Source organism: Pinus tabuliformis, chromosome 2_2 (genome assembly GCF_031772625.1).
Source record: "Pinus tabuliformis cultivar Carrire ecotype Pingquan chromosome 2_2, CPIR1, whole genome shotgun sequence".
In the NCBI taxonomy this organism is placed as follows: Eukaryota; Viridiplantae; Streptophyta; class Pinopsida; order Pinales; family Pinaceae; genus Pinus; species Pinus tabuliformis.
The window spans coordinates 223,835,101-223,907,189 of record NC_142300.1 but is presented as its reverse complement, the minus strand read 5'-3'; the positions used below and the strand labels follow the sequence as shown (position 1 = coordinate 223,907,189).

The 72,089-nt window shown below is 37.9% G+C and overlaps 1 protein-coding gene across 1 annotated transcript; it reads right to left on the bottom strand.

The window, feature by feature from the left end:
* Positions 1–25,336: 25,336 nt before the first annotated feature.
* Positions 25,337–47,194, bottom strand: LOC149192126 (uncharacterized). The gene is made up of 3 exons (XM_089406313.1): positions 46,945–47,194; positions 46,558–46,713; positions 25,337–25,800 (listed from the first exon to the last, which is right to left on the bottom strand). Exons 1-3 carry the CDS (start codon positions 46,990–46,992, stop codon positions 25,645–25,647), a joined length of 360 nt encoding a protein of 119 aa, XP_089262439.1. The 5' UTR covers positions 46,993–47,194; the 3' UTR covers positions 25,337–25,644.
* Positions 47,195–72,089: the final 24,895 nt, after the last annotated feature.

Below are 72,089 nucleotides of genomic sequence, written 5' to 3'. Positions count from 1 at the left end.
AGTAGGAACAACTGTCTATACACTGAATCGAACTCAATTAAGACCAAATTGTGAAAAAAATCCTTATGAGCTATGGAAAGGAAGACCTGCTTCGGTGAAGTACTTCAAGATCTTTGGAAGCAAGTGCTTCATAAAAATAAATGATGGCTCACCCAGAAAGTCTGATTCTCGGGTTGATGAAGGGATATTTCTTGGATACTCTACACGAAGCAAGGCTTACAAGTGCTACAATTATCGACTAAAGAAAATAGTGGAAAGCATTGATGTAAAGGTTGATGAAGATCTTCCAGAAAAGGAAATTGAAGAACATGAAGATGACTCTCTTATTGAAGAAGAAGAAATAGATGAGGAAGAAGAAGAAGAAGAAGAAGAGGAAAGAGAACCACCTACTACCCCTTCAAAGATGAAGTATGTCCAAAGACATCATCCAGAAGAGCAGATCATTGGCGATAAAGATGAAGGTGTGCAGACCCGAAGAAGGATAACAATTACACCCAAGAGAAAATTCATTGCCCTCCTATCTATGATAGAAACAGAAACATTTGCAGAAGCAAGTAAGGATCCTCATTGGGTAAAAGCCATGGAAGAAGAAATGACCCAAATTGAGAAGAACAAGACATGGGAGCTGGTACCTCGTCCAAAGGACAAAAACATAATAGGAACCAAATGGGTGTTCAAAAATAAAATGAATGAGGAAGGACAGGTTTTCAAAAACAAGGCAAGACTTGTCTACAAAGGCTTCTCACAAATTGAAGGAATTGACTTTGAAGAGACATTTGCACCAGTGGCCCGTATGGAAGCTATCAGGTTGTTCTTGGCATTTGCTTGCTCAAAAGGATTTAAAATCTATCAAATGGACATGAAATCAGCATTTCTAAATGGGGAACTCAAGGAGGAAGTCTACATGGAGCAGCCAGAAGGTTTTGATCTAACAGCAGGAAAGGACTTAGTCTGTAAGTTGAAAAAGGCTTTATATGGGTTGAAACAAGCTCCTAGAGCTTGGTATGCAAGATTGGATCACTACCTACAAAAAAAATGCTTCAAAAAGGGAGTGGCTGGAAGCAATCTATACATAAAGACAGATCAAGGTAAGTTACTAGTTTCTCTTGTTTATGTCGATGATCTGATTTTTGCTAGTAACAATGATGAAATAAGCCATGAATTTTCTCAAAACATGTCAAAAGAGTTTGAGATGTAAATGATAGGAGAGTTGTCCCACTTCCTTGGACTTCAAATATCTCAAACCAGAGCAGGATTGTGTATATCTCAAACCAAATATCTAAAAGACATGCTCAAAAAATATGGAATGGAGGATTGTGCACCCATGAGCACACCTATGACCACAAACTGCAAACTGAGCAAAGATGATGACTCCCCTCTAGTAGATGCAACTCATTATAGGTCAATGATTGGATCCCTTCTATACTTAACAGCTACACGACCAGACATAATGCAAGCAGTAGGAATGGTGGGAAGATTTCAATCTGCTCCCAAACAATCCCATTTATTAGCTGTAAAAAGAATTCTCAGATATCTGAAGGGAACTTCTAATTTCGGTCTTTGGTACCCAAAGAACTCAACACTGACTGTAACTGCATACACTGATGCTGATTGGGCTGGAAGTATAGATGATCGGAAAAGTACTAGTGGAAATGCATTCTTCCTAGGAGACTGTTTGGTATCCTGGCTCAGCAAAAAACAGTCATCCATATCATTATCCACAGCCGAAGCCGAGTATATTGCTGCAGCAGACTGTTGTACTCAGATACTATGGATGAAGGAAGCTCTAAAAGATGTCGACATATGTACAGATCAACCGATTACCATCTATTGTGACAACACAAGTGCTATCAGTCTCAGCAAAAATCCTATGATGCACTCAAGAACCAAACACATACCAATCAAGTATCATTTCCTCCGTGAGCAAGTCGCTGAATGAAACATCGTCCTGAAACATATCAGTACTAAGAAGCAGATAGCTGATATTTTCACAAAACCTCTTCCTCGAGAAGCATTCGAACATATGCGTCAAAAGATGGGGGTTATTTCTTTATCATCACTCAAGTTCATTCATAAATATGCAGCATGACAGGGGGAGCAGTTTGACAGGGGGAGTCCATATGCATTCCTTTGCCATTGATGTCAAAGGGGGAGAGAGCAGAAGCATATTGCCATCAATAACAAAGGGGGAGATTTTTGGACACGCATTGTCATTGATGTCAATATGGCAATATTCAAGGAGTAGACAGAGCCACCAGAGGAGCAGATGGAGACGAGAGGAGCAGACAGAGCCAAAGAAGAGGAGCACACAGAGCCATCGAAGCCATAGAGGAAGCAGATAGAGTTATCAGGAGCTATCGGAGGAGCAGTGGACGCGTTTAATAACAAACAAACATGAGCCGTTAGATTTCCAGCGAAAAGATCCGATGGCTACGGGGCAATAAAGATGCACAGGAGATAGCGAGCAGGGACGGCGGTAAACGGTATTGTTCGCACTGCCTTTGGAGGGTGCGCGGTAATCGTATGCGGGCGAGTGATCACAATCACTGGGCGATGCATGGCAGATGGGACAGGGAAAAAACCGCTTTATCGCGAGTTAACACGCAGGCGGTTCGCGGGGTCAGGAGGAGCGAACGTCGTCGGATTGCCTGATGAATGATCGGACGGCAAGTTTAACTTCACGTGTTTTTTGACTGATGTGACAGGAGATCGACAGAGAAGTTTATATATATATATATATATATATATCGGCATATATATGTATATCGACGAAACCTCTGATTGCGAGAATGTACACGGACCCGATGCGTCATTGTGTTATGGTTGAATGCTTTATCGCATCCGCCCATCGCAACAATACACAAAGGAATTACACTCTCCCGAGTGCCGATTGCGATAGAGGTATGGACCCGATGGACTCATCAAAAACAGTTTATATAATATCGCATCCAGCAGGGGAATTGGCCATCGGCAATCGACTATGTTATGTGCAAACCTCCGGAAGTGGCGATTGCGATAAAAGGATGACGTGGCATGTGGGACCTCTATATGGCTATAGCCTCGTTTATATGGTTCCCGTGAAGTAATAAGTCTGTGAATAAAAGATTCTCCGACATATATATTTTTCATATACAAATCAGTCTCTCCTCCCTATGAACATGTCCCTTGGTGATAGGAAGAAGTCATATATATATATATATATATATATATATATATATATATATATATGTTGAAACGCTTCATTTTTGGAATTGATCTCGGGCATCTATATTACAAACAAATAACAGTTCATGACTCGTGAACTTGAAAAGAAAAAAGGGACCTCTCTGATATTTTTTAATAAGCATCATTTCTATTGTAATTCGGCCCCTCTTCCTCTTGAACGTGTCCCGTGAAGCATTGGTTAATTCGAGCGCAGAGGAAGCTAAAGCGAATGGAGGAGGGAAGCCAGAAGGTCGAGCGAGTGTTGAGGAAGCTGAAGCTCAAGCGAGCGAGAAGGAAGCCAAAGAGCCAGCGAGTAAGCAGAAATGAATGGATAAAGGCATGAGAATGTATAAAACAGTAAAAACAGAAAATTGTTGGTGTTGTTAATGTGGTGAAGAACCAGAGCGTGAGGTAGCAGAAGCAGCAGAGGCAGAAGAGGCAGCAGAAGTAGCGGAGGTTGTAGAAGCAGCAGAGGCAGGAGAGTAGGAGTGAGAGAACCTCAGCTGAATAGAGTGCAGCAGCATACTAGTGTATACCAAGATTGGGTTGGAGCCCAAGAGGTTGGAGCCTCAGAACTGAACAGGACTAAAGTCATTAGGGGTAGGTGCTCCTAAGTGCAGAACCACTGCTAAATAGAGTTGGTGCTCTGGAGGTTGGAGCCTCACTGAAGTCCAAGTTGGAGCTTGGCAACTATTCACAGTCAGATATATACTTATATTGTATTTATTTCATTGTACTGTCTTGAGTTTTAATAAAATCATTTATTCCAGCTGCTGGTTTCTGTGTTCTGTGTATACATATACATATCTATATATGCTTTTGGCAATCACTAGAATAAAAAAAGTAAGAAATATTGATTCACCCCCCTTTCAATATTTCCAACATAAATCCCTTTAAACAATAGGTGGAAGGTTATTAAAGTGATAGTGGCAACCCTTCCTCATTTTTGTTATAGGGTATGGTGCTTGCCTGGCGAGTACCTCACTATACCTACTGGATTTTGTGGCAAAATTTCCCACATAAGTTTTATTTACATGTGAGATTTTAATATTCTAATTAAGTTGGAATTTAAAACTTTACATGGATTGGACAGATTAAAGTTTTATTTAAAATCCCACTTATGTAAATACACATAATGTAAATTAATTGGGCCAGTGAATGACATGGTAGGCCAAGTGGCCCTAGTGATGTCATTGTGCCACCCCATGACACTTGGACCTGAGTGCCATGGCATTTGTCAGATGATAGTTTCCTAGTAGTGTTGACATGGAACCGAGGGTGAAATTCTTCAAATGACCATATCTCAATGTTCTAGACTCGGATTTTAATCAATTATATTGTTAGAAATCTCTCAACGAGCAAAAGGTGATGTCGATCTCAAATAAAAAATTTGAGTTGAATAGGAAAAGTGAAAATTTTTTATCCCATACCATCAATATGGTACAAAGGGGGTTGTGTATGTTAGAAGTATCTTTGAAAAGCCAAGTTCATTACTCATAGGAATGGAAACATAGACTAACGTGATGACTATTATTCAAAGGGAGGTTTGATACTCGGGATTTGGGAGATAAATTCAATGGTACAATGCAACTAGGGCAAGCTTGAGTGTTTCAAGCTACAAAAGGGAATTTAGAGCTTCAAGAGGATTCTGGACATGAGAGAGCCCATACAGGAAACGAGATCGATAAGACTAAGTAGAGGAAACGATTGATAAAGGAAACAAGAGTGCGGGAGCATAGTAACACCTAGAGATACATTATTGGTGTAAGTAGGAGAATCCCTCAAATACCATAAAGATCAAATTTGACAAACTAAGGATAAGAGACAAAAATACATGAGAAATTAATGCCCAATAATCATGGAGTTATAAAATAACCTCGCATTGATACCACTGTCAAGTTGGATGAATAACTCTATTCTTTAATGAATTAATTAATGTGAAACTTTCATATACAAAGTTTCATGACCTAGGACAAGCTAAGTTGATTACTCATAGGAAAGGTAACATAGACTAAGGCAATGGTTGTTATTCGAAGGGAGGTTTGAAACTCAGGAATTGGGAGATAGAGTCAATGGTACAATGCAACTAGGGCAAGCTTGAGTGCTTCAACCTACAAAAGGGCATTCAAAGCTTCAAGAGGATTCTAGACATGAGAGAGCCCATAAAGGAAACGAACTCAATAAGACACTTCTGTATGTTACAAGTGTCTTCAAAAATCCAAGTTCATTACTCATAGGATAGGTAACATAGACTAATGTGATGATTGTTATTCAAAGGGAGGTTTGAAACTCAGGAATTGGGAGATAGAGTCAATGGTACAATACAAATAGGGCAAGCTTGAGTGTTTCAAGCTAAAAAAGGGAATTCGGAGCTTCAAGAGGATTCTGGACATGAGAGAGCCCGTAGAGGAAATGAGCTCAGAAAGACTAAGTAGTAGAAACAATTGATAAAGGAAACATGAGCGCGAGAGTAGAGTAACACCTAGAGATACATTACTGTTGTAAGTAGGAGAATCCCTCAAATACCATAGAGCTCAAATTAGACAAACTAAGGCTAAGAGAACAAAAGACATGAGAAAGTAATGCCCAATAATCATGGAGTTATAAAAGAACCTCGCATTGATACAACTGTCAAGTTGGATGAATAACTCTATGCTTCAATTAATTAATGTGAAACTTTCATATACAAAGTTTCATGACCTTTAATTTCATCTTCCAAGGTCCGAAGACTTCCTATTTTCCTAACCCTTCATATTCCTCCTATTTTAATTCCTTCCAAATATTTACAATTTACCATAATCCCTAAGGATAAGGTGTCCAATAGGGATATGTGTAGGGAACAAAAATGGGTTATTTGACTTATTGAGAGGCTTTCAACAAGTAGTTGGCTAAGCCATTTAGATTTTTGTTCTAATCTCCTCCATTAGACCATTAATAAAACATTCTTTAATAAACGAATCAACCATACCCTCTACATGGTTTGTCAATTTCTCAAAGGAAACAATATAGTTTACACTATGTTTGTTTGGTGCAACTTGGTCAACCACCCCAAAATATTAGTATTAATTTCAAATCAAGTATAAATGACCTTCATAAATTAGCTCCATGCAATGTACCCTTCATAGGCCTTCTTATACTATTTATGCCATTACTAATGATCCCAATCCAAGTATATAACTCACCCACTTAAATTTCTAACAAGTCATCATGAATATCTTAGAGGGAAGTAACCCATCCTGTTGGAAAAGAACCACTGAACATGTTCAAATCTACTTTAGGCAATTTGTGCTACATATAATGTTGATTGTCCTTAAAAGGTGGCCCTATACAATGCCTACTCTCTTGTAAATGATTCACAAATGTATTATTATGCCAATGGCTCCTACCCATGTATTGGGACTTCAAGGATAGGCTAATAATAGTCTTTCATGTTGTCAATATCACAAACATGTACTTGTAGGTTGTTGATCATAAAACCCCTTTCTCAAAGTTGTTAATCTTAGAGACTTAGTCTTTAATATGATAGAATTGGCTTTCCGATTGGGTGATCCTCATATCCATGGTTATGTTTCTAGTGGCCCCATAGGATCTTTATGTCCACTAGAAGGGTTAGTAGAGAGTTATACTAATGTGATTAGCTTTGGAGAAGGAAACTTTTGAAATAGGTCTCCCACAATGGCACAAGCTCATCCCAAACTTGTATCTTTTTTAACTCCTACTAGTGTATTACTTTCTATTAACAAAATTCATAAATTTTTGATCTTCCAAAATATTGGAAATTCATTATTCATGCTACATTTTCCAAGGTTTATAGGAATCTAAGCCTCAAGGAGTGTCAATAACTATACGTGTCTAATATACCTAGGGTTTTACAACATATCTTCCATGGTGATAATTAAGGAGTATATGTTATACAATTTATCATACTTCCTAATTCCTTGGTACACAATAGTGATCTCCCCAAGATAGCAACAAAATGACCAATACTAGTTCATGTAAGGAGGGTTTTAGGCGCACATAGAAGGCTTCTTGTATACCTGAAGATATGTAAAGATCAAATTTGTATGCAATTTTTTTATAATGTAGTACTACTCATCAAGTACCAATAGGGAGTACAAGTACATCCAATTTCAAGAACTCTAATACCACTTGTAGTATTTTTAATCAACAAAAACAATGAATAATAAACAATATCAAAAGAAATATAAAATGCAAAAAATAAAATAGAAGAGGCAAGAGTATATTGCACTTTTCGAATATAAACATTTATGCTTATAATAAAAAGAGAGAGCATGTTAGGTCCCTATAATATTAGTGATTCCCCCATTACTATTGTCATTGTATCCCTTATTGTTATTATTGTGCCCCATAGAATCCCTCTATTGTTATTTTTGTGCCTTTATATTATTATTGTTAGGTTGGCTTGGTTATATTGTGACCCTGTAGACTCTTATATATAGAAAGGAGGTTTTGTCATTTGAATCATCTAAGAATTGTTCATTTGTGTAATGTAAAGGAGGTTTCCCCCTCGAAGAGGCTTATTTCTAAGGCGTTCATCTATCTTTTCTATCTTTTTGTGAGTTGGTTTCATAACATTTGGTATCAGAGCTGTGGATTCTAGGGTTTCGCTGCCCCAAACAGGTCATCGTGGCATTTTCGCTATAACGTTTTCGCTACGAAGTTTCAGAAGCTACAAAAAAACCCATTTGAGAAGAAATTGGTCTAAACCTCGCGTCTGAATTTCAGATCTTTTCGCACTATATTTTCGGAGATATGATCTGAGGAAGTTAGGGTTTTTGCAAGCTCCAGAATTTCCTCTAAAATATGTCATCGTGGAATTTTCGCTATAACTCTTTCGCTAAGTTTCAGAATCTAAAAAAAAACCATTTTAGATGAAATCGGTCTAAACCTTGGCTCTGAATTTCAGATCCTATCTCGCAATATTTTCGGAGATATAATCTGAAGAAGTCAGGGTTTTTGCAAACCCCCGACTTACATTCCAAATAGGTCACCCTGGGAAAATCGTCATAAATTTCGCTCTAAGCATCAGATTGCATTTTCGTAAGAAGTTACTAAAAGAGGATAGGCTGTAGTTTTTTGTGTATCAGTTTCAGATACTAAGGCCGAACCAGTGACACGTGGCACGTCGTACAAGTTCGCTCTACTGAACTAGTCTATAATCAGGTCATCGCGGGAGATTTGGCATAACTCTTCCTTGGAGAATCCAATTTTGATCAGACTGGTGGCATTGGAAAGAGGACACAGAGGGCTACTACAGGTCACGATTTTAGAACTGTGAGATCCAAAATTACAAAGGTACATCATATTCAATATCAAGCTCCTACAAGTGAAAAAAGGTGTGTATTTTTTAAATTTTTGCATAAGCTTGGTTTGAAAAATTAGTTTGAAGGAATTCAAAGGGCATAGTGAAGCATTATTATCGGTAATTGATGCCCCGAAGAAAGAAAACGGAAACACCTAGTAAGCAACCTGAAAGCTCTAGCATGACTCATGAAGAAGAGGAAGAAATGCAACATGATATATCAATATTACGAAACCAAGTGCAACAAATTTCACTCGCACAAAAGGTAACAGAAAATAAGATGGATGGTTTAAAGAAAGACGTAGAAGTTAAGATGGATGGTTTAAAGAAAGGTGTAGAAGCTAAGATGAATGACTTGGAAGCTAAGATGGACGGTGTGGAAGCTAATATGGATGGCATGGATGCTAAGATGGACGCTAAGATGAATGGCATGGACGATAAGATGGAAGAATTGAAGATAAATTTGAATAAGTTGTTACAATAAATGGTCACTAATGGTGAAAGGGTAGTAAAGGAAACTCATGATGAGAACAAAATAAATGTTAATCATGATTTCATAGACTCTAACGTTGGATTGAAGACCCACCATGTTCTAAAAATCGATATGAGGAAGTTTGATGGCAAGGATCCCGAAACATCGATACTATAGATGGAGCAATTTTTCGATCTCCATAATGTGCAAAACACACAAAAGGTACGTATTGCAACTTTATAGTTGGAACCAAATCAGTTTGTATGGTATTGATGGCTTTGCTCTCGTAAACAAATTGTCACTTGAGCAATTTTTACGGAAGAAATGATAGCACATTATGAGGATACGAAAAGCAACACCTTTTTTAGCCAATTGATAAATCTCAAACAAAATGGTTCAGTGATGCAGCACATTGAGGACTTCCAAAAATTGAACATAAGGGTAAAAGATATTCCAGAGGATTATAGGATTGACGTGTTCATAGAGACTTTACAGGATAATATCCAACATGAGGTTTGCCTTTGGGAACCTGATTCATTGGAGAAGGCATTCAAGTTAGCAAGAAAAATGGAAAGCAAAATTATGGAAACCAGGAAGCTTACCACTCACAACTATAAAGATGGAAGTGTTGTTGCCCCTAGCCTTCCACAACCTACAAGGTTGACACCACAACAATTGGAAGAAAAAGAGCAAAAGGGCTTTGTTACAGTCGTGATAGCAAATACACTAAAGGTCATAAGTGTGCTGAGAAGAAATTATTCTACATAGATTGTGAAGAGGAGGAAGAAAAGGAACAGAAAATGTCAAAAGAAGAGGATATACTCCAGGAACAAACCCTAGATAAAGAAGAAATTAATCCGACCATATCTTGTAATGCATTGGTTGAAATTACCACTCCTCAAACTATCAAGATAGGACATATCAAGAAGAAAAAGGTAATAGTGTTAATTGATTCGGGAAGTACCCATAATTTTATTCATTGTACGATAGCAAAGGAATTGAATTGCTACCTATATCCAGCACTAGAGTGTCAAGTGATGGTTGCAAGTGGAGGAACCATAAATTGCTCTAGAAAGTGTCATAATATCAAGTTATCCATGGGAGAATATGTATTGAATAGCCCAATGCTTTCCATTCCAATGGGTGGTGTTGATGTTGTACTAGGAGTCCAATGGATACAATCCTTGGGTACAATAGCTTTTAATTTTCAAGAACTTTTCATGAAATTTTCTGCGGAAAGAAAGGAAGTTGAATTAAGGGGTATTGAAGGGAAACTGAGAAAGATAATCAGCTCTAATGGTATGACAAAGCTTCTAAAGAAGGAACAACGAGGTATAATTGCACAATTATGTTCGCTAGAGGTTCCCACATCGAAATCATCTATTTCTCCAGATCTCCAAAAAGTCTTGGACAATCATTCCAAGGTATTTGAGACTACCAAAGGTCTCCCACCTATTCGTGATCATAATCATGCTATTCGTTTGATTCCAGGAAGTGTTCCTCCAAACATCGGGCCGTACATATATCCCTATGCCCAAAAGAGTGAAATTGAAAGTGTTATGCTCCTATACCACTAAGTGTCATATTTCATGATTGACTTGATCAGCTCTGTAATATGTTCATCCTTTCCCTGCTGTACAAGTTTCCATATTGTGAAAGATCAAAAAAATTAAAAAATGTAAAGAGGGTATACTCCAAAATAAAAATCAAAGGGTAAAAAAAATGAAATGGTCAAAAGAAAAAATGAAAGAAATGAACCCCAAAGAAAAAGGACCAAGGAAGTGTGCAAGTCCAAATGCCACCACTATTTCATGTTCTGTAAATAAGGTTTCATGTGCAGCTGGTTGATTTATGCCACTGATGATGAATGGCCAAACAACTTAATTTTGGCTAGTTCATGTTTCGATTTCCTGTTTTAGAGATAGAGAATAAAATCTGTCCAAATTGTTTAGACTTGGCAGATAAGTAGATATGTAGAGAAGCAAAGGAGCTCAACAGTTTAATCTGAGCCCTTGGTAGAAATAAGTGCAGATTTAAATAGGCTTATCATGCTAACAAAAGAAAATTTATGAGGCTTTTCCAGTCTAAGTGCACTCAATGGAAAAAGAAGAAAAAAATGTTAGGCAAAGTAGGTTGGGTAGGCAAAATGGTGTTGCAAAAGGTGACTTGTGATGTATGGTGTAAACATGTTGAAAATTCATTCCCATCACAGGTACCAAGGAAGATATTTTGATGCAGTTCAAACAAAGTATGGCTAAATCCCCTCCATCCTTTCCCTAAATCACTCACTAATCTCCCCCAGGGTGTTGAGATCTGCTCAATATCCCCAAATCACTCCATCCCATTTCATAAAACCCTAAGTAAAACCCTGGTTACTTAGGAGATTGTGCAAAATCACATATAAACTTGTCTCCTTAAGCCTAAGTTTTTTAAACTCTATAACTTAGCGCTCTTTTTCAACATATCTTTCATATTAACCCTTAACATTACTTAGTAATTTCCTATATTCCTTCCCCTACCCGTATTATATATATAGATAAAAACCCCAAATTTTATTATTCCCGCCCCGGCTAAAGTTATAGCCATATATCATTATGTAATTCGGGATTTAAAGGTTTGTTTGAAATCTTTAAATAACCTAACCCGCTGCGCAAAACCCAAGAGTTAATTAACATCTGGTTAATTAAATAACCTAACTAAACCAACCCCGAAACCATTAAAACGTTTGATTTTATACATGGGGCCCGCGCATTAAACCTCCGCCGTCTCTGAAGAGCGCCAACCGTCCGATCGGCGCCCTCCCATCGGACGGCTAATATACATATCGCTATGCCTCCGTCCACCGTAGTTTACCGCCTGGGGAACTGTGGTTTTTGCACCCGTACCATGGACGCGTGGCGCATCCCCGCGCTGCTCGCGGCCCTCCCCATCAAAACCACTCTGGCCGATAAGCAATGCGGGTGAAACCGCTTACCGCCCTCCCGCTGGCCCTCAGCTGACGTCACGACCACGTCACCATTCCGTACCCCCGCTAAACGACAACCTGTCTCCTCGCTGACGTCATCTGTCATTAAATGTCAAAATTACCCGCCAAAGCCAAATTTTGTTAAATTGTCGGGAAAATGTCATTTTCATTCACTTTCTCTGCGAACTGTTTCCATGCACATTACGTTCGTTGATTGCTCGAGCACCCAGTCCGCCACCCGGCCAAGAAATTACAGTGTCATGCTCTGCAACTCGTCGGTCAACCTGCGAATCGCACTGTTTTTCGCCTAAATACAGGTATTTACCCCATTTTCACTTCCCGAACCTGTAATTTCGTTTTTCCTCTGTGAATTTTACCCAAGAAATTCAACCAAGCAGAATCAGTTTGTAGCTCTCATAAAAATACACACAGAACTGTTGTTTAGACCATTGTCTCCCCAGAAGCCCAACCTCCAGTTTGAAAGCACAAGAACCCAAGCATGGAAGCTCCCGTGGCCCTCAACATCGCGCCCCTCAATGCGCCTCATAAAGACCTGGATTGGTTACCCTTGGCTGATAGAGATTTTCAAATAAAAGAGTTATCTGGTGATATGAACCATCTCCAGGCATTTTTCCGAATTAGGAATAGTCATCTGAGCAACTCTGATATCTATGGAATTTGGGACTCTAATCTTCCCAGGTATTACCTTCCCTCAGTCAATGTGTTCCCAGATATTATTCACCAATGTTGTGCCAACTATGACCCTATCAGTAAAGCAATTATGACCCCATCCCAAACTGTTCTCTTTTACATAACTGCTGAATCTATCAATGAGATGTTACACTTCCATCCCACTTAGCCCCTTGCTCCTCTTTCCATGGGATTTTTGCTTGAGCAAGGCTCTCAATTGCCCAATTCAGAAATAACCCGGATTGCTAAATTATTCATGAAACCAGATTGCCAGCCCCAAGGCCCACCTCCCTATGTGCATTCCTGGTTCACTGAAACAGGCAAGCTTATTCTTGACATGATATCCTTTATCTTGGGATTCAAAACCAGTGAATTTGTTGATGAGACCATCTTAGTTATGTTGTCAATGTTTACTCCAGGACAGCCCCCTGCTGTCAAATATGATTATGCCTCTTTCATTGCCAATAAAATCAATGAGCAATTCATAAATCTGGAAAGAGAAGGAGTCTTCAAGTACACCTCATTCATATACCACCTTCTGTTATATTATCAGCCAGACAGTTTTTCATTTCCCATCAGGAAATTGGATTCCAAAGGAGAGAGGAGGTCTGTGATCTTTTGGACCTCGGTCTTCCACAATGTTTGTGAATCCCCTTATACCTACTGTGAATTCATTGACTTGTTTGTACATCCAACCTCCACCCTGTTGATAGGAGCTCCTCCTCCTAGAATTTCTGGTGATATGAGGAAAATTTTACAGTTGTCCAAACAATACAGGATAGGTGACTGGTACCTCTACCAGAATCACACTGAAATCAGAATATATGGCTGTGAACTGTGCCCTTACAAGTTGCATAGGTATGTGCCTATGAGGCTATTTGCACTGGAGTATTTCAGGCAGCTTATCAATGCAGATTTAACCCACTTTTGCAATGTAAAGAAAAAGGCTCAACTGAGAATAAAAACCCAACTAGGCCCTTTTATCATCCATAAGAGGGAGGCATGGGAAGATGCTGATAAGATATTAGGGGAAGACCTTAAATTGAAGAAAAGTTTCTGGTGGGTGCCATATGACCCAAATAGCTTTATAAGTGACAGAAAAGTAAGAAACGGGTTATCAACTTATATACATCATAGGATCCCTGAAATTGAACAGTTTGCTAATCAGGATGAGTGGGTAGAGGGTACATTAATAGAAGAAATTACTGAACAAGAGAAGATGGAAAAAGCTATGAAAGATTTAGAAAAAACCCTTGACCTGGACTCTTTTGGACAAGTATCCTTCAAGCTACCTCAGCAAACCAGAGTGGGTACATCCTCTACTGGAACTTCACAGCAACCTGTACAAGAAACCAGCACACCAGTTACAGGGTCTTCTAAGGGCAAGGAAGTGGCAGACACGGAGCAGCAAGCAATGACTGATCAACAGGGGCAAATTCCTCCGGTCCAAACCAAAGCAGCAGAGATTCTTGCATTATAGACTCCTCTAAATGAGGAAAGAGGCAAGAAAAGAGACAGAGAAGAAGCCACACCTATCAGTGGGCTTGCAGAACAACCAACGCAAAGAGGCAAAGATTGGATCCTCTATCAGAAGAGGAAATCATTGAAGAAACAACTGAAAGTTTAAGAGGTGAGAGGGTTACCCAGCAGACTTCCCCAGTGGTGGAAACATTAACAAGCTCGCATAGGCAGGAGCTAGAAAGGCAGCATAGTGTGGAAATTTCATCCACTAGACCACCAAGTAAGCAGACCTCTAACATCAAAAGAACATTCACAGAGATAAGGCTAGAAACGACCCACTAAGGCTGCAAATTTACAATCAATATCTTAAGATGGCCCCCACAAAACAGTAAAGATTGATGTCTGCCTATGACATTAAAGAGGGCAAAATGATCATGAGTTATTTCAAGCCCAAGGTGCAGCAACCACAATCAGCAGCTGATTACATCATGACAAATATGGAGGTCTTGGCCAAGGATATTCATCCAATCAACTAGATTGAGCTGCATAAACAGACTGGAGAGATGGTCTACTTCACGCTAGCTGATAAAGCTATGTTGGCTCATAAATTACAAAACTCCTTGAATAATACCTCTACTCAGTTAGATTTGGAGAAAGCCTCTTCTCTTGCTAAGGACAACAGGATAAAGTCTTTGGAGGAAATCATCATTGAACTGGGACATGATCCCAAAAATGCCAAAATCATAAAGGCACTAATGAAGAAGAAAGAAGAAGACATCGCTGCCCTCAAAAAACAGCTTAAAATGCCTCCTTCTATGCATCCACAGACTGGAGATATTGTACAGCAGAAATCAAAAGAAGACATGATGGACCTGCTCATGAGACTGAATGAGAGATTGAGTGAGACAGAGCAGGTATTGGAGAAAGCTCTACAAGAGAAGCAGGGAGAGTCGACCTCCCAGCCACCTGAAGTAGTCCCAACAATCACTACTGCCCCCTCCACACTTATAACAGTAGTGCCTCCCACTGTCCCGGCATCAACAGCAGAGATCACCACAGGTACCTCAGCAACAGCAACAGCACCAGGCAACAGTACAGGTATGAGCACAGAACAATTAATAAAAGCCATGGAGGAATTGAAACTCCAAGTGTCAGAGCTAAAGCAAGTCAAAGAAAAATTGGCAAAAGTTGAACAAAGTTATGATAAATCCAAGATGAATGTGGCAGAGAAAACAATGGAGATCAAAACATTGGAGAACAAGGTGAAAGCATTAGAAAAGGACCTCTCTCTGCATAAACCTCTAGCAGAAATCTAGGGAATTTTGTGGACCAACATCACTCAATCCCTTAGTGATGTGTGGAGGTCTATCCAAACTATTTATGAGCATATTGACTTGATAAGAGTGGCCCAAATGGAGATTCAAAAAACAAGAGCTTTATTGGGACAGATGCATGAACAAGCTAACTGGCTATTACATTTTTTGAACACCAAGACCAATGAAGAACTGGAGGCACTGGAAATCAGAGACAGAACAGACACCATTTTAGACATCAAGAGAGTTCTAACCATGAGAACTCTAATGCAAAATTTGGACAGAAGATGCCAGGACATGCAGGTAGAGATTAATTCTTTCACAGAAAAGGTTACAGTCCAGCATCAAAAAGGTTTGCCAAGTCCTTTGGGAAGTAATGATTGTCAGATGAAACACAAAGACTATGTATATAAATTGAATACATATGTTGTTGATCAAGTTAATACATCATCAAGTACTTCAGGAGAGAAGGCACTTCCATCTGGTCAAGCCCTCTACGACAGCCTGGAAAATTTATTCTACATTGAGCACGAGGTGAAGCATTTGTTCACCATCCCACCTAATTTCTTCAGATACATAGAAGCTGACGAAACTTTAAGGAAGCTTCAGAGACATAAATTACCAGGACCAGAGTGGTGGAAAAGTATGTTAGAGATCCTATAAACTTATCTTTGGTCAAATCAAAATTTTGGACCATCTACTATAATGCGGAGAACAGAAATGAATCACAGTCATGCGGGTCAAAGCGCATCACATCAGAGTTAAAGAAAGTCTGGCCAAGGCAGAATAACTAGCACAGAGTATCAGTAGAAGACGGTCGTGAACCGACTTGCAGCACCTACCTCCAGTACATCTCATAAAGACGGAACAGCCAACACAGCATCAATTTATTGTTCCCCTGTTTTCGAGAATGTCTGTCTCTATCTTTGTAAAACGCATTAATCATCATCAGATATTATCTTCTTCAGATATTTTGTAAGATATTTGATATTTTTGTGTAAATACCCCCCCCAGACGAAGTATTAGGGGTTGGTTGGTGGTGGATGTTCATAGTTTTGACTATAATACTGAAGAATTTTGGAATAAAAATTTGTTGGAACCATTTTTTTCGAGCTCACTGGATGAAGAATTGATGCTAAGGACCTATTACAGAATTCTTGAATCATTTTATGGATCAATGAGTCCCTTCTAACTTGTGTTTTGCAGTTTCTGTGTTTACTATATCATCTATGTTTCATGATCTAAATAATAGAGAAAAAGAATAACTCGGAATTTGCTTGATTGCACTTTGTATTCAATCTTTGTTATTATTAATGTTTTCTTTAGAATTAGAATAAACAGTGAATTCTTAATTGCTCCTGTTTCCCCTGGTTCTTCCATCTTGAATATTTGTTAAGGAATTCTTAATTGCTCCTTAACAGTACTCAGCCATTTTCCCTCTATCAACATGATGAAGGATTCTTAATTGCCCTTCACCCATTGACTCCATTCCACCTGATTCCAGCCTATGAATTGTTCCATGTTTTATTACCTTGCTCTATGATACCCTCCTCTGATCAGAAACCTAATCCAGAAAGTTATCCTTCTTTGACTCCATCATGCCCAATGGACTAAAACTTTTTAGTCTTACCTCACTGTTCTATTGAATTTCCATCCCTCCAACCAAACTCCAAAAAAAACCCTTGCACTTCATAACTAGCCTAACACAATTCAAAACAAAGCTAAAATTATAAAGAGAGAGCCCTCTCTGGATGCAGATTGGCTAGAATCTGTATCTAAAAGATTGGTCTGTGGTTACCTCGGTCATATTCCCTTTCTTACAACTTTGGGGAACAACCTGAGTGATAATAAAAAGTATAGTTGCAGAAATGCCAGAGACTGGTATAATTCAACCTAGTCAAAGTTCTTTCTCTGCTCTAGTAGTATTAGTTCACAAGAAGAATGGATCATGGCGCATGTGTTCAGATTATAGGGAACTCAACAAGCTCACTATTAAAGATAAATTTCCCATTCTTGTCATTGATGAATTATTGGATGAATTGCATGGATCAATTTACTTCACCAAGTTGGATTTTCGTTTAAGATATCATCAAATTAGAATGAAGACTGGAGACATTCTAAAAACAACATTTATAACTCATGAGGGTCATTATGAATTTTTGGTCATGCCTTTTGGCCTTACTAATGCACCTTCTACATTTCAAGGTTTGATGAATTCCATTTTCAAACCCTTCCTTAGAAAATTTGTGTTAGTATTTTTTTTATGATATACTAATTGACAGCAAGTCTTGGAAGGGTCATGTCCAACATGTTGACATGGTACTCAAACTATTGGAGGAGAAACAATTATATGCAAAAATCTCCAAATGTTTCTTTGGAGTACAAGAGGTGGAATATCTTGGTCATATTGTATCTCATGAAGGTGTTAAGGTAGACCCTAGCAAAATTAAAACCATTAAGGAATGGAAAATCCCCACATCCATAAAGCGTCTATGAGGCTTTCTCGGGTTGACAAGGTATTATTGCAAGTTTGTTAAGAATTATGGGAGAATAGTAGCACCTCTAACAACATTATTGAAGAAAGATGCACTTTCATGGACTCTAGAAGCAACGAAGGCCTTTGAACATCTTAATGAGGCAATGTGCCAAGCACCAGTCTTAGCTACACCAAACTTCACAAAAACCTTTATTGTGGAATGTGATGCCTCAGGAAATGGAATCGGTGTTGTTTTAATGCAAGAAGAAAGACCCATTTCTTTCGAAAGTCGTCCAATCAAAGGAAAGTATTTACACAAAGCTATTTATGAGAAGGAAATGTTGGCAATACTACATGCACTTAAGAAATGGCGACCCTACCCAATGGGAAGACACTTCAAGGTAAAAACAGATCATGATAGTCTTAAATACTTTTTAGAACAAAGATTATCTTCAGAAGAGCAGCAAAAATTGGTCACAAAGATGTTGGGTTATGACTTTGAAATCGTCTACAAAAAAGGGAAGCAAAATGTTGTGGAAGATGCACTCTCAAGAAAGGATGAGGATGTGGAAGCATTTTTTTGCGTTATTTCTATTATCCAACCAGATTGGATAACCGAAGCAATGGATGAATGGAAGAATGATGAGGAAGTGTGGGCACTCATCCAAAAGATACAACAAGATCTCAGTACATCTGATACATTTATCTGGAAAAATGATTCGTTATGGTACAAGGATCGGGTATACCTATGTAAGAATTCCCAACTCAAACAAAAGATTCCTAGGGAATTGCACACCTCTCCCTTAGGAGGGCACTCGGGATTTCTAAAAACCTACCACAGGGTTAAGGATTTTTTTTGGGATGGCCTTAAATCGGATATTCAAAAGTTTGTGGCAGAATGTTTGGTTTGCCAACAAAATAAAGTTGAAACAATTAAGACTCCAGGACTATTACAACCTTTATCCATTCCAAGCCAACGTTGGGAGGAGGTTTCCATGGATTTTATCACAGGGTTGCCCAAGTCCGAAGGAAAGAGTGTTATCATGGTGGTAGTGGACAAACTTACCAAGTATGCACACTTTTGTGCATTATCTCATCCATTTAAAGCGAGTATAGTTTCTACTACATTTATGGAAACAATTCAAAAGCTACATGGAAACCTAAAGATTATTGTAAGTGACAGAGATCCCATTTTCACTGGAAATTTTTGGACAGAATTATTTTCTTGTCTTGGTACTCAGTTAGCTCATAGTTCATCGTATCATCTTCAATCTAATGGACAAACTGAGATAGTAAACAAATGTTTGGAAGGATATCTTCGTTGCTTTGTATCTAATAAATAGACACAATGGGTCAAATGGTTGCCTCTGGCTGAATGGTGGTATAACACTTCCTTCCATACTGCAACAAAAATGACCCCATTTATGGCACTTTATGGATATCATCCACCATCCATCACATCATATTTAAGAGAAAATTCTAAGGTTCAAGCAGTGGAATATCACATCGAGCATCAACAACAAGTTCTCCAACTCTTAAAGTATAACCTCACCTTGGCACAGAATAGAATGAAATAGCAGGCAGAGCATCGCAGTGAAAGAAGTTTTGATATAGGTGATTAGGTATTCCTACAGCCATATAAACAAATGTCCTTCAAGCAAGCTAAAAAGGATAACAAATTATCACCAAAGTATTATGGTCCATACAAGGTGTTGCAAAGATAGGTACTATGGCATACAAATTGGAGCTTCCTGCAGCTTCTCGAGTGCACCCAATTTTCCATGTTTCATGCTTAAAGAAGGTTATAGGTGACAAACTTCCAGTTCAGACAATATTGCTAGAACTTGATGAGGAAGGAAAAATCATATTGGAACCTGAAGCAGTCAAAGAAACAAGAACTCGGCAACTACGAAATAGATCAATTTCAGAGTATCTCATCAAGTGGAAGAACTTACCCGTTGAAGATTCCACATGGGAGGATGAGAATTTTATACAGAAGCATCCAAAACTACTCAATTGTTGAAGACAACACTTTTTTGAAGGAGAGGAGTATGTTAGGTCCCTATAATATTAGTGTTCCCCCCATTACTATTGTCGTTGTATCCCTTATTGTTATTATTGTGCCCCTATTGTCCCCATATTGTTATTATTGTGCCCCATAGAATCCCTCTATTGTTATTTTTGTGCTTGTATATTATTATTGTTAGGTCGGTTTGGTTATATTGTGACCCCGTAGACTCCTATATATAGAAAAGAGGTTTTGTAAAGGTTGCCCCCTCGAAGAGGCTTATTTCTAAGGTGTTCATCTATCTTTTCTATCTTTTTGTGAGTTGGTTTCATAACAGAGTTGTTCATAAGCCTCTTCAAATGGGAAAACCCCAAATGAACAAAGCTCTAATATAATGAAAATACTTGACAAAACAATACATAACCTTCTACCTCTATAAATAGTTTCTCCTAGCAAAGTCTTAACTACTTATGGTCCCATCATAATGAGAACCAACTACCTAGTAGGCCTTACTTAATAAAGACGACCCTTTTACATACCTTCTAACTCTATAAATAGTTTCTCCTAGCAAAGTCCTAACTATTTGTGGTCTCATCATTAATGAGAACCCATACATCAATTTACCTCAACTCTTGAGTACTTCAAAGTAAGAAGGTTAGGGTAGGACTCCAAAATAAGTTGCAAAGACCAACCACAACATTCCAAAATTAGTAGAAGACAACAGGAGAAAGTCTTAAAGAAGAAAAGCAAAGTACTTAATGGCCAAAAATATACCTGACAAGAAAATACCATCGTAATTGATTTTACATCTTTTTTGCTTCAATACTCAATTGTGTTCTTAATTTATTCACACCAACCGGATTTTGGAAAAAAAAATTGAAAGAAAAGAATAACCATTACTTGAAAATATACCCACCTTAACAAAGGTGAGAGATTAGAAATCACAAAATGATGACATTATGTTAATTTCTTAACCACGACAATGTGGCCAATTACTACCTAACATATTTCCTTGTTGTAACAATTAATTATTATGTAGATTTATTGAATAAAAGATGCAACTGAGATTTTAACAAATATTACAATAGAAGCAAAATTAAATAGTACCCATCTCAATCACATGCACACATCATACACACATAAGATTTTATGCCCTTCAGATTAGTCCTTTATTCCAAAAACTTCAAAACTTTCAATGACTCCATTACCGGGTAATGGCCCACTAGGAAAATACATATACAAGAAGGAACTTGGAGTTATCCGAACAGATCAAGCCTCTCTACAAATCTATCCTTTGATCTTGCTGGTTGATTTGAATTTGTCTCCCTTATTGCCCCTTGCACTCTTCCTCGAATCCTACACACTTGAATGAAATTCATCCACCCAATCATTGAGATCTCACTTTTGTTGCCTTGGGCTCAAGACACATATTTCTTCCTTAGCCTAAACTTCCTTTTATAAGTTTGAGTTATTGACCAAATCCATAACTGTAACCTCCAAAGTGATTGACAATTGATATTAGATCTCAACATCACTTGAAATCAATGATTGAAATTCATCTAATTCACTAATGCAAATAACATTTGCATTTCATTAGATTAACTCACTTTATCTTATAAAAGTCAATTGCTTTAATAATTAGGTAATTGCTAAGGTTAAGGATTAATTAGAAAACTTCCATGCGTCTAAAACTCAAGCTATATAGAAGAACCTGCTCGAGCTACAAACATCAACAAATAAAACCATAAATTTTGACTCAATACAATTTGAACATTTTGATTTTTATTTTTTTTTTTGTTAAAAAGCATTTCATCATATTCAATTGTGTCTCTAGTTATCGAGCACTTTTTAAGAGCTTCTTCCTAATTTTGAGGGCAAGCCCAATTTCCTCTTAATCAGACCTAGATAAAATAATGGTTGCTTAATCTTCTTATCTTACCTTAAGACCCAGATAAAATAATGATTGCTTAATCTTCTTATCTTACCGTCTTGGAACCTAGCTTAGGAGATCCTTTTTTAAAGTTAAATTCTCAAAATATCCAAAGATTATTGCTTCGATTCTTTCAATTTTATAACTTCTGACCAAAAGAAAAAGTAGAAAAGAATTGTCACCTTACTTCTCTCTATCATGGCCTCCAATAATAATTTGTTCACCAAATTTTGCAAATTGTCTCTACTGATAATCCACAATCCTTCTTTCTAAGAGAATTTGCATGCATATCATCTAAAGCAGAACCACAACGCATTCAAGGCACATCTCAATCTCATGGCATATATGGATATCATTGCCCTATCTCTGCAAGGCACATCTCAATCAACTATCTTCCACCAAGGAATTTGAAGGTATCATTGTGTCATTTTCCCAGTGGATTCTTTGGTTTACTAATTCTGACAATCAACTTGATGTTTGACAGATTGTTATCAGATCTTTCCAAAAACAAGTTTGGCAAATCGTCTTCAAATTCAATTGGTATATCAGAAGTTCATAGAAAAGCTCGCATACAGTTCTCCATTGCCGATATTATTTTGCATGGTTGTCTTTTCTGTGTTTGAGGGGCCACCACCCATGTATAAATCTCTCTAAACATTGATTCTATCAATTTGAGTGCATTGAAAGAAAATTGGTTCCGGGAGTTAAAAACTAAGTTATTCTTGTGCAGAGTTTTTAGGATAATTTTCCATATTTATTCCGTTCTTGGACTTCCTTCTCATAAAATAATTCAAGTCCATCTATTTCGTTGACTTAGGTTAAATCCCATTTATAACAGAAGCAATTTTAAATTCAGAAACTACAACTAATGAAGGATTCATTCATGGTATCTCGCAGCTCATGTAAGTAGATGACGCAAGAAAGGGAGGTCATATATTAAAAAGAAAAGATGATTACAATGGATGGTCTCTGCGGCTCTTCATTTGCATTACAACAGACATTTGCCCGAGCAGTCAAGAAACAACCCAAAATTGAATGACCAATTAACTACTTAGCCTTAATTCCCTTGACATTGAACAACTGTCACAAGGGAAGAAAATGTTCCGTTAGTACCAGTAAGGAAATGTATATACTAGAATTCGTATTATATTACATGAATACACGTCCATATTTGCAGCTTCTTCGTAGCATCGACTTTAGGAAGAAAATTTCGGAGGAAGCATAACTGAATGATCACAAAAAGAAAGACATCTCAATGATTGTAGATTGATGAATGCAGACAATTTGTGTTTAGCAACAATTTGAAATGCACTTAGACTAGCTAGCAAAGAGTGACTTGTAGTGAAAAGCATAGTTATTTTGCTGCTAAAGCAACTGTGTATGATATACGTATTTTATGATTTACAAAGTACTGTGTCCTTTTTCCCGAGGAAAATGTAGCATCTAAAACTCAATTGCCACTTTCATCAATGCTGCTAAAAAAACATAAAAAAATATTTCATGCTTAAAGCACCCTATTCAAATGCTTTTTTACATTCCATGAGTTCAAGAAAAGCTCTAACAATCTTGAAATCCTTGCTATCCACAATAATATAATGATTTGATTTATGACCTTAATTTGTCTTGGATATACCTATAAAGGCAAATGACAAGACTCAATCACTCCATAAACAAAACAAACACTCTGAACAATTATGCAACTTGAAATTGTTTCTATAACTCCAAATCCTTGCTATCTACAATAATATAGTGATTTATGACCTTAATTTGTCTCGAATATGCCTATAAAAGCAAATGACAAGGCTCAACCACTCAAACAAAACAAACAATCTGAATAATTATGCATCTTGAAATTGTTTCTATAACTCAAAATCCTTGCATATTCATCCAATTAAGTTGGGGTCATCTATTGTGAGGTACATCAATCATTTATACATCCAAGTTCTTTCATTTAATGTTTTTGTCATTATAGTATGGGTCTAGACCATGATACTTGGGGTGTGTACTTGTTCCCTCATTTCACTTGGGTGGTTATCATTTGCTCCTAGTCTAATGTGGCCTTCCTTGAGGTCTTTCTTTCATTGTCTAGGAGGGGCATGAATAGGTGACTTTGATTGTAGCGTTCCATGTAGCTTGTACTTAACATTTGTCATCTTTTCCTTGTTCATTCCCATCTTTTGATTGGTTGTTGTCAGTTGCTCATACCAGTTCGTTATATGTCTCATCTTATGAGAATAAGAGGTTGGAGGCATCCAAGGTTGATGCAACTATTTAAAAAAAAAAAGAGAAAGCATAAGCCAAATGTCAATATGAAAAATAATGGCAAGGTATGTAAAGCAATTAAAAGCCAATAATAACTTGAGTTTCACCCCCTCATATAACCACTCACCCTTAGAATATCCATGCATATTTCATGCCTATCAAAGTAAAAGCGATAAAATGCCCATCATTAAAGGGGGGTTAGATTATATTTACATAATAATGAATCGAAGTTTGTTAAACAAGCCAATTCAAGCAAAGAAACAACCACATCAGTGCTTGGAAAAATAAACGTGAGGGAATTTTATATTGCTTATTCACACTTTTGTTGGCTAAATGTGTTGATGTTATAAACTATTGTATCGCTATGCAATTTGCTAACTTAAAACTCTAGTTTATAGAAGCCTAGAGTATTCTCTTGATTCGGGGTGTTTAGGAAACCTATTTGAGCCTCTTTAGGCCAACCGTAGTGTTTTTAAATTGACCCATAGCTTCCTTAAACTCAAATCTGGAATCTACTCCTTCATCCACCTTAAACCCTAAATTACTATACCTTTATCTGCTGGATTTACATTGTAGGATCCTTGGGGACACTTAGCTCAAGATCCTTGGGAAGATCCCTAAGCCCCACCAACAAAGCCTCCCTTGTGAAAGAGGGGAATTGTTATTGAGATAACAATAGTGACATTCCCAAGCGTTGCACATTGTATTAGGTCACCTAATAAAGCTTTGCCCTAGGCTACTAGATTCTGGCATGACAAAGCTCATTCTAAAACCTCATTAATACCATGTTCTTGTCTTCGTCCATTTTTGCTTTAAAAATGTAAAACCAATATTGTTTGGATTTTAAAACCAATATTGTTTGGATGAAAACACAATTGTCTAAGAAAACCAAACCCAAAATTAGGAAAAAAAAACTGATCATATCAAAAACCAATAGCAAAATTCTTAATAAAGTAGATTAATGTAATTCCAAACCATTCAACGCAATATATGAAAAGTTTGGACATATATATAGCATGTACAGAACCGTTAATGAGATGCACTATATAGCTTCTACGATCTAGAATCATCATATTATAATCAAATAGTACATGCCATTCTAAGGTTTTTCTTTCTCTTGGAGAAGGGCTTCAAAGAATTGTCGTTTGATGTTTTTAAATCAGTTAGCATCCTTGGACCAAGTAAAACTGCTCAACTGGGATTTCAAACAGTAAAAAAAAGCGTGATTCCTGAGATACATATCAATAATCGTAAAGGAAGGAAATTTCACAATCATATAAACTTTCCCAGTTGATTGTTATTATTCGCACAGGCCACAGATAAGAGGGTTAGCTAACAACAAATCGAATGACTTCTATAAACACCTTATTGACGTAAAGATCTCGCCTGAGGATCAACTTTCCATTCGAGACTATAATAGGACGCTAGCAAAATATTAACCCAAGAATCATAGGTACATGCTATTATTCTCTCATTTTGTCGGACCTTCCGTAAAATTCAAATGCGATGATAAGTAACTCAGTGTTACTTCTTCACAATATTACTCTGAGAATTTGAGATTGGTATCGTTAGAAATACTGTAACGTGACCTCCTATGTGATCCTCGTGATTGAACCACCTCTTCCTTTAAAACAGGCAACTCATGAGTTCTTCCGCCGTTTGCCTGTAGTAGTGTTTCCTTCAATATGCTTCCATCCTGCCACCAGACAACCGACTTTCATTCACCGTTTTGGAGATTCAAAGTTTCATCTGTACGTCAGCACATCTTCAAGTAAAAAGGGTAAAGAAAAGCACTGACAAATTCAACAACTTATGGGTGGTTAATGTTTTAATGATCAATCCTGAAGAATCGGTCAACTCTTTAGCTGCTGTATGCAGCATACAAAAGAAAATAGCATAATCCAGAAAGGAATATAAACACAAATGCATTTGAGAATCCTTGCCAGTGTAAAGTCTCCCTCTTTAACATAATAATAGAAGCATAGATCTAAAATATATAAGGTATGGAGGTTTATATCAACCAGATTAACGATTATAGTGATAGATGGAGGTCACGTGTATTTATTTCTCAGCTCTGATCAAGTGTCAGATGTCTTCCCAACCAAATGCAAAGAAATGAAAAAATGCCACCAACACCTTTGAAATTAAACGAGAAGGTTTCCTACTTGATCCAACACTCCATAGAACAAGCTTCATACGGGTATCTATTAATAACTTTTATTACAGAGGTACTCAGTTAAGCTGACTTTTGACCCATTTGATGGATACTTAACAACCATGGGTTTGAAGAATAAATATCATGGTGATTAAAAAAATCTAAAGCTAAAATGGATCTATGCTATGCTTTAGATTTTTTATCGCTTTCAGTGTTTAATAGATTAGAGGATAAAATGGATACATGCTAGGCAGAAACTAAATTGTGCTTAAAAGGTTTGGGATTGAGATGGATCTATATATAGTCCAAGGGATTAGTTAAATTGGTTGTTATCACTATTGTTGAGCATTTGCTTAGTTTTGTGCCAACAAGTCCCCAAATTGATTTACCCCAGGTAAGACACACTGCTATACACCTAAAAATTTACTGAGGATACCATGCACAAATGCAGGGAAGCATCCTTATGATTTCCCCACGAGGTTTTCTTTGGATATATATGCTAATGCATTAGCCTCATGAAGTAGCTCAACCTGAGTTCGATTCTTCTATTAAAGATTGATGAGTTCAACAACAAGCAAGGGTGGGGGCAAATCAGAGTTTTAAAATTCGGCCTAGCCGACCGAGTCAGACCCTTGCCCGAGTCGGCTCGGCCAACCAGTTCATTGGTCGGTCTGTTACTGAACTGGCCCAACTGGTCACCGACTTGGTCAATTCGGTAGCAGACCGGCCAATGAACCGAGTCCGACTTAAACCGACCGGTCCAGTCAAACTTGGTCAGTGGGGCATTTTGGAGGGAATGCGGACTCCAAACTCACTTATTTTTTGGTTTTAGGTTTTTTGTTTGTCCATCTAACCTCTCCCAAACCTATAAAAACCACCGATCCCCCTCACATCTATCTCATTGCATTTGTGAGTCCGACTTAAACCGACCGAGCCAGTCAAACTCAGTCAGCGGCGCATTTTGGAGGGAATGTGGACTCCAAACTCACTTATTTTTTGGTTTTAGTTTTTTTGTTTGTCCATCTAACCTCTCCCAAGCCTATAAAAGCTACCCAACCCCCTCACATTTCCTCACAACTATCTCATTGCATTTGTGTGAGAATTTGTGAGGAGTTTGTGAAGAGTTGTGGAGATGGTTTTCGGAGCAGCAGTGAGGAGTCTTGGGCAATCATTGGAGCAGCAATGAGGACATTGGGACAAATTTAATATAGACACTATCCATGAAATGTGAGAATTTTTAGCTTTGAAAAATATGCATGAGTTATTATGAATGCCATCCAGTAAATCTAAAGAAAATGTGGGGAAGCTAGATTTACCTCATAGATTGTTTCTTTAAAATAAATATGCGTACATACACATTGTGGTAATTAATTGTTAGCTTTTTCTTTATTTCCTTTAATCTTAAGGACCTAGGTTGTAAAATGTACCTTACTTTTGGATGAAAAAATACAACAATAGCTAAAACAGATGAAATAACAATCTCTGGACAAATGTTATTATAGCAAAGCTATTTCTGAAATTGAACTCAAACACTTTGAGAAAATTGATGAAACAAAGAATAGATACACAGTGTGTACCCTTTCACACTCTGCACGTGTATTTTGGAGCAGACCATATTTTAAGGTTTTTACTTCTGTGTGGAATGTTCAAATCCCCATGTTGTTAAGTTTCCCCTGAAGAAAAACTTTGGCCTTAAAAGGAACCTTATAAAGAAACACGTAAATGGATTAACAATTTTGTCAGACAGGAACATGGATTGCTATCCAATCATTGAATGATTCAAGCTTTTATTTTTAAAGAACACACCTATCCTTGACTAATATGATATAAATTATAATCTCCTAGGCCTAATGGACACTTCTGTTGTTTATTTTTTCCATTTTTTTTCTTTACTTGTCCTTCAAAGATTTAAATTTTGCCTATTCAGTTGCATGTAGGTGATCCGTAAAAAGGGATTTATAGCCCATGTGCTTCATTAACATAAATACTCTGTAGAGGTGTCTTTGATCTCTGTTCTTTGTCTTATATAGAGACCTATGTCCTTCTAGTGGCTACAAGGAATTTCTAACAATGCAATGCAAATTGCTAACTTCTTTGCTCCATGATCTTCCACAGGCATGTAAGGCTATAATATGCCAATCGATTGCCCATTGTTGTTTGGTGTAACCTCTGCACAAACAACCAGTTGACAATGCCAATAACAACTGGGACTCTGCAATTATTATGTTGCTGAGAACTCCATCTCACTGCAACTCCTTTGCACATGTATATCTAGCTCAACTGAATTTATCAAGGTCATCAAGGCTGAGACACTGTCATAATTATGTGTGTGTGTGTTCAATTTTTATTGTAGTGGCTTGTTTGATTAAATGGTGACTCTAACAAAAGTACAAGGCTTTAGGTAAAACCACCCAGCCAATGGTGCCAATTATTGATGAAGTATGAACCTTGTAGGGGTTAAACAGCAACCACCACACCAATACTCAAGCTTCTCATCATCAACCAACCAGAAGAAGTGTTATGGTTATTCTCCAATTATCAAAACGAACACTAGATTGTCAAGGGCAATATTATTTGGCATATAGTTGGGTACTTCGCTGGTTTAAATGCCAAATTGGGTATACTTGTAATCTCTATACCAATATTGCAAATATCTCCAATTTCTGCTGATATTTCTGAAATTTTCCAAGATTTTCATGTTACCAATTTTTCTGATATTTCTCAGTTTTCCAGGTCCAAGGATAGGGTTCCCAATATTATGCGAAAATTTCTGATATTTTCTTGATATTTCTGATTAGTTTATTTTTCGACCCTTGAGAATATATTCCTTGACGTGATATTTGCAACAATTCTCTAGACTTTAAAGTTTACTTACTCACTAAGAACAGTGTCCAATTATGTATGAAATGGGTTATTACTTAACCTATAAGATAAGATCTTAATCGGAGATTTGGGGATGGATTTTGTGGTAGGGTTTCTGTAGGCTCACTCTGACTACGACTGTGGGAGACTATGTGGAAACAGGTAAATGGATTAAGAATTTTGTCATTGACAGGAACATGGATTGTTATCCAATCATTGAATGATTCAAGCATCTATATTTAAAGCACACACCTATTCTTGACTAATATGATATAAATTATAATCTCCTAGGCCTAATGGACACTTCAGTTTATTTTTTCCATTTTTTTCTTTACTTGTCCTTCAAAGATTTAAATTTTGCCTATTCAGTTGCATGTAGGTGATCTGTAAAAAGGGACTTATAGCCCATGTGCTTCATTAACATAAATACTCTGTAGAGTTGTCTTTGATCTCTGTTCTTTGTCTTATATAGAGACCTATGTCCTTCTAGTGGCTACAAGGAATTTCTAACACTGCAATGCAAATTGCTAACTTCTTTGCTCCATGATCTTCCACAGGCATGTAAGGCTATAATACGCCAATCGATTGCCCATTGTTGTTTGGTGTAACCTCTGCACAAACAACCAGTTGACAATGCCAATAACAACTGGGACTCTGCAATTATTATGTTGCTGAGAACTCCATCTCACTGCAACTCCTTTCACGTGTATATCTAGCTCAACTGAATTTATCAAGGTCATCAAGGCTGAGACACTGTCATAATTCTGTGTGTGTGTTCAATTTTTATTGTAGTGGCTTGTTTGATTAAATGGTGACTCTAACAAAAGTACAAGGCTTTAGGTAAAACCACCCAGCCAATGGTGCCATTTATTGATGAACCTTGTAGGGGTTAAACAGCAACCACGACACCAATACTCAAGCTTCTCATCATCAACAAACCAGAAGAAGTGTTATGGTTACTCTCCAATTATCAAAATGAACACTAGTTTGTCAAGGGCAATATTATTTGGCATATAGTTGGGTACTTCGCTGGTTTAAATGCCAAATTCAGTATACTTGTAATCTCTATACCAATGTTGCAAATATCTCCAATTTCTGCTGATATTTCTGAAATTTTCCAAGATTTTCATGTTACCAATTTTTCTGAAATTTTTCAGTTTTCCAGGTCAAAGGATAGGGATCCCAATATTTTGCGATAATTTCTGATATTTTTCTTGATATTTTTTATTAGTTTATTTTTGAGCCCTTGAGAGTATATTCCTTGACATGAAATTTGCAACAATTCTCTAGACTTTAAAGTTTACTTACTCACTAAGAACAGTGTCCAATTATGTATGAAATGGGTTATTACTTAACCTATAAGATAAGATCTTAATCGGAGATTTGGGGATGGATTTTGTGGTAAGGTTTAGACTAGGGTTTCTGTAGGCCCACTCTAAATACGACTGTGGGAGACTATGTGGTGGGGTTGGCTTAGGCGATGGATGTTCCTTTCCTCATGGATTATTCGGATGATGGATTGTCAGAAGAACAGATTTTTCATACACCTACTGGGGTTGAGTTGTTGGTGGAATACCTACTGAAATCATTGGATGCCAAGGAGGTTTAATCAGAGGCCAAAAGGAGAAGTGATAGAGCCCAAGGTGATTGGTCTGCAGGTTTGAGGAAGAAGGCTTCAGTAGAGATTCATGTGCCGTTACAACAGATCTTGTGTGATGGGGAGGTTGGGCATGTGCTTGAACACAAGAATGTCCTTTTTTGCCCAGGCAGAAACTGAGACAATCGATAGTGTTGGGTCATTCAAAACCATGTCAGGGGCCTTTGTTCCCTACACATGGGCACTTTTCTACAATTGAGGGAGGAAGATATGGTTCTTTCAAGAGCCTCAATGCTCCCACTGTGACAATTGTTCCAAAGAAACTGATTTGGGGCCCAAGAAGATAATTGAGCACAATGAAGAGGAGTTATAGATGGGTTCGTAACTGCTCAGGTTGCGATTGAAGAGTTGCAGGGAGGTAGCATTTTCAATCCTGTGGTAAATAGAAGGAAACATAAGAGAAATACCTTAAAATCTCAAGTGGAGGGGCTTCTTTGATTGTAGAAGGGGTGAGAACAAATTGGTCTTGAAATAGGCTTGAACGTTTGGGTTCAAAAGAAGATGGTTCCTTGGTTGAGATATGGTCTAATGCTCCATGTTTTAGCCAAGGGATAGGTTGGTTTTTTGTTTTTGCTTTTTTGGCCTAGACCAAGGCTAGTCTTAATATTGGATGGAAGTGTGATCTTCCCAACAGTGGGATGCCATCACCGGGATTATGTGAAGCTTGATCAAGCTTGGACACCCCTTAGGATAGTTTAATTCCCCCCAAGGTTGCTCCCATCCTCAACCCCTCCCCATCTGCCCATCAATGGGATGTCATCACCAAGATTGTGTGAAGCTCAGTCAAGAATGGATGCCCCTTGGTATAATTTAATTCCCCCAAAGGCTGCTCCCATCCTCAACCCCTCGCCATGAGATTTGAACCTATGACCTAGTGGGGACCAAATCCCATAAAAACCTATTGGTCTACACCTCATTGTTAAGGGATAGGTTGGTTTTATTTTTCGAGCTAAGGAAGATGCGATGAAGATACCATGATGCATTTGGTTCCTAGACTTGGCTTTCTTATGTTTAAAACCATAATATCCTGCTTGCAATGCACAAGCTGAATTTCAGAATTCTGCCCCTATTTGGGTAAAACTTCCCAACCTTCGCATGGAATTGTAGTTGAATAACATTCTAAATGATATCAAGGATACTCTAGTTAAGTCTCTTTCAATTGACAACACTTACAAGAAGTTAATAGTTTGTTCTATGGAAAGAATCTTGGTTGAAATTAATGTGAGACCAGGGCTCTTTAAGTATATGGAAATAATTGTGGGTAATCCCCAACATACTTAAGTGTTGGATTACCAAAACTTCCCTTTTCGATGTGCATGTGCATGTTGCCAACTCTATGGACATATACTAAAAGATTACCCCAAGGAATATTTCTTTTTTTGCCTAAAAAATTTATAGAGGGGAGGACAAACATCACTTCTCTCATGGGGCACTCAAGAAGGTTGTTAAACAAGGTTGTCTAATCCAAACTTGAATGTTTTACATTCTATGGAGCAGTTTGAGAATTCTCATGAGATTAAGGATGGGAAGATTGGTCATGCTTTGGCCAATAGTGGGAAGGTGGATTTGGATTATCCACTGAAGGAGGTTTATATTCACGTGGAATATTTCTCCATTCTACTAGTTATGAAGGGCCAAGAGTGGGAAAACAAGGGAGGAGATTCTCCACACTTTTTGCTGGTTTTAGATGTCTCTCCTTCACAAATCCAACTGGTTGACTACCATGGGCTTAAAGGTGCACAAATTTAAAGTAATTTAAATTGCAACTCTATGTATCCTTTTAATTCTATTGTTGGGGAAGTAGATGGGGAAAAGCAAGTCTCAACTTCCCCTTACGATGCCCTTGATAAGTATTTTGAAGTTATTGTTCCTCTTCCTTGCATTGGGGTGTGTTTGGATCTACCTGACAAGAATCTAGTGATAAATCTCTCCCAAGATTTGGATTCAGTGATAGGGCGAGGTGTCATGGTGGCATTTGATTCTTTTTTAATCATCTTCACCACGGTGCAGAGGGGGTGGCCATTTATCAACTAAGACCTTGCCCTACTTCTCATGATACTCAACCATCCAGGGAGTTAGGGTTTGAGAGTTCCAAAGGAACAAGGGGCTTTAGTGTTGGGTGTATTTTAGCCATAAAGCGTGCTCAATCCTAGGCCATTAAGGAGGTTAACCAATGAAAACAATGATTACTGACAAGGGTTCTTAGAGCAAATAAATCCACCTCATGAAACTCCTTTGTATCAATGTACAAGGCTTGGGGGGCCAATCCAAGTGATATTTATTTACGAAACTATGGGTAAAGGAGAAGTCATGATTTTTGAAACATCTGTTTTCATACTAGGATTTTTTCGCTTTAGATGTTGAATTTTTTCAAGTAGTCTAATAACGGGGTGGTGCTCAAAATTAACCTTAATTAATTTTTTTGTTGTTTATTCAAGGATTTGTATTGAGTTTTTCTGCAATAGACTTGAGATGGAGCTTACGTAATATCCATGTCCATATGAAGGGAAGGAAGATTGTTGGTCAAAGATTTGTTTTACACAATAGATTACAACATAATCTAATCATAGGGGATGACCTAAATTTTACCCTAAAGAGAGGGGAAATCTAGGGAACTTCTACTAGATAGGATAGACTAGTAGGTTTTTTTGTGGACATATTTGAAAGTATGGGATGGGTGGATGTGAAGCCAATTTAGGGGAATCCTATCTAGACAAATAATAGATGTTAGGGAAGTTGGGGTGTCCAATTGACTTGATCATTTCTTGCTCCATCACTCCCTCTTGGACAAAATATCTCATTATAGCACTTAAGTGAACTCGATGAGATGTTCTAACCACTATATCATGTTCTTAGAGATGAGTCAAGGGATGGAAATCCAAAGGCTCTTTTCAAATACAACCCCTAATGGTTAATTGAGGAGGATTTCCAAAACCTGATCAGGAGTGCTTGGAGGAACTTTGATGCTAACTTTGATGAGTCATCTTGTGCTCAATTTGCACTTCATTACAATTGCTCAAAGGGAAGGTGGTACCCTGGGCTAGTGAGAGACATGAATCTCGAGACCATAAGTTGAGGGAAGTTGAGTAGAAGTTAGGACAATTATATAATGACAACCCTAATGGGCTATATAGTGAACATTTTTTCTCAAATGAAACTTTTAGAGTCATAAGAGAATGAACTTATTTTGGATCAAGAAACGGGCTGGAGTATAATTATATGGGAACTCTCAAATAATGATGGCAACAAATTAGAGGCTTTCAGGGGTTAGAAGCTCTTGGGGTCAACTAATTTTCACACATGTTTTTCAGGAGCTTTAACAAACCTCAGTGAGATAATGAAGGCTATTTCATGTTTTCCTAAGATGGTGGAAGCAGAGGACAACAAAACAATGTTCTAAGAAGTTACTAGGGAAGAACTATTGAAGGTCTTAAATGCATTCTAGAAGAATAAGAGTCTGGGGCTTGATGGGTGGCCTATTGAGTTTTATTTGCATTTTTTTCCTTGGAGAAGACATCTTAAGAGTTGTGGAGGAGGTTATATAGGAAGCAAACGGTCATAGGAATTCTAATTCAACTTGTATTTTCCTAATTCCTAAGCATGGTTGCCAATGAACTTTGAAGGCTTGGCCAATTGCACTATGTAATTTTTCTACAAGATTATGTCAATAGTTATTGCCATGAGGATCAAGCCATTACTATCCAAGTCTATTTCACTAGAACAATTTGGTTTCCTAGAAGGAAGGTTGATTCATGAAGCTATTGGTTCTTCCCAAGAAGGCCTCCATTCTATCAAGAAACATAAATCCCCAACTAATGCTATTAAGCCATATCTCTCCAAAGCTTATACAAGGTCTCTTGGCTCTGTTTAAGACTCCTTTTGCTTCACTTGGGTTTCTCCCTTCCCATGGTGAGGTGGATTATGGGTTGTGTGACTTTTGTTTCCTTTTTGTGTTAATAAATGGTGTGGCTTCCCCTTCCCTCCAACCTTCAAGAAGGATCAAAGACAGATGTCCCTTATCCCCTTATATGTTTTTGTCAGAAGTTGAAGGACATAATAGGGCAATGCATAATGCTAGAAGACATAGACAAGGGTATCTAGGTGGGAAGAAAAGTCTCTTTTACCCATCTATTATTTGTTGATGATATCTTGTTATTTGGACTAGGATTAGTGAGGGAAATTCAAACTTTAAAGTAGATCTTAGACTTATTGTCTTTTGCCACTAGGATTGAGATCAACATGATTAAATATGCACTATAATTGAGACGAATCAAATCTAATTGAAAGGATTGGAATAGTATCCACTTTCCGACATTTGGATTTTGAAGGAAAAATTTAATATCTTGGATATACTTTAAAACCTAATAACCATGGAAAGGAGGACTAGAGGTGGCTTCTCACCATGGTTGAGCAACAAGTTACTTTTTGGTGTAAGATGCATTTCACAAGAAGGTGAACTTGTCCTGATAAAGTCTATCATTGAAGCTATTCCCATTTTCTAGCACAACTTAGCCCATATTCTAAAGGGATTTCTCGATGTGTTGATGGACTAACGATCAACTAGAGAGTTGATTGGAGTTGTGTTCAGTGGCCTAAAGGACTTGGTACATTGATAAAGGCATGAGTTGTAGATTGGGAGCAAACGAACCAACAGTGTGTTCAGGGTAGGGCAAGAGGAGATGTGATCGTCGACTACATTAGCTAGATCATCAAAGTATCTTGTTCTTGTATTCTTGTACTAGTGGATGTATGAAGGCAATTTTCCTTGTTTTTTGTGATACTTGGATTGGTAGCATCAATGATTGTAAGATTCTAACCTAGACTCCAGTATTGTGGAAAAACATGGTATCAAAGCTACTTTGAAGGGACAATGAATTAGAGTGTGCACAACAAAGTAGCTCAGAGGGTGTCGAGATTGTCTAGATCATGGAGAAAAGGGTTCAACTGAAGACAAGGAGATGTGGTCTTGACTAGCTTGGCAGCGAGATTGGTTGAGAGTTCTAGTTGATTGGTGGTGAGACTGGTGAAAAACAGTTTGTTGTAGGGCAGGTTGATGATCATGGACTTCCTATAACTTGCCATGGATTGTTGGGATAGCTCAAGGATTGCTTTGGCATGGACGAGATTGGGTTGATCAAGATTGCTTCATGTGATAGTGTTAATTTTAGGTATGTTATATGCTTAGATCAAATTTACTTCAATTTTCCATATTAGCTCAATATCAATTCCAGATTAGCAATCACATTTAGCATGATAGTAAAATGCAGATAGAACATAAACATAAATCACAAAAGATAAGCCAAGACAAGAGGACACAAGATATGGTGCCAGCCAGGGACAAACCCCAATGTGGGGAAACCCTTGATCAATTCTTCTTATATTCTTCAATAGTTCAGCAGAGAGAGATAGTACATATACATCAGAAGTCAACACTTTGACTTGACAAGATAAGAGCAGAGATCTTCACCATGAAGATGACACAATAGTTATGATGACAAGGGTTGTAGATCTGAACTCAGGTGAAGGTACACTTATCAGATTTCATTCTTCAACCGATTCTCCAAGGTGATTCCATCACCATGCTGCATCCATCATCACTAAGTCGCACCCATCATCACTATGTTGCACTTCATCACTGTGCTGCACTTCATCACTATGACAATAGCTCTGTCAACCTCATATTGCAGCAGCATCATACAACCCTCTAATAGCTTGAGATCTCAGCAGTATTATACACTATAGCTCCATACATAATGCTAATGATATGAGTCCTCAAATATCCATACAAAATTGACTGTGATGTTATGGCATACAGCCTAACACACAATCTTCAGGCAACATATTCATTTTGCTTGTCCCTTCACACAATGACCCAATCAGACTTTATGCAGCAGCCCTATTGGATACTTCTACCCAGCATATCATACCCAAACAAATGGCCATGCTGTCACCTACAGCAATGTGGCATAATCCCAGCGGCTAGGTGACTGTGTAAGGCTGCCTGTGACCATCCTCCTGTAGCTATGGACAATCACCCTTAACTGTGAATGGGGTCACCTCTTGATCTGCAGTTTAGGACAGCATATAGGAGCCTCTTCTTAGGCCTCCTTTACTACGGTTGGGACAAAGACTGGAGCTCCCTTTAGCTATGAATTAAAGCCTTATTGACTGCGTCCTAGGGCACATTTAAATGTTGCTGTTTGGAAACTCCTTTAGCTTCCTATAGAACCCTCCTAGTTCTAGTGTGCTAGTTCTCCTTGCTTGAACAACACCTAAATTACATCCTTTAGGACTGTGTATGAGTCTCTTTCTTACTGCGGATTAGGAGTTCATTTAGGTTCCCTTTGACTGTGTCTAGCTGTGTATAGAGGACTGTGGCTAGGGATTTTATGGAGCTTCCTTTAGCTGCGTATAGAGGCTCCCTTTGACAGTGAATGGAAGCCTCCATCATGACTGCATTAAGTGCCTCCTCTTGCTGCATACACACCCCTAATGACTGCGGTCTAGGACAGCATATTAGGGCATCATTTAGCAGTGGTTAGGGCTTCTCCATACCAGCGTTAAGGCCTCTTCTTGGACTGCGTAGGAGAGCCTCCTTTAGGGCAGCGTAGGTGCCTCTTCTTCAACGTGATACTCATGCTCCATGACTGTAATTTAGGGCAGCATATAGATCTCTTCAAACAACATCTAGAGCTAGGGAAAACCCTCTAGGGCAGCATATCCTCTTTAAATCTCTCCTACCACCAAAACCCAAAGACAAGTGGAGAGAGATCACAAGAGATGATTGTGTGAAATGACTTGAAGACCTCTTCTATTTATGGTGAAACGTTGAGGACAAGTGGGGGTAGTTTGGATGCTAGCCAACCTTGACGAATTGTCACATAACACAAACAAATTCATATCTCTATGAATACATGTCAGAATCGGATGATCTTTAGATCAATCCTACACCTCTCGACGAGAGGAATCCAAGAAAAATATCAGCTGTCATAAATAAGATGACCCACATGGATTTTTGCCCTAGTTTCTAATTTTAACAGATAGATTGCATATTGGCAAGCTAGTTTCCTCATTGGATTGTGATGTTGTATATCTGAGATTGGAGGGATGTGCATGAGTTGTGTTTGACCCAAAAGGATGAGTGCTTGTAGAATTGGGCTATAGTGATGATGGCCCGTGTTCAACCGCAACTCAGACTGACCTTGTAGGACACAAGATCAGTAGCAGGTTGAGTCAGTGGAGATCATGTAGACTCAGAAGAAGTCTAGCTTTAGAGGGAGCAACCCTATGGAAGTGTTGAGGTCTTTAGGTTCATATGAGATGAGGCAGAGGCACTACCTAGATTGTGTGGTTCATTCTACATAGTATGCTACAATGATGGATTCTAGATGGACTAGTGTCACCGATGATGTTGATAAAGACTTCCTTGTGTTGGAAGTACCTCCCTCGCTAAGAGGGAGCGTTGAAATTTGTAGCTTGGGAGGTACTCTAAACCCTAGGCTAAAGGTTTTGGAGGAATGGGAATAGAAATATGGTTTGTGGGCTAAGAATCCACGCTTGGGGTTTTGTACCCAAAAATGTGGGGCCAAAACCATGAGGGATATCATTATTTGACTTATGGAGATGAAAGAGGAGACTAAAAGGAACTAGGGGCCGTGAAAATCATCAGGATCAGAAGTCTACAAAGAGAGAGATTAATTTTTATGTGTTAGAGTGTGGTTATGATGGAAAAAGTAACAAGTCAGCCTAGTAGGAAGAGTGCCCTTAAGGGCTAATGTCACACCACTCAAGAACATTTAAATAGGAGGAGCCTAGACCTCAAAGGAACACATCCCAAGTGCATCATTTCATAGTAATACATCTCTGAGGCAGCTACAAGGAAGAGGACATGGACATGGAGTCTAGAGACCGTTCAAGGTTTGTTTTGATGTCCATTGCAGGTTCGAAGGTTGTAGGAGGGTATCCGCGTGTGTAGAGGACAAATCTAGACACTTGTGCATGGGTTTTGGAGGGTCTTTTCTTTCTATTTTGACAGGCTAAAGTCTATGGGTTAAATACAAAAGGGCCGAGGCCTGTTCAGTGGCAAAGGAGGGTGTCGTAAGGCTTGTTTTAAGGCCGAAAACTAGCCTAGGTGCCAGTGGATGAGAGCAGGAGATTAAGGAAGGAAGGCTGTAGATTTCTAGTGGATTGTTTGAGCAGAATTGGAGGGCTAAACAAGTTTGTTGGGTGCCCTAAATAATGGGTGAAGCTACAACAATATGCATAGAACTAGAGGTATGTATTTGATGTATTTAAGTTGATTTGATGCTAGTGGATGGTTTTCCGTACCAGAGAAATTTGTGTTGGGTGTCAAGGTTGTTGGAGGGCAGCAAGGAGGTGCTCAAAGTATCCCTAGATTAGCATGCCAAGAAGGACTTTGAAAACTGTAAGAAGGGTGAATTTGGAGGCCTAAAAGAAATCCCTTGAAGGACTAAGAAGGTTGCTAGAAGAAGCTCATTTGTGTAGGCACAGAAATGATTCTTTAAGGACGAAGAAAGGAGGTCAAGGGAGCATATTACATCATCCCAAGTTCATTGAAGAGAAGGATGTTTTGCAGTGATAGGTGGCAGCCCTCCGACCCAAAGTTTGTCTTCATTGGAGCAGCGCAAGAAGGCATTAGAGGGAAGAAGTCCCAAAGGAGCTGAGGAGCAACACTGGGCAGTTGAGAGTTTTTCACAATGAAGTTGTGAACAACTTGACAAGAGTCTCGATGTGTTGATGCGTTGATGGACTAACGATCAACTAGAGAGCACATTGGAGCCGTGTTCAATGGCATAAAGGAGTTGGTACATTAATAGAGGCAGGGGTTGTAGCTTGGGCGCAAATGGACCAGCAATGTGCTCAAGGTACAACAAGAAGAGTTGTGATCATTAACTACATCAGCTAAATCATTAGAGTATCTTGTACTTGTATTCTTGCACTAGTGGATGTATGAAGGCCATTATCCCTATTTGTTGTGATACTTGGGTTGTTAGCATCAATTATTGTAAGATTCTAACCTAGACTCCAATATCGTGGAAAAACAACACACCTTAGTACATTCTGAAGGGAATTCTGGAACAAAAAAAATTAGGGAGTGATATGCAAACTATCTTTGGAAAGGGTGCAAAGAATACACAAGTCTACATCTTACTCATTGCCAACTTATTGCTACAAGTAAGAAACTAGGGGGGTGGGGATTAAAGGGCATATTCTCATTTGGCCATTCCTTCGCAAATAAATCATTATAGCAAATGGTGACAAAAGATAGCCTTTTTGGGTAGGATATTTACACAAATACGCTGCCACAAATTCATTATTGGATTGGATCAATTCTTGAAGGAAGAATATACAAAATGTTTCTAATCTATGAAAAGCTCTCTTTGGCACTCCCTGTGATTTGGAACTACTTGGCCTGGAGGGTTGGTAATGGGAAACTAGTGAGGATTGGTTCAAATGCAACTTGGATGTGGTCAGGGTGCCTTTCTACTAGAAGATATCAGAACTCACTTATGGGAACTAGGGGTCTATACCTTGCATAAGATAAGGAAGCTAGAACCCACAACCATTTGGAGACAAGGATGGAAATGTGCCAGGAGTTAGGCTTGGATGAAGAACAATGACAAATTTGGAAATGCTTGTGGAAGAGCACAAGGGAGCTCACATTAGATTAAAGGAGAAACCTAATGAACTCAACTAGGGTGGGGACAAAATGGAAGGGGAATATTCAGTCAAATCAAGATATCTGTCTTTATAGGATCCTCTAGAGGGTGAATAGGAATGATGGTGGAGTAAACTATGGAATGTGAGATCTCCCCCAAAGTGAATTCTATTAATGTGGTTGATCTTTAAGAACAGGGTATCGACTTGGGATCGTTTATAGCAAAGAAGTAGAAATGGGCCCAAATAGTGCTACTTATGTAAAGCAAATGAGCAAACAAACTCACATCACATCTATTATTGCATTGCTCCTTTTCTGTATAGGTTTGGAAAGAAATGGGAGATTCTCAAAGATTACAAAATATATGTAGGAAGGAGACTATTAATTAAAACCTCTAAGATTGGTCTGATCAGAGGGATTTAAAGGAGATTCAAGCATTTTCGTTCCTTGTAAATTGTTGTTTATGGTTGTCCAAGAAAAAAAGAATTTTTTATGATGTACAAACTCCAATTTTCCAAGTTTCTAGGTAATCATTAACTATAATCCCTAGCTTCTAACCTAGTGAAAAAATTAGGAAGACTAGACAAGTGGAAGCATTGGTTGTGGACGAAACAAGCCCATGGGGAGTTAGTCAAAGTTTGGGAATTGTTTATGGTATTGGATATATACCTTATCTCTTAGAGACTCACTATTTTTTGCAAAGCCCAATATTAGTACAAATTCCAATAACTATGGGCAACTTAACTCTTCACTAGTCCTATTTAAGTCAACTCATAATAAAGGTCTTGCACATATATAGGTTTATGGAGATTCATCTTTCACGATCAACTGGATGAATGATGTTGTGTAGACAAATAAACCCTACTCTATCCAGTTTGGCCTTGCATTTTAAAGAACTTAATGAACAATTTTAGTCAATTACCTTCACACACATCTTTTGGGAGTTAAATGAACAAGTTAACAAGTTTTCTAAGGAAGGTATTGCCAATGCTCAATTATAGGTCATTGAAGATGAACATCAAGAAGGTACAATACTAAATACGAGGTCTTTCCTTATTTCTAAGTTATAAATGAGTCTAAGCAATGTATAAAAATGTATTTCTATCCGTTGGGATACTTTTGACATTTTTTTTGCTTAGTAGAAATTTGTTGCTTGTAGAAAAAAGGACAAGTTGCTAGCCTCATATACAACCTTGTACAACAGGGACATGAAAATTATCTGAGGAAAAAATGGCCTTAATCAAAATGGCTACCAAAGGATTAGAGATGGATTCCAATTATATATAACAAACGATTGTCCTAGAATATAAATTTAAGACAAACCTCTTAATATCAACACTATGCCAAGGGAGATGACCATTCATCAAATGCCAAAAAAAAACTTGGAACAAGAGCTATCTTCCAATCAATGTCCTAGCCTCCATTCAATGCTCCCCAAAGAGTGGAGAGAGAGAGAGAGATGCCCACTAAGCCATGTATGGTCATATTGCTTACATGGAGCTTTCTTTAAGATGTCGATGTAGTCATTTGGATTGTGTGGAGATTTCTTTAAGATGTGGATGCAGTAGTACAACTCTACACAATCTTGCACTTTGCAAAGTAATTGCCATACGACTTATAGATAGTGGAAAATCAATTGTATTAGCTATGGGACAACTTCCGAAGTCTTATTGGGTTCCAAGTTAGTGCTCAATGTTATAGGAAACCAAGAATCACTCCAAAACTATACAGATAGATCATGGCAACCATCGTAAATATTGGTGGTGTTTTTCCTCAATTCGAATAGTCAAATTCACACATGGAACGCATAGAAAGTCCCTTCAAGATTGCAACAACCAAATAACAATGTCTACAAATGTCCAATCTCATCAATCAACCAATGGTGGATGATAGAGAGTTGTTGGGATATTCATCTACCCATGAAGACTACTCCACCAAGGGAAATACTATCCAATGTAGATGGCACATGATGGCCTTTCTAACCATAAAATGAGACTACCTCTAAGTACCAAAAACTAGCAGTGTTATGGCCTTTCTTCTTGTGAGGTTTATCTGATGCATACCCATGATTCCTCTTCTTCTTCCAGCACAACTGCTTGTTACTTCTTTTGAGTGAACATGTAAGTTGAGTCTTTGAACTCTTCTCATCACTACTCTTATGAAATCTTCCATAAGAAGGCTAAGGTGGTAGTGGGTTGTCACCTTGATGTATTGCTACTCTTTCTTCTGATGAGCAAGTCAACTTCGTCATGTCCTTTGCCTTTGCAAACATGATCTTGGATTTCATGGCCATTTCTCATGGCCATTGAAACCCAATCCTTCATGTTTGACCTGCTATTCAACTATAATGGGGCTTAGGATGCCTTGTCTTCTCTTTCCTCGCCCTTGTCCATCATAACCCATCCGCCTTAACAATTTCAATCCAATTCCTTTAGTATGCTTTTCAAATTCACCATGTTACTCTTGAGAAATGCCTATGGAAGATGAGCTTATCAAAGTTGTCTCAATCATGGTGTTGGATTTGATAATGGAAAAGGAAGGTGGTGTCGCTACTCTGTGCTCTTGCACAACTACTTGGAGCTTTGCCAATGCCTCTCTTTTTCCACTCTTGTTTCAGTTGAGTCATCGTCTAAGTAAACTTGTCATACCAATTTTCCAATCGAATGGCCTTCTCTTTCAAGTGTACAAGTTGAACTCTACTATTGTACCAATCTACCATAATTGCATTGAGGGAGTCTTGGCATTCAACTTCCTTCTTTAGAATTGGAAACAATCTTGTCGAGCTCTCAAGGTTCTTCTCCATCTCTGCCATCCTCTGGTTAAACATCTAAACTTGTTTCTTCAAGTGCTTGTTGTCAGCTTGAAGCTTAGCATTGATGGCCCACAAAATTTCCAACCTCTCCCTATTTGCTTTACCCGTGACAGGTCTGTGAGGCTTTAGCAACTATGTCACAATTAAGGATTCAGCGACTCTAATAGCATATGATCTGTAAACAGGGAACTTATAGCCCACTTTCTTCACCAACACAAACACTCCATGGAATTATCTATGATCTCTATTCTCTATCTTATATAGCGACCTATGTTTTTCAGATGGCTACAAGCCCTATTGTAACACTACAATGTCGAATGCAAACTTCTTTATTCCATGTTCTTCTACAAGCATCTAAGACTGCATAATGTCAATCAACTACCCATTATTGTTTGGTGTAACCTACACAAACAACAAGTTCACAATGCAACTATCAACTAGGAACCTACAATTACTCTAGCATTTAGAACTTTATCTTAGTGAAACTCCTTTGCACATGAATATCCAAGTCAACTAAATTAGAAATAAATCCTGAGACACTATCTTGGTTTTGTCTAATCTAATCCATTCTTATTGTAATGGCTTGTTTAATGAATTGTAGACTCTCTCAAAAGTCTAATGCTTTGGATGAAGTCTATTGGGGTTAGACACCAACTACCAAACCAATACTCTTAAGCTTCTCATCAACCAACTATAAGAAGCATTATGGTTATCCTCCAATTATCAGAATGAACACTACTCCACCAAGGGAAATACGATCCAATATAGAGTTGAGTACTTGCTTGTTTAAAGTCGAATTGAGTATACTTGTAATTTGTAGACTTTAAAATTTGCTCACTCACTAAAGAACGGTCTCCAATAAAAAAATTAACCACTACGCATTAAATATACATTTGTTGGCCACTATTTAACCCATATGTGTGAAATGGGTTGTTACTTAACCACATGAGATCATTGTTTTAAGATCCACCCGGCTTGGAACCGACTCGGTCGAGTTGGCCCGAGCCGAAGAAAAAAAAAATCAACTCGGCAGAAAAAACAATTTGGTTGGCCGAGTTATGACTAACCCAGCCGAGTTATAGCATGACTCGGCCAACTCGGCTAGATCCGTAACTACTCGGCCGGGTTAGTTCATGCGGCCAGTAAACCCCAAAAACAGAGTTTTTTATATTTTTTTTATATTTTTAAGATTTTGCTGAGTGTTGGGGACTCCAAGTTGGGGTCGGAGTGGTTCCGGCCTCATTGGATTTCATATGGAGAAAGTAGAATTTTAGATTTCATTCAAAATCCAGCAAACTTATCAGTTTTTCAAGATTTCAGGATTGGGGGATTGCAATGTTTCCATTGAATTTTGTCATGTATTAGGGTATGGAACTCATATTTAATCAAGAGCACCAATCCCTCTATGTACCTTGATGTTAGTGACATTGGTTGTTGAACTCCTTAGGGATTCGCTCCCAAACCGAGAGCTTCTGAAAATGTCGCTCCCACTCCCGTTTTCGCTCTCGCTCCCCGTTTTCGCTCCCGCTCCCAAGTAACACTGAGCCAGATGATGTTGGCAACTCTAGCAGTAGCCAGTAGTACTAGTCATAGACTTTTGTTGTAGAGGCCATTTCTAGCCTCCTTGGTTATGTGTTTTTGTTTTGATCTCTATATCATCATCGTGTATGTATTGGACAGTGCACTGGGTGCCATTTTGATGTAATGGATATATTCATGAGCCTACTTTGATCATATGTTGTCTTCCATCTATATTATAATGTTGTGCGTTTGGAAACATGAATGAAAATCTTTAAAATTATGTTTTTCTATAATAAAAAATAAATATTTAATGTATTTTTTACAACGACCGAGTCATTGAAATCGAGCCAGCCGAGTCGGAGTCGACCCTCGGCCAAGTTGGAGTTCGAGTCGGAGTTTTAAAACATTGCATGAGATACGGTCTTAATATGTGTTGGCCACTATTTAACCCATATGTGTGAAATGGGTTATTACTTAACCACATGAGATACGGTCTTAATTGGAATGGCTACGAAAGGATAAGAGATGGTTCCCAATTAAATATAACAAATCGTCGTCCTAGAATATGAGAATAAGTCAATCCTTTTCATATCAATGTTGTGCCAAGGGAGACGGTCATTCATTAAATGCCAAAGAAAAACAACTTGGAACAAAATCATCCTAGGCCACCTACGTTCATACAACCTGCATGGAACTTTCTTTGAGATGTGGATGTGGTCATGCCACCTAGTACACTCTCGCACTCTACAAATTAACAATCGTATGACCTATATATAGTGGCCAATTAGCTATATTAGTTGTGGGCTGACCTCCAAAGGTTTGTTGGATTCTAAATTGATTGTCTGTGAGTTATAGGCAGCAAAGAATCATTCAAAAACTTTAAAGGTAGCTCAATGCGGCCATGATAAATCGTAGTGGTATTTTTCCTCATTTCTGACCGTCAAATTCACATTTGGAACTGATTGAGAAACTCTCTACAAAATTGCAATATACAAATAATGATGTCAACAAATCTCTAATCTCATAAATCAAGCAACAATGGAGGATAGAGAGTTGTTGGGAGATCCATCTACCCATGAACTACTGCAAATGAGAAAGGAAACTCCAACACTATAGAGAGAAAGAAAATCTCACCTCAGTAGCTAACATAACAGCCATTAAATCACCTTAATAGCTAACATAATAGCCATTAAATCTTCAGAGCATCCCTTAAATACATACGCGGATTCTCCTCCTTTGCATTCCCACTTTCTAACACCCAAAAGGCCCTTTGAGAGTGAAAATACCAAAAGAAATATGGAGAGCTAGGGTAATGGGAAGGCCGACACTCCGACCTTCATGAACCTTTTCTCTCCTATTCTCATTTTATTTAATTATTGCTTTCTTCGTCTTTGTTTTATTCCATTTTGCTTTGCAGTGTCTTTTGTACATGTTCTGAAAAACATATTTCTTGTAGTTCAAAACAATGCGAATATGCTGGCCCCCACTTGCATTGTAGGAATGGGTAATTGTCGTGTTAATGCATATGTAGGGATGGGTAATTGGCATGTTAGTGCCTTGGCGTATTCATATATGCTGATATTATATATTATTTTATCTGCATTAATGAAAATGCATTTTTTAGGCTACCATGCTATATGCAAAAGCCATATGTAATGTTCCAACGAAAGTCTAATGACTCCACTCAATGCTAGTCTATGCATCATAAAAGAAAATACATAACAAACAAATTCAGGGAATGGAGATAACGGATGTGAAAATTCTTACATGAAGAATGCTGGGCTGAGGCTGTGGGCATTTAACAGGGTTGTCTTTGTCTGTGGGCTCCTGAGTATGTTCCACTGGATTGAAATCTACAATAAGTTGAACTCCATGTACCGGTGGATTCACCTCCTTGGGAAGCTCAAAGGATTCCCTCTCATCCTGCAATCCAATCAATAAATACTACCCCACTTAAAGTAAACAGTCTCTGCTTTACAAACACAGACCAATGAATATTGAACTTAATTCGACCAGTAACAAAACAAAGACCATGTAAAACTGCAAATTCCGGATTCACATGTCTTCAGTGACTGCAGCATCGACCCATAACGTGTAATGAACTTGATTTGGAAGAAGAAATAGGTGTTAAGAGAAATATGTAGGAAAAATTACCTCTGAGGTGACCGACTTGAAGGAAAGACGGCCGAATATCCCAATCATGGTTCTTTCTATAATACTGCTGCAGCAATTGGTGTTTGAATCCAAACTCCGAAACTGTGTTCTCGATGGCAGCAGGTTCGCAGACTTCGGATATACAGAAGGCAATACGAATCTGGGAGCTTTCGGTTATTCTTATTTGTACGCGTTTCTTCGATAGGCGGGAGTGATAAATCAAATCAGCGTGCAAGGTCCCAACGGAAGGTGGTGAGTTGCGTGTCGTGACTATTTAATACAACAGTGCGATCCTTCACAGCTAGCCATTTATGTGATGTTGCGGCAATTTTGGTTAAGAGGATTTTTTATTTGTACTTTTAGCTAAGAAATGCTTGGGCTCTTTTGCTCGGCAAATTAAAAATTTTGGACGAAAACGCTTATTAGTCGGAGTATGCTTTTCCTGTATTGTGGTTATCATTTCACTAAATTAAAATTTTTAATATTTTAAAATTATTTTTATTATTATTATTTAATTTTAAAGTCATAACTAAGACCAGATATCAAATTGGGACAAGGACTTCTTTATTTGTGGGACAAGAGACCTCTTTATTATTTGTGGGACTAAAAACCTCTTATTTATAGGACAAGGAACCCCCTTATATAATTGTATAGATATTGATCGTAACTGTTTAACATTTAACATTTAACAAATTTAATCTAATGTCAATATCGACTAATATAGAGATATATGTATAAGCGTAAATGTTTAACAACAATTATATGCCACTAAATAATAAATAAATAAAACATTAAAAGTAATAAAAAATAATAATAATAAATAAAATGTTAAAAGTAATATAAATAAATAAAAAGTTAAAAGTAATAAATAAAATGTTAAAAGTAATATAAAGTTCATAAACATTTAAATGTTGACCCAATTTGTTATATTTTGATTTTTTTATTAACTTGTCAATAGTTTTTGTTATGATACCATGGGCCAATACAATGACTTATTAATACAACATGCCCAAAAATCATAACTTCTTTCACAATCAAAATATTTTATAACAATATGACATGATTCTTAACCACTGAAATTCACCCCCACTTTACCATGGATATTCACCTCGAGTTTATGTGGATATTATTAACATGTAAATAGGCCTTGTTACAATACCATGGACCAATGCCATGACTTATCAACACCACATGCCAAAAACCATAAATTATTTCACGATCAAAATATTTTATAAAGTTTTTAGTTTAACTTAATTTTATAACATTTTTTTTAATTAAATCTAAAAAGAAAAAGGTTATCATTATTTTTTAGATATATCTAAACCCTTTATCCTAACGACTTCTAAAAAGATTCCCATAGAAATTATATCAAGGTTTTAAAAAAATTAAAAATGAGAATATTTTTATATGTAAAGATGTGAAATATATATAATATAAATAATATTACTAAGAACCAGCGTGGATTCATCTTAACTAAGGACCTAAGTGATGAGAACAAACAAATTGATTAAAAATAATAGAGGAAAGATAGTGCATGATTGTTTTAAGTTTTTCATTATTGTATTTTCTTTGACATGGTTGATCCAAAACATAGGTTTAATGTTTTACAACTAATTGAGTTTTTTAAATTTAGATACTTTATTAAACACAATATCATGGAATCATATTTAAGAGGGAGAGAGGCAGGGAGGGAGATAGTGACAAAGCGCCAGGGAAAAGAGAGAGGGAGGGAGGGAAGGAGGGAAATAGTGACAAAGAGGGAGGGAAAAGAGAGAGAGAGTGACGGGGGGAGAGAGAGGAAGGAAGACAAGAGGAGGGGAGAGAGAGAAGGAGAGAGAGAGAGAGAGAGTTGGAGGGGGGCGGAGAGGGATTAAAGAACAAAGACATAGAGAGATAGAGGTGGAGAAAGAGAGGGAGTGACAAGGGAGAGAGGGGGAGAGAGTGAGGGAAGAGTGAGAAGAGGAGAGGAAAGAGATAGGGAGAGAAGGGAAGAGAGAGAGAGAGAGAGAATGAGATAGTGATAGACTTAGAGGGAAGAGAGAGAGAGTTATGGGGGGGAGGGGGAAGACAGAGGGAGGTGGGAGAGAATGATAGGGAGAGGAATGAAGAGAGAGAAGACTCGAGAGAGAGAGAGATGGAGTTGGAGGGGGAGAGAGGGGGGGAAGATTGGAGGGGGAAAGAGAGGGGGGAAGAAGAAAGACACAAAGGGAGAAAGGGAGAGAGAGAAAGTGAGTGATAAGGGAGAGATGGAGAGAGAGTGAGGGAGAGAGGAGAGCAGGAGAGGACAATGAGAGGGGAAGAAGGGCAAGAGAGAGAGAGAGAAGGAGAGGAAGCAAGAGGGAGAGAGACATAGATACGAAGAGAGAGTGTGTATGTTTGGGGGGTGAGATAAAGAGAGGGAATAAGAAAGAGACACATAGATACAAATATAGATATTATATAGTATTATATAATCGGTCTAGATTCATCTTAACCCTGGATCTAAGCATCGAGAGCGAGCAAATATATCGAGGTGCAAACATCTCCTCATGTTTTGCACTCAAAAAAGAGGGTTGCACCTCGAGAGAGTTGATCCCTCTTGGTGCTTGATATCAGGGGTTAAGATGGATCTAGGATGGTTTAGAGATGTAATGTAATGTAATGTTAAGTAATATTTAACATTTTAACTAAGTCAAATTACATAAAAATAAAATAAAATCAAAAGAAATTAAATTAAATAAAAAATTAGTATAACTTAAGTTTACCTCTATCAAAATAAAAAAATAATAATAATAAAGACCTATGGTATTGACCATGTTATTCATGTGGAATATAGCCTATTAAAGGGTGAAATTTAACCACCCTAAATCCATCTTAACTCTAGATCTACCAAGCACCGAGAGCGATCACATCTCTTGAGATGCAAACCTCTTTTAGAGTGAAAAGAGATTTGATCCCTCTAAAGGCTTGGTAGATAATCAAGATGGATCTAAGTTGATATATATATATATATTAAATGATTGTAAATGTTGATAGGCATCAAAATATTTATGTGCCATTTGTAAAACTGAAGATTTGTAATTTCAATGGAGGAGAAATGGAAAAGTTGTTTGGGAACCTTTGATTTCATTGTGGATTGTGTGTACGATTCAAAATATTCTCACATTATTAAATCTAGACCATCGACAATTTTTTTATTTTTTAAAGAATGGAAATTCTAGAAGCTCCATCCACAATTTTTTATTTTCTAAAAGAATGAAATTTTAAAAACTCCATCCACAATTTTTTTATTTTTTTAATAATGGAAATTCCAAAGACCTATTCCAAAATAGGCAACGCCTATCCAACTTAAAATCATATAAAAAATTATTTTCATATTCTATTAGTATTTCCAAATTTATTAGGATTTTATTAATTATATTTGATTTGAAGTTATGGTTGTAATTTATGCGTTTCCGTAACAACTAGTAGATCTACCTTAACTCTAGATCTATTAAGAGCCTAGAGGGATAAAATCTCTTTTCACTCTAAAAGAGTTTTGCATCTCAAGAGATTTGATCACTCTCGAGCTTGGTAGATCCGGAGTTAAGATGGATCTAGGTTGGTTTAATTTCCCCCCTTTCAACATACTATATTCCACATGAATACCATGTGTCAATACCATGGATCATTTTTATTATTATTATTATTTTGTTTTCATAAGGTTATTTTTGTTTTTGTTTTTAATTTTATTTTGAATCAGTTAAAAGATTTACATTACATTAATCTTTTTATTTTATTTTTTTTATGTAATCTGACTTAGTCAAAATGTTAAAAATTACATTAACATCTCTACCATACTGGGCTGGAGAGAAATTAATTATTATAATGGTATTCCTTTATTAGGATTTAATTATATATTAATATATCTTTTGGTCAAATCTTTCAAGGGTTTTGTTTTGTAAAGTTGTCATGGTTTGAAACTTGTGGTAGCTAGAAGGACACACTAAAAAAATCCAACCATTTTAAGAATTGGTGTGGTCCAAGGTGTGATCTCATTTATGCCTTAATTTGACAACTTAGATGCCCTTTGATCATGGTTTCTAGATAAAAAAAATTAGTCTTACAAATCACATACATGTTAACAAAATAATAATTGCCTTTTTTTCAACAACAAAAAAAAATTGATAATATTTTTCAATAAACATTTTACATTGAATATTAGTTTTTGATGAGATGATTGAAGAAAATCAGAGTCATGTAAATAAAAATGAAATGTCTAAAAATGGAAGGTATTATGGATGGGGCCAAATTATATATGGAAATGTGATTAGAATATCCTAATTCTTTTTGCTAGTTTCCCAATGTGCAAGAGATGTTGTAATGTCTTGTCTTGTAAACATTTTGATTCAGTCAAAATACATAAAAATAAAAATAAAAAAGAATAAAAAGATTAATGTAATGTAATGTAAACATTTTAACTCCATCAAAATAAAGTAAAAATGGCCCTATATTAAAATAAAAATTCCATATTATTATTTTGTTTTATTATTTGACTTGGTCAAGTTACTAATGGTTTTTGAGCTCTAGGTTTATGAGAACACATGGTATTCATGTGGAATATAGTCTATTTAAAGGGGGAAATTAAACCAACCTAAATCCATCTTAACTTCAGATCTACCAAGTGCCAAGAGGGATCAAATCTCTTTTCAATATAAAAGAGATTTGCATCTCAAGAGATTTGATCCCTCTAGGTGCTTGGTACATCCGACATTAAGATGGATATAGGCTGGTTATTTATAGTCCTTCTTCATGATCCATTAGAATTAATTAATGTTGTGAATGGAATCCATCCAAATTAATTTTTTTCTTTACATAAGGAGACTTTGGATCTAGCAAAAGAATCTTTTTCAACGTCATTAGACTCTAATTTGACGTGTTGCACCACCTTGATTTGGTTTTATATGGGAATTCAACATTAATTGCACCAAAGGTTGGTGAAATTTCACTTCTTACATATCCACACAACTATTGAAAGATCAATAGCATGGATAGTGCAAAACCATCACTATGAATTTGCACATATGCTTAAAAACATATTTTTCTAATTTATTCCAATTGCTTTTAGGGTAATGTTTAATAGCCATAGGTAGCCTTTTCTATATTCTAATCATGATAATTCCATTAATCGCCAATACAGTTTTATGAGCAAATCTTAGGTGATAATAGTTGCACTACAATGTGAGAGGTAAAGAGTAGATGTATAGTTGAAATATATCATCGTGATCTATATTTAATATTATTAAATAAATACTTGAGAGAGAGGATGAATAAGAACCCACTTGCAAATCAAGCATCTTTGGAAATGTATTTGCTTTATATAAATGAGGTGGACATGTTCCATTCCCATGAAACTATCAAAAGATAAATACAATAAGTGACAAGATAATGGAGTTTCTTGTCTAAGTAGAGGAAATGTGTAGATGGGAAATATAGTTGGTAGATATATGGAGTAGAAATATGCATTTTCCCTAAGGGTCATCAATAATAGTAAATAATTTCTTTGAGGAGAACATATTCTGGAAACTAAATTGAACATGATGAGTCTTCAAACTTGATGGTGCTGGATATCTTATTAATCCTAGGGATCTTCGAAAAAAATTGGAAACTGCAATTGTCGCAAGGTTAGATCCATCTTGTTGTGAATATGTGTTCTTGTTGAACAGTAAGGGGGGCAATGAAAGAAAGGAACAATGATGACTCTCCTAGTTCCTTTGGGGTTTATCATGCTAATTAGTAATGAAATTTGAGATGCCACCACATTCTTAGAAATAATGAGTTGAAGTCGACAAGAATGAAGACACAACCAGCAAGGGTAAAGGGACCTTGGAAATCAATTGAAGATGGACCAAATAAAAAATTATAATGAGTGGAATTTTGATCATTGTGGATAAGGTAAAAGAGACACGAGGAGTGAAACTCGAGACCTCCCTTGGGTGGAGCATGATTGATGATTGACAATGGTGGCACTCAAAACCCAATAGGACATAAATTGATCAAGTGCCAAGGGGAAACTAGACATAGTAATTTGTTTGTTGAATTGTAATTGAGGGTGTTGGGATTGTAAGGGGATAGAAAACTGATATAGGCAACTATGGATCATAGTGAATGGTATTGGTATACATATAAGGTGGCCATCATTGGGTTTCAAGCAAGAATAGGTGACTTAGTGTGGATGCTTCAACCAAGGGTAACTATGACTACCATCAGGTGAAAAATATGCCACCAAGTGTGATAGGGAGAAATATGTTCCTGTAAAATTGTTTTGTACAATTGCCAATAAATGAAAAAGTGTTGAAGTTAAATGTACATACATAGATATGGATGCCTCGATGATGAAATGGCTTGCCTAATGGGGCAAGAGTAGTAAAATCATATGAGGTAATGGGGCCCCATGTGTTGGTCTTCGTGGAGGTGGATGAATGGAGGGCGAGAATGTAGATGGTCTAGTGATCTTTTGGGGATTAGTGGATAAATGAGAATGAGGGAATGCATTTGACATAACCAACCAAGACATGATAACGACAAGGAGTATGAAGGGATGAGTTAGCATAATGAGGAGAAAGAAGTATGAGGTCTGATGTCTAATTTGTAAACCATTAGACTCCCTTCCTTTGGGGAAAAACAACATGGGTGTCGATAATGCATGAGGATCTAAAAGTGAGGCAACCCATGAGGGTGGAATGCTAAAGGCTAGAAAAAACTAAAAACATGTAGAATTGGGAAAATTTGCATGCATGACTGAGGAAAGAGACCCTAAAGATATATCGTTGGGGGATGATATTGGTTAATGCAATGGGTGCATATGAAGTGCTTAGCGTGCCAATTTAAAGAATTATATACCTAAAGGGGTGAGATAATGCCACTATTATGTGTGTCTTTCATACCCTGAAGGGACTTGTCAACAATACTTACACACATGAAATTGACTACTTAAAGTGAAAGTATTGGCGATACAAACACTTTGTGGAACTATATAAAATTAATAAAAAGAGTATCAAGCTTACATACCTTCATTGATGGAATGATAAGACTAGGGGAATGAAGTCTTTTATTTCAGCTGTAATTTCATCTAAGGAATTTGTGAGCTAGAATGCCTCCTAAGGGAGAAAGAATGAATGTTGATGCATCATATCCCAGGGGTTGTTAAGTGTCACCATCTACTCCATAATTTCTTCATTTGAATGAAATACATGAACCATAGGAGTGAAGGGCTTCAAATGAGACATTAATAGGTAAGGTATGCATCTTGGTGTTGAACATGTCATAAGTGTGTGACATAGTGTTAAGTGTCATTTGGATGGTGGAAGTGGGGATAACACAAATCGATTGAGTTTGTGGGTAAGTAATATGTGGCATTAGGTCCTTTGAGGAAGGACAAATATTGACCCCAAAATATGATCTACATAAAAATGTTGGCATTTTCCAATCACTAAAGAAATATAACATAGGTGCATGCAATTGTGAGTGTCATGAGTCTCGGGAGGAGGGAGGATTTTTTTTACAAAGACTAACAAGGGAGTTAGGTAGGGTAAGGGGTAATTTTGACTATAGAAATGGTGTAATAATGGAAATAAGGGTAGAAAGGATATCCTTCTCACGTTGAGGTGAGCCTTAAGGGTTGGTTGCAATGTCAAGTGATTATGTAAGGGACGTCTAGAGTTATACATTGGATTTTCGTCACACTTTGGATGTTGTATTTGATAATTCATAAGAAAAAATACGTGAAATGGTTGCCTTGCCCACAAAGTGTGCATGGGGAACTATTCCATCAAGTCACTGAGGTGGACACATAATATATATTGGGTGCATCTGGTATGACATTTGATGTTGGTTGTTGATTTGGGAGAGTCCTTTGATAAAATGTGGCCAAGGTGTCCTAAAATCATGGGAGGTTGGGACAATGATGAGTGTAATGGCCATATGTGGATCACATGGCACAAGTATGGTTGGTATGCAATCTCTTATTGTGCAGAGGGGCAATTGGACTGGTGGAGGTGCCAACCAATGGTGGTGGGGTAGGTGATGCTCATGGGGTGTGAAGGAGATTTTTTTATTTCTAGAAGCATGGGGCATAAATTTGTTGGGTTTCCTAGAGATTCCAAAGGGAATATGGAAGGGAAACTTGGGGAGTGGATGGATTTTTGTCCCATATTTATTTTTATTTAGTGGGTTTCTTGCTACCCTAAGTTTTTATCATATTGCCCCTAACTAAAATGTTAGTCTCTAGTACTATGTGGTCAATAAGGGGTGGGGTTTCTTGTGCAAAGTAGTTTGGAACTATTGAATTCATTGGGAAAATAGTGGGGTGATCTAGATACCAACCTAGGATGGCTAAGATCATGTTTGGCAAGGTAAGTGTGTAAACAACTTGATATGCCATGGCTCCAAGGGGTGGATAAAATAAGGGGATTTTATTGGAAGGATGGAGAATGGTATGAACCATGGTGGATTAATCCTCTATCAGAATTGATCTTGGAATGATTGTAGAAGGTCACTGGTCCTTAGTGGTTAATGAAATTGTGAATATCATGGCCACATCTAAGGATGAGATTAGTGGTGAAGTTCCCAAACATGTAGTAAGAAGGGAGATGTCCTTGAAAACTCTAGGTCCAATCTTAGTGAATGAAGGAACCCCATCCTAAGATTTGACTAAGGGGAGGACATATGAGGGCCCTGGCTCATAATGTGTCAACTGATTGACAATAATAATAAAATATCGTTATGCCCAAAGGGGTTGGATCTAATGGTGGAAAGTAAGGAATTCTTCATCATTAGGCAAGATTCAATTCCCATTAGGACCTAACCTACAACCATGGGGCCACCTTGAGGTAGTGACTGAAGGTATGTTTGCACCCAAGAGATCATCTTAAATTGTCTCTTGTCCTATGCACGCATAAGTGGATCAAATCCCACCCCCATGTCCTCCTTTATAATTTGTTTGAATTCTTTCATTTTTTATCAAAGCCCACAAATATGTCCTTCAATTTAAAGTCTCGGGTTGGTAGCTCAAGTGGTTAGGAACATGATTTCTTCTCCCATCCACCCAGATTCAATTCTAAGTGACATGTTTGGCCTGTTGTGATAAGGTTCGAAGGGTAGGCACCTCCACCCACATGGAATCTTGGCTCTCACTAAGTTATAAGTTATTGATATATCTGGCTTGTGAACTGTTTAATATACCCTCAACGCTATTGTGGCAACTGAAAGATTTGATCCTTGATATCTCCTATATTCTCCAACATGTCATTGATTCACCGTGGTTAAAAAGAAAAAAGAAAAAAGAAAATCTTGTTATTGGGGAAGCTCATTGCTCAAAATACTGATGAAGTCATATCCTTCGTGGCATACATATAACTCCTAAAAATGGTAATGTGATCTAGTGGAGTGTCAATTACCTTGATGTGAATTAAAACTCTCTTTCTTGCAAAATTGATGGGGATGTTCTAGTAGAGGCATACTTGTTGGGAAGGATGAGAATCATATACCCAAAGGGTGATGGAAGAAGTAGTTAGCTAAGGGGAGCTTAACTTCTACCACATCTCTTTGGATATATTACAAGTAGATGCTCCTTCATCTATGATCTATTATAGATGGTGAATTAGGATTTCTTCAATCATCATCAAGGAGACACACAAATTTATATGACTACACAAGAGGGCTACAAGCCATGCTAAAAAAATGAGTCTCAGGATGTTAAAGTTTATTACAAATCTTAGTTACAACATTATATACATGTCCATAAACTCATAATGATCATCACAACATTCATTGACTAAGTTACTATCAACTCTAACTAGATACTCACTTAACACACAACATATACATTAAAATCATAACTTGCAAGGTAACCCACAATTATGGTTATGGAAATAAGTTGCTTGATTCATAACATATAAGATAATTAAGAGCTTTTAAGATAACATGTTAACTAATTGAACTTCAAACAATCAGTCATAATCATATAAGTGATCTTGCAATTCATGAAGATAGTAACAATTTCATTGTTTTAGTAGTTCATTGTCACCATAAATATATATAAGTCAACTTGTCAACCATGAACATGTAATGATTTCAAGCAAACTTTCATGAGTAATATAGAACTATACATCAACCATTAACATGACAAGCATGCTCATCATCCATAATTAAAATGCATAATTCATTTACTTATATGGATGTATTAGAACTGGAAACTTAAGGAGGGACTTCCACTCTCCACCCAACTATTGGCCAAATACATAGCAATCTCTCTTGCAGCTGACCACCTTGAGTAGGATCTAGAATCTAAGGAAATTCTTGCATAGGGAAATTCACACCAATGGCTTGATCAAACACTTAGGATACAAATTCCACTATCTTAATGGCTCATCAACTTCTCTCTAGCAGTAAGTGCCACGATGGATCACTTACTCTCTGAGTTTTAAAACACAGGGTTTCACCCAAATTCCAGAGGGGTGTGATGCTCATTTTCATGGATTGACTCCACTATGAAGGTAGTTCATCAACCAATTAGAAAGTACTTAGTGGTTCCTCAACCTAACTAAAAGCACTCAGTGGTTTAATCAATCCTTGAGCTTTACATTTCTCACACAAGCTTATATAAGTAGTTCAACGATCTCAAGAATAGTCACATGAACAAACACCAAAATCCACAAAGAACTATCTCAATATTAAAGAGCACAAGCTTAAAATCAGCTCGAGCATTGCTCATTCATTCAAATTATGCTCAACAACTTCCACTCTATCCATAAATAGTCAGAAAGCCTTTTGTCTTCTAGAAGAATAAGGGTACTATAACATGCTCCCGCACTTCGGTTCAGGAATCCCAGCTAGCTCTACAGGTTTTTCCCTATATTGTTCTCCCTCTGGACAAAGGCCTCAAATATTTGGGATTCAGGCTGAAGCCCACTTGTCAAAGAATTGCTGATTGGACGTGGTTGGTCGCCAAATTGGAAAAAAGACTCTCAGGATGGAGCTTCAGATTTCTATCCAGGGCTGGCAGATTGGTACTCATAAAGTCTGTTTTAGAGGCCACCCCGGTCTTCTGGATGGCACTTGCATGGATACCAAGGAATATCCTGGGACGTTTGAAACAACTGTGCAATCGATACCTTTGGAATGGAAGCCAGGACAAAAGAATATTTGCATGGATAAGCTGGAAGAAAATCACTTTGCCCAAAAAATGGGGTGGATGGGGTCTCAAAGATCTACCCGACTTTGCTATGGCTCTTGCTGCTAAGATGGGTTGGACTCTATTAACCAGCCAAAATCTTTGGGCATAAGTATCCTACCACAAATACATTTGGCCTTTGAACATTCTGGACTGGGCTAGATTACCATCCTGGACATCGAAGGGATGCTCATCTATATGGAAGGCCCTGTTACACTCCCTTCCCCTTATCCGGGATAATCTAGTATGGAGAATTAACGATGGATCGTTGGGCAGGATTGGCCTGGATCCTTGGATTAACAGTGGGGGCAGACACACCCTCAACCGAGAACTCATTACTTTCCTTCATGGCCGAGACATTCGGAATTTTGCACATATTGCTGATCAGCTGCACTCAGACATATTCACTCAAGCTTGGAAATCGGCTCAGCAACTGGACATCCCACTGCAGTGGCATCAGGAATGGAGCGAATATGTTCATGCCTTGACCGAATCCCATATCCGCATCAAACAAGGATCCGATGAACTTATTTGGTGTAAGGCGGATGATGGAGTTTACGCACCAAAGTTTGGGTACAGCGCACTTATCATTCACAGAAAACCGGAGCAAACGCCATCATGGTGGCGTGTCATTTGGAAGTTAAATGCTCCTCCTCGCACCAGATTATTTTTCTGGTGTGTCCTCAAAGACACCATACCCACGGCCAAACACCTTACTCGCAGATCCATCTATGGACCTTCCTGGTGCACTTTCTGCAAAGCGGCATCAGAAACTTCGGCCCACATATTCCTTCATTGCCCGGCAGTTCACTCGCTATGGAACAACATCTGCACGCAACTTGGCACTTCGGGGAACTGGAATGGTGATGACATTTCGGGTGCATGGACTGCCTGGAATCACAGTCACCCGGGCTCAAAACTTATAAATCTCCCCCTCGTGGCAACCTGGCACATCTGGTTAGCACGGAACCGAGTTATTTTCGAGGATCAGGCTGTGTGCTGGCCCCGTACAGAAGCAACCATCGTTGCCGTGTACCAACTTATACCTGACCCTCCCCCCACTCGAACCAGGACGATTCAGGCTCATCCCACAATTGATAAATCGACCCCGTGGGCCTACTTCGATGGGGCTGCGGACCAAAATGGATGCGGTGGTGGTTTTGTTTTACATATAAATGAACACCATAGATACCGTGTAAAAATGGGATTTGGCAGAGGATCCAATAATTATGCAGAGCTCTTGGCCATTCGAAATCTAATTCACTTCTCATTGACTCATCAGTATACAAATCTTAACATATTTGGGGACTCAATGACGGTTGTAAATTGGATCAATAACGCAACTAATTGTCATACACACACTCTCAGCAATATATTATATGATGCACTTACACTCAAGGCAACTTTTAATCATTTCTCTTGTCTACACATTTACAGAGAACATAACAGCGAGGCTGACAAATTATCCAAAGAGGCCACGATACTTCCCAAAGGCGAATGGCTAATTGTGGAGCAGCAGGGGACGGAAGAGCACAGGCTTTATCACAGGCCATACATAGACCAGAGAGACCAGCGGGACAGCAGTCCTGGTAGCCGATAGTAATTTTTTCCAATTTGTTTATGATGAACAATTGTACATAGATATGGATATCATATTATATGCTAATAGATCCTATGTGATCTCGAACAGGCTATACAGACAGACTCTTTTGATGTTTTCTATTGTATAAACTCTGATATATCACCCTGCGTGGTGGATTTTGCATGAACACTACAGCATATGCTAATCAGCATCTACTATATGTAATTTTCCAAATATAATGAAAATTACTGATTTTTCCAGTGGAAAAAGAAGAATAAGGGTACCCACACACCAGAATCAGGAAGAAAGGGAGAACCAATTTCCACTCACACCTAGTAATCAATCCACTGAAAATATATATAAAAATATATATATCTAGGGGGTACGACCCATCCAAGACCAACCACCAAGAATCTAGTAACAAAGTCTGACCCAAAATAAATAGGAGAGGAAAATTTAGCCAACACGAGCAAGATATAGTGATACCTTGTGTTCCCTCCACTATGAATGTATTTATATTTTTCTTCTACATTATCTGGTGTGTTCTGAGAGAGCCCTATCTTGGCTCTTCTGATTGTTCTCGAGAGTGTCTTTTGGCTCTTCGACATCATCTTCTGAAGGACTATCTGTGGGTGTCTCCTCAATCTGTGAGGGAGAAAGGGGTATGGGCATCACATACCCTTCCATTGTCCCAATCCAAATATATTAATGGCTATCAGTAACATCTTCCACTCTAGTTTGACACCGCTCACATCATAATAAAAATTGTTAGGTCATGGCTTCTTGAGTTTGTAAGCAACTCCAGTATTTTATTCTACTAGTTATGGGTCATGGATTTTTAAACTAGGTGAGCATGCAAGCAACTTCAAGCAATAAATTTGGTTGGGCATGGCTTTCAAAATAAAATAAAATAAAATTAGGAAAGATTACCTTAGAATAAGGATTTTTAAGGCTATCCCTTCTTCAATTATTTTCAATTAATTTTAAATAAGTTTTAAGTTCATAATCTCATATCATCCAACTGTGGTTTCCCTCCCACGTTGGTATTGCAATCATAATTATCGTAACAAAGAGTAGGGGTAAAACAATGGGATGTTACAAACCCCACCCCCTTAAAGGAACACCATCTTCGATTTTCTATAACAGAGAACAAAAACAATAACTAATCTTTATAGCTATATCTCTCACAATAGTGACATTTTCCATGTCTTAATTGTCATATCTAGCCATGTTGTTCACTATCCTCAATGGTTTCTCAAGAAATAAATTCAGAACATTACTTCCTGGAACACACCTAATGCATTTCTAGTCCCAATGAGTATGCACATGACTCTTTGAAAACCAGTTCACTCAAGTTTCCTCTTCCTTATAGTCACACACCCCCCAAGTTTAGATATCCCCTTCTATACCTCCCCAATCCCTTAGACGATCCATTACTTAGCAAGGCTTCCTCACACAGGAAGAGTATCGATGGAGTCTCACAGCTCTAATAACATAACACATTTGTCACATCATATCTCATGGTGATCAATGCATGTCACAAGGTTAGAATGTCACCATAATGGCCTAGTCCCTTAAGTCTCTAGTTCCATTGCACTTCTGTTGCACCACTCTAATATTTTTTTTGTGGGGTAAACACCCACGGGGAAAATTTGAACCTTGAATCTCACAATTTACATAATACTTCATAACACAATGATTTCCAATTGAGCTACCCCTCGTGGGATTACACTAATTTTAGATTACTTGTAATCAACATTACATATCATTGTTGGATAGTTCATTAGTTTACCCATATCACAAGCATCTTGTTAGTATCAGTTTTTGAAACCTTCCTCCAGTGATCAAACATGCTCTTACAAAGTGATTTTAAGGCATCAAGGTCAAATTTTGTCATTTCAATGAGTCTTAAAGCAAAATTTGGCCACTAGATATTAGGTCTAGGGTTTGTTTTCACTCCTTTCAAAGTTGTCCAAATGTCGGTCCATGTCACCATTCAACTGAGTGTACCATCATTCAGAGGGTTGTCATCATCATGTCAGGTTCCAATGGGTCATTTTACACCTTGTTCATGCTTCAGTTGTGCCTAGGTAAGGTTCATTTCCCTCTCCTAGGGTTTTGAAGGTAATTTCTCTTGGATGGTCAAATCATCAGCAAAACTTGTATCCTGATGTTCATACACCTTCCCCTATCCTTAATTTACCTTATTAAACACTTCCCATCACTGATATCCCTCAAATTCCTCATTTTTGCACAAACCCTAGTTTCTTGCTACAATTTGACAATTTTCTAGGCTAGGCCTGTGTTTTTCCCTTTTGGACCCCTTCCTCTCACTCAATATTTGAAATTCCACTTTCCCCTGCTTCTTAACATCCCTCCCTACTTCCCAAAATTTTCTCAAGAATTTAGAAGCCCCTTATCCCCTTCATTTCACTTTATTTTGACAAATCCCCTGTTCCACACATCGGGATAGGTTTTACTCCAATGATGCTTCTGAGCAAGAAAAGGTGAATTTGGGAAACCTGAGAGAGGTTTTTGTTCAAAATATGCTAAGGAAGAAAAACCTCCTTCACTTTTTACACAGATGTCATGGTTTTAGAGAAATGTTAAAAATACAGTTTCCTCAGGAGAATTGATGCACCTCTGAAGTGACCTTGGGAAAATCAATATTTCTTCTAGATTGGTTGGCCAAATGACTTGCTTGATGAGTCAGATGATAACTAGACACAAATATCTTTCCAATGAGCTATCATGAGATCAATTTGGGGTTGAGGAAGACCTTCAAAAGTTGACTGCAACAACACTCTGTCTTTAGGCAGCCTCATTTTGCACATTTTGACCAGTCTTGGGAGATTTGACTTTTTGACAGAGCAAATGAACTCCAAATTGAAAACTTCAAGTTTTGTTGGAAATTAGACTCAATAATATTTCCAAGAGCTATCCCGCGCCAAATTTGGACACCAAGAAGGCCTCCAAAAGTGTCCTGCAAAAAGCGCTACGCACCTGTCAGCTAGTGCGGCGCACCTATTGAGCGCGGCACACTTGGTACAGGTTTTACACTACAATTTGAATGGGCACGGTGCACCTATTGAGCGCAGCACACCTGGGTAGTGGCACGGTGCACTTGCCTGCTTAGCCCAAATTTCACTCAAATCATTTTTCCAAGCTCCAAATTTGTGCAACCTTCATTCAACAAGTAAGTGAAGCATTAAATAGTGCCATTGCAAAAGTTTTGATCATCATTCATGGTGTGTAAATAGGTGAAAAGGAAAACCCTAGTTTGTTGCACAGTCACATTAAAAAAACTGTCTAGGGTTTCAAAGTTGTCATTGTTGTTGTTTGCTCCCCTTGCATCAGTTACATTCCCCTTCACTACACTCCACTCATTTCATTTCCCTTACCCCTCTCTCACCTATAATCATCCTACCCCATTATCCCCAAAACCCTAAACCCTACACACTTATCCTACTCACTCTCTAAAACCTACTCACATCCCTAAACCCTGTTCATACATACATTTCCACACTCCCTTCCCCATACACTCTGCCAATTCCATTCCTCCATCCTATTCCATACTATTATCCACAAACCATTCATATATAATCACATTTTTCAAAACCAAGGGAAAACAATGCAAAGAGACAGTGAATATGACTATGATAAGCAGCAAATCAAAGGCAAAGAGAAGATCCACGAGGATGATATAGATGACAAACAAGAAAGAAAAAACAGTTGGAGGATAAGCAAAGCCTAATGGAGCTAGAAATGTTGAAACTGAAGAAGCAAAATGACGAAGAGGACCATGTCACTTTGACTTCCATTGAACAAGAGATAGAGAATGACAAGGAGTCTTGGTTGGAGAAGATGAACATGCACTTAGAAAAGCTATTGGACAAGGCTAACAAGGAGAAGGACATGTTGCGGCACATGGCTTTTCATTATTTGGCAAGAAACATAGTTTGCAAAGCAAGAACAAGGACCTTGAAGGCCAAGTTGAGGAAAACTTTGAGGAGGAAGAAAGAGCAATACAAGCTCAAGATTTTGGTTGAGGCTTCCTTAGCCCAACATAGCACCTGATGCAGGACACTTAGCCAAAATTTCAAGAAATTTGGGATAATTTTTTGTCAATTTTGAATTTTTGGAGCAAAACATAGATTTTTATACCTGGCGCGTGCTTTTGCTAGGGACCTCCTTTGGAGGAAAACTTAGCATTTTTGGATTCCTCAGGCAAAAGTATGAATGCCCACAAATGGCCAAGAAAATTTGTTAAGTTTTGAGCTTCCAAAAGGGTCAAAAACACCTAAAAAATGCCCTTTCTGCCCCTTTTTGGCCACACAGGAAACAGTGTTGGGATAACTCATTTTTGGAGGGGTAAATGGACACCAAATTTAAGGATTCCACCTGTTCTGGAAATTAGATAGACAGACCTTTCTAACAAGACCACTTGGAGAAAATTTGGTGCACGGGAAGGCCTCCAAAATCAGCTGCAAAAAGGCGCTACGCACAGGGACAAAGGCACGACGCACAGGATGGAAAATTGACTTTTTTGCCCAAAAAACTCTATTTTTCGCCTAGTTTTTTCTCAGTTTGACTTTTTTTCTCTCTCATGGTCAAACTCATGATGTAATTTGATGTAACTTGATGGACTTTGATGTAAAAATGTTGAAATTTCACTCATGGAGGTAGATACATCTTGAAAAGGTAGTTTGAAACTAAATGAATCAGTTTCCTAGGTTTTAGAGGCAAGTTGTTCCACTGCCTACTTTTTAGTTCTTAGTTTAGATCTTGTTGAAACAACTCCTAAACTCATGAATTCGACCCCTAAAGCCTAGCATGAGTTGTTTTTTGCCTATATCTAGTATTTTTTCAGTCATTGGTAAAGTTTGGACTCTTGTGAATGCTTTGATCATTATTGTACATTCATCTCTGTAGTTTAGCAAAGGAATAGACCAGGGTTTGCAGCACTTTGTGGGATTCTTGTGGAAACTTGATTTGGTATTGTTTTTCCTTCTATAATGAAAGTTTACATGTGTTTATGTATGCCATCATCTCTTTCTATTCAACTTAACTAAATGAATCAAGGATAAAGGTAGAATTCATTGATGTTGCAGTGCTCTACCTAGGGTTTGTTTAGTTATTTATGTTTTCAACTGTTTGAAGAGGATCCCTGAGACTTTCATGCCCTCTCCAACTCCTCACCAGTCTTAAGACTCTCCATCTCACTTATTTCAAAGTACTAAACCATTTTCCTACCTCGCCCCATAGAGATCTCTGCAAGACTGTGTCCATTCCCCGGACCCAAATCTGCCTTTCACATTTGAGCCAGCAAACCAAAATTAAATTCAATCAAACTCCTCTGAGCATATACCTAGCCTAAAATTAGTCTTTACATCAGTCATCTCAAACCTCATTGATCATATTTTCCTGAGATTGACAAGGAGAGAGCCCTCTCCCGACCTGGTAGGGCTAGCTACCAGGTTAAGCGTGGTTTGATGTTACCCTAAATCCTGCCTTTCTCAGCCTAAGGTAGATTTAGGCCCTAACACATCCAATTACCACGATACTAATCATAATTTTTTTAAATAAAATTAACCCTAAATTTAATAGGTAGTGCTTTAAACCGATACTTATCTTTATGGTTATTCTTTGCTTCCTTTATCTCCATAGGTAATAAGTATAGCTCATTGTCTTTACCAAACATTCCCACTCGTGCTCACATCCTAGTGAGCGTGGGGCATATTTCTTATCCCATAAACTACTCACCTTTCTAAGCCCAATAAAAACCCATTCCGAGAATTCTACATGTCCAAAGGTTATCTTACATGGGCCCCCATTAGTTATTCAACCCTTCGAGCCCAACAAACCCTCATTCTGGGATTCTACTTATCAAATGGATTTCCGACATGGACCCTATCAACTACTCACATGTCTGAGCCTAGGAAACCCCCATTCTAGGTAGTCTACCTTTCCATGGGCTTTCTTTCATGGGGTAATCATTAGAGACTTATAGCCAAGTGTTGGTATGCCATGCTCTGTTATATTGGTCATAGAGTCTTATAACAAGTTATGACTTGCTCCCATGAGGTATTCAAAGTGTCACAGGGCTACCAAGTCACAACAACAGTCTTATTCCTCAGCTCCTCGCTCCAACATTTCTCTTGTATCAGAACATTTGGTTCTCATGAGATATACTCATAATTTTCAAATAAAAAAATATTTTAACTATCTAAATGTGTTTCATTTAGAAGTTGTTGTAGCTGCTACAACCCCCCTCCAAAATTTTGCCTATGCTTTGATTTTGGAGCCTACCTTTTGTCCAAAAGGACCCATATTTCATTGTCGTCAAGTTATCCTTCTTATCTTTTAAGACTTATCTTTGCATACAGTGCTTATGATGTCTTGATTAAGTTGTTTTGATCTTAGCTAAGCATTTTTTAACACAGGCCATCTCATGCTATGATCTTGCACATATTACTAGTATTCCCTCTTGGAACTGCGCAATCCAATGTCTTTGGAAACTACGCTAGGCCTTGAGGATAAAAAATGTGCAATCCTTGAAGACATGCAACCCTTGAGCACAACAACTGTGTTAAGCCCTCTCTCAGCCAAAAACTATACAATTCACTGAGGCAGTGAGCTTTGCAATCCCTTATTGGTGGGAATTTCACAGTCCCTTGTGCCAATGTGAATAGGAAGTTTCCCAAAAAAACTAAGTTGTCATCCCTAGAAAATAGGGATTACATAATTAATGTCCAACAAGTGGCACAAAGTTTCTAATTTTGATCTTAAGACAAGTGTTGTTTTTTCCTTGATTTTAGGCATGTGCGTCATAAACCCTAACCCAACTAGATCTATATAATAGATGCATCTAGATCTCATTTTCACATTTGATATTGTATCTCTAGCATTCCCAATGTGATCAAGGAGATTTTGACTAAGTTTTCGGTGTTTTTCTAGGTAACTTTTGCATGTGTCACTTTTTGTCACTTTATCTGTTGCTTTCATAGTTTTTTCTTTTATGAGTTCTACTTTGCTTATTTTTTTTTCATAGTAGATGGCATTTTAACTGTTATTAGCTTGTACAATTGTTTCTTTGGTCCATCATTCACATTTTACAAGTGTCACATACTTTTTTTTACCAGTGGTTGTTGTTGCTGGGTCATTTCATGCATGTGTGCTTTTCATTTTGCATGCTTGTTTTCGACACTTCATTTTCACTTATCTATATTCCCATGAGGCTCATCTACATTCCTTCTTTCCCTAGCACTCAGATATGATGATTTTATCTCTCCTTCCCAAGCAGATTTTCATAATCATGACCAACAACTTCCCTTCCCAGCTACGCAATTCACATCCTCAAGGATCAAGCTTCATGCTTGGCCTCTGAGACTGCGTAATGTGTAGACACTTGCTTGCCCAACTGTGAATTGTGCAGTTCCATGCCTTAAGCCTCAACCTTGGCCACTAAGATTGCACAAAGCGCAGTCTCCTCCCTTAGTCAACCCAGCTAAGACTACACATTGCGCAGTCTCAAGCCTCAAGCTCCTCCTTTGCTTGCTGAGACTGCGTAGTTCATGAGCTCATTCTACAACCTTCAACCCATAAATTGCGCAATCCTTCTCTCTAGTGTCTGATTTGCTTCTTTAATCTTGATGAATGAACTGATTTTCTTGATCTAATTTGTATTCACCATGAGTGCATCTTGTGTTACAGGTATTGCAACTTTTTGAGCTTATCTCTCTTCTATCAGTTGTCGTCATCATGCCTCCAAAGATATTAGTCTCAAAAGATACCATAGAGAGCAACACTAATGAAGTATTTGAGAGCACCCCTCTCACCTTGCCTATTATGTCAGACACTCAACTGTTCATTGAGAAAGATTCAGATATCACATGACACACAACAAAGGATGCTTTCACAACAACTAGTTTCAAAGTAGATCTAGAAGACATACAAGTTTAAATCAATATCTAGAAGTCAGGCTTTCACAAAATTTCATGCAGGTTCCCAGTCTTCCCATGTGTATATATCATCAAGTAGATCCTGTCGCACATAGATGCAAAGAGCATGATCCTCAATAATCTTAGTGGACAACGACTTGCCTCATACATGGCACATGATTTCAGTTGTATCTTTTACCTTTTCTAGAAGCATACATGGACTCTCAGTTTTATGCAATCACTAATTATCTAAGCACTAAAGATGTCATTAAATCTTGGGTGCAAGAGCCATCCAAGTTCTGCTAGACGCTAAGAAACATATAAAAAACCAAATCTCATGAATGTGTTCTAGTACTTGATAATTCTATGCTATCGGATCTATGGTCAAAAGAATACTGAGACCTTTCCCGAAGGATGGGCTTATTTGCTGCATAAGATTGTAAATGAAGGGAAAGTTTTCAATTGATCGGATTTTTTAGCCCAATAGTTAAATATCCATGTGACAAATGCAAAGAACCCTCATAAGGGTAAGCACGCAAAATTCTACATGTCCACATACTTGTTAGATGAGATATGTGCTCAAAATTATTTCCTTGGCATGAAGTGGAATTGATCACCAAAAGAGTTTGTTGTCCATATCCACTGCAAGTTGCTTTCATAGGCCAACTATAAATGATTCATGGAGAAGTTGACAGATAACTTCCTCATAGTATTGTACAGGATGATTTTTTAGGAAGAACCACCTTGCATGTCCTATGAGGCCATGGAAGCAGTAGAAAAACTTGCTGATTGGTTTTCCTCACCTGATGGAACTCACCTCAAGGCGTTTGGTTTCAGAAGTCTTCACATTTTCTACCAAGGTATGCTACCGACAAATTAGTCATGTAGGAAGTTGTGTACCTTCTTTCCACATGATTATTAGGAATCTTAGAGAGGAAGAAGAAAGCACCTTGGCCCACTCTTCCTTTGCAGAGATGGTCATATGATATTAAGAATAGGAAGGATGTCGAAACAGAAGGAAAGGAGTTAGATAAATTCAGATTCGGTCTTATGGAGTATGTACGTTTTAACCCTATACAGAAATTACCAGCAAACGAATTCTTAAAAGACAGAAAATATACAATAGTGAGAGCATAAAACATAAAACAAATATACAAATATTTTCCTCGGATCCCAAAACCACGACTACCAGATTGATTTTTCATTATATTCCTTTCAATGTTACAACACATATAAATACATGTTGAAGCATTCGTAAACCCCAATCCATTAACCCTAGATTAGAACATAATTGTAGTTCTGTCGAGCGGATCTACAAAATACTATAGGAAGAAAACCATCATGCCCAAAACCATGTGCGAAATCCATGCACAAAACCATAGGTAAGTCTTCCAACCTAATATAGGGTGCAAAAAAAATTCTCAGGCCACTCTCAGACCCCGTGCAATGGGGACTATCGCCCCCATGTGACCCCCCCGTTGCATCCAACGCAACAAACGTGGGCCTCTCGCCCCCCTCTAACCCCCCGCTTTGCGTGTGTGGCTAGTCATGGAAAGAATATAACACACACCCAACATAATACCATTGTATGATCCTATAAGTGTTTGCAAGCAACATTGTGCAAAGATACACTTCAACTGCCCAAGCGAGACTTATTCTATACCAAATGAAGAAAAGATCAAGAATTGTTATAATGCCTCTAAGCATCGCACATTAGTGAACTTTGCAGGTCCATCGCATGAAACTCTAGAAGCAAAGCCATCAGAGAAGCCCAACCTAGTGCACACAAAGTCTAAGAGGAAGGTTATGCACATTCCAGTGAAGGAGAAAAGCCACAATATAAAGCATATATTATTATCTTAAAAGTGACTATGGCAATAGAAATAAGGAGTAAATAAGGAGGAAATAGAAGAAGCAAGAAGAAGAGTCAAGGCAGAAGGAAGAAAAAGAGCAGAAAGAGCGAGAGAGGGGCAAATGCAAGAAGAAGAAATAAGGAGAAAAGAGGAGGAAGAAACAATACTGAAGCAAGTTGAAGAAGAAGAGAAGAATTAGATACTTGAAGAAGAAAGCAATCAACAACAGGATAAGGAACTTTCCCAGGAGATTGAAGACTTGATCATGATTCTGGACATGGAGGTAGAGCTAGAGCAGCAAAATTATGATGTTGATCTCATGTTTTGTACACAATAAATCACCACTCAGCCTCCCCCTCCTCCAGTAGAAAGGTAAGGCCCAATTGATGAAGAGGAGATTACTCCTCTTGATGAAGTTCCAGTTATGGATATATACAACTTAACTTATGATGAGCTTCATTAGAAAATTGTTTAAGCTAGAAATAAGCACTTTCTGGGTGATCTCACACATCTTTCTTTTACCAAGGAGAAGGTGATCATAATGGACACCAGGAAGAATCCTGAAGCTATTGCCGCAACCAACTTGGCCTTTGCTGGAGATTCCAAGTCAAACACAAAATATTTAATGGCCAAGAATAGACAAATGGTGAAGAATCTAGAAGTTGTAAGGTAACAAATTGAACAACTCCAAGCAAAGGTTCATAAAGTAGCTCCCACACAGATGTACTTAGAAGAACTAAAAGTAGCTATACCTGGTGAAATATCAAAATTGGGAGAAACTATGAGGAGTTAGTCACCGTGCACAACATACAACAAAAATCAAGAGAGAATGCAAAATCTCTCAAGGTTTCTCATGCAACTATCACTATTGTGCATGAGTGGGGAATGAAGTATAGAGGTGCACCACCTGAGTTGGTAAAGAAGACAAGACAACAAGCTGAGTGGGAAAAAGTCGAAGTCTAAATTCTCATACAAAGCAACAAACAACTTAACACCTTCATCACCAACATTTTTTCCTCTTATGCATGATTATATAACAATGTGGATTCTATGGAAAAATCCCATAAGATCCCTTCCATCGGCACACTCACAGAAGCAAAGGGAAGAAATGCAGTCAGACAGGAAGTTGAAGAATACTTGGACTAGTTTAGGCAGATTACTACCAAAGGGGACCTAGAGGTCAACATACATGACATGCAAAAGTATATTGGTGGCCCTGCCAAGATCAACACCATGTTTTTCTTGTTGAAGAAGGAAACACAAACTGGCTCCAAGATAGTATATTTGGATGCAATGGAGGCTAGAGTCCACTTCCAGCATGTTCCCATTGCGAAGTTTGAGGAAGTCATCACATAGTAAAAATCTTGGCATCGCTATGTGACCGCAGATATATAAGATGAAGCCATTGAGCTAGAGTTTCCTCAAACTCAAGATTGAGTTGTTGTTTTGTCTTATTAGGCTTGTTTTATTATAATCTACCCAATTTTGTCTTATATGGGTATTTGTAATATTGTATTTGAAATAATTTGTAAGTGGATGTCCAAGTATCAATTGTGGGATATGAAAGGTCACTAGAAGTCAAATAGTCATGAGGGAAGTCCAAAGGTCACGAAGGGAGATGAATAGGCATCTCATATGTTATAAATATACCCTCATAGCTCATGTAAAGGATTTTGGCTTAGGATCGAAAGCTTCGGAGATTTTTGTGAGCCTTGGCTTCTCCTTTTGTAACAACCCTAGTGAAAAATCCATGTAGTACAAGTCAATTAAGGCAAAATAATAACCACAGTTGATGGAACACATATTCCAAGCCGAATTTTGGGCAAAAGCATATCGATGGGGATCACTGGTGATTTATTAATGGATAAGGAAATTGGTAAAGGCAATGGCAAAGGCTTTGGAAAGGCAAAATGCCATTTTGGCACATTTATTTATGAAAATAATGAAAATTAGGAGAAAAAGGAGGTGAAAGGTCACAGGTTTCATGTGAGGAGGAAAATGAACTAAATAATGGAAAATGAAGAAAATAGAGTCCTCATTAATAAAAGGGCTTACGAGGATCAGTTCACAAACTTTTTTCAGTTTAGGTTTGGAGCTCTCCCTCTATTTTCGCTCTCATACTCTTGGACACTTAGAGTTTTCTTGGAGCACTCTTGGAGAGTATGACACACTTGGAGTTTTAGAGAAAGAAGGCAAAGGAAGAGCAGGAAAGCACAAGAGAACATCGGGATCAACAGATACAATGGGTTTTTATTGTAGGTACCGAGTTGCATGTATGCTTTCCTCACTATTTTTTGCATGCATGGTATGTGCATGTGGTTTATTGGTCATGATCTATCACTGGCATGGAGGATTTCCTGGATTGATAGTGGATTTTCCTAGCCTTTCCATTTCCTAGATAAATGCTCAACCCATGGATTGATTGGGTTGAGTTACTAATTCATGGAGCCTTGGTTGGACAAATGCTTTGAAACCATGTAACATCTTGGGTTGAGTTACTAGTCCTGGAGCCTTGACTGGATAAACGCTCTGGAACCCTTGGTGGGTTGAGTTACTAGTATTAGAGCCTTAGTTGAACA

What these genes read in the sequence shown, in the direction of transcription:
- LOC149192126 (XM_089406313.1), bottom strand. Translation starts at nt 46,992, where the DNA reads ATGATTGGGATATTCGGCCGTCTTTCCTTCAAGTCGGTCACCTCAGAG. An exon ending in TCAAGTCGGTCACCTCAGAG is followed by an intron (nt 46,714 to 46,944) that starts GTAATTTTTCCT and finishes ATTGGATTGCAG; the next exon opens with GATGAGAGGGAATCCTTTGA. An exon ending in CTCAGCCCAGCATTCTTCAT is followed by an intron (nt 25,801 to 46,557) that starts GTAAGAATTTTC and finishes GTCTGGTGGCAG; the next exon opens with GATGGAAGCATATTGAAGGA.